The sequence below is a fragment of the Rhinolophus hipposideros genome (assembly GCF_964194185.1).
Source record: "Rhinolophus hipposideros genome assembly, chromosome: 4".
Lineage (NCBI taxonomy): Eukaryota > Metazoa > Chordata > Mammalia > Chiroptera > Rhinolophidae > Rhinolophus > Rhinolophus hipposideros.
Window position 1 is genome coordinate 4,679,015 of NC_138050.1, and position 65,100 is coordinate 4,744,114.

Here is a 65,100-nt window from a genome sequence, read left to right on the forward strand (position 1 = left end):
TACCACCGGATTGGTGCTAAGCAAAACAGGCCCAGTCATTGGTAATATTGGTTAGGATTTAAGTTCATCTGCATATAAGCAGAAAAAACAATGGTGGGCTGAACCCATAGAAGTTTATTTTTCTCTCATGTACAGGAATTCCAGTGGTAGGCAAACCAGGGCTGGTGTGGAAACTCCAAGGTCTTCAAGGACACAAATGCCTTCTCTTTTTCTGCTCTAGCATCATAATATGTGGCTTCCATCTCATTATCTCATGATTGTGCAAGGTGGCTTCTGGTGCTACTGCTATCTGTTCTTCATTTTAGCAAGTGAGAAGAGAAAAGAGGAATCGCCCTTCCAAAGAGCTTTCCTGGAATCCCTACGCTGCAATTTCAGTTTCTACCTCATTGGCCAGAATGCTGTCACGTGGCCATCCTCGCCTCAGAGGAGACTAGGAATGTGGTCATACAGCCAGGCACATTACTGCCCTGAGGGGGGTTAGGATGGATGGGAACTGAATACAAGGTAGGGAACTACTTTCCGTCTTTCTTAGAGGAACTGGGAAAATCTTCCCAGAGGAGGTGGCATCTAAGATGAGACCTAAAAAATGAGTGGAAATTAGCTTGGCAGGGAGACGAGGAAAGAGGAAATCACGTGTTCAAAGGTCCTGAGCAAGAGAAGGATCACAGTGTAGTTGAGGAACTAAAAATATTTTCACTAGATTGAAACTAGATTGAAGAGGTGGCATGGGAGGGGCCTGGGGGGCCATGTCACAAAGGGCCTTGCCAGTCCCACCAAGGAGTTTCGGAATGATCCTGGAGGCAAAGAGAAAACATTCAAGGATTTCAGAGGAGGCATCTGGCAATTGGATTTGCACTTGAGATGACCACTCTGGCTACAGCGTGGAGAACAAATTGGAGGGGCAACATAAAGACAGGGAGAGCAGTTGGGGATCTGTTCCAGGGGTCTATGGAGAAAAGATGGTAGATTAGGCTGGTGTGGTAGCAATGGCATTGGCCAAAAGTTGGTGGATTTGAGGGCTATTTATTAAATAGTCACTAAAAGGCCAAGTGCGGGATAGGGAATAAGGCAGAAGAATCAAGAATAATTCTCAGATTCCTGACAACATTTTGGATGAATATTGGTGTCGTTCCCTGAGAAATTCCGCTAAGACCATTTCACTATCATCATTGTCACAGTTCTTTGTCAGAGTCACTTGGGCACATAGCTGAAGTCCCCAGTGCTTGGCAGACTTTGGCTAGTCTTGAGTGAAAGTTTGATAAGCACCATCGCTCCCAAATAACCCTTTTGGCAGTGCGATTGAGATGTGGCAAAATTAGACTAGATGCAGAAACTTGTGTATTAAAATGAGTGCCCATCTCCTGTGGCCTCCTGATAGGAGGAGGGGAGGCACGTGTGCTCAGTTAGCAAGAGGAAGGTGAATGGAGTAGACAGACTCAGCAAGTGGAGAACTGAATTACAAGCTTCATTTCCTCCCAAATAAATGGCCACAGGGGTTCTCAGCTCTAGATTAGGGGTTCAGCATCCACACTGAATTACAACCCCTACAATCATAGAGCTTTTGAGCCCACAGAGAAGTGGGAGAGGAATTAGAGAGGCATGTGCACCCTGGAGGTGCCCTCAGGCTGCAGGGACCAGCAGGAGCTCAGAGAAAAGCTCCTTTGTTTGTTTTTCTGTCTTTCTTTATTGACAGAAATTACGCAACAAGCAAGCAAGTAGCGTACTCAGATTAAATGACTGGGGTTCAAAGATTCAATAGTTAAATGTCTTCCCCTGACAAAATTAGCCTGACCACATTTACAGAGTGTACATGGCATCAAAGTGTTTTTGTTCCTGTTTCCCTCTTGCATAAACTAGCTGAAAACACCATTGTTTGTGGAATTAAGTGGATTTCATAACTAATACAGGATGTGGCTAAATTCATATTACTGTGATAATCTTAATTGAATTTCCTGACTCCTACATGCTTAATTGTCAACTTTTAACATTGCATTAAACATAAGGTTCCAATGTCATCAATATGAAATGCTCACAATTCCCTTTGGACTGTGATTATATTTTGCTTCTCATTCCTGAATGTTGTATTATGTCTATTGAAGATCTGTCACAAGAGACCCTTGTGTTTACTGCATTAGAAGAAAAACAGATGATTTCATATATCCTGAGAGATACTTCAATTTACATGGTATCTGAAGGTTGTTGCAAACCACTTAGAGATCTGTAGTGCGTGATATTATAAAATTCAAGGGCCACTTCCTGAATATAAGTTTCCGAAAAGAAGCCCAGGAGCCCAAAGTGTTTGTTGGTGTATCACAGAAGGAATCTCAAGGGTTGCTTTCCAAGATGTCCCAGCCGCTGAACCCATCATCATGGATGAGCCCTTCTCGACTGGACGGTGGCTTCCACAGGGCTCCACGCAGGGCGGAGCCAGGAGGGGCCACCTGTCATCCCATAAGTGATGTCCCTGCCCCCATTCCACTCCAGCCAGGGAGGTTACTGCTGCTTGCCTCCCTGCATGGTGCTGCGGCAGCCAGGCTCAGGAGCAAGCAAGAATGGGTGTGGACATACTGTCTGCCCCAGTGCCTGAGAAGGCACTCATGACCTTTACTCTGGCCAGTGCAGTGTGGCACAACTTTACTCCTGGAGGCACGGAATGTTGGTTAGAAAACAGCTGACACTTGCCAAGTACGGTAAATGTTCCAGGCTCTACACCTCCTGCTTAGTATCCAATGTGTCATTTAACGCGGACAAAAACCTATTATTGCCCTTTGTAGAGATGAGAAGAGTGAAGCTCAGAGACCCCAGTGACCTACAGCGAGTTAAAACGTGGAACTCAAAGCCAGAGAGACCTAGTTGTTCTATGGAGGCCCAGGGGACTTAGGCAACCCGTCCAAGGCCAAAGGTGAACGTGGAGCAAGGTGGCAAACCCAAGGAAGAGGGGGGCCCTCCTACAGCTTGTGGTGCACCATAACCAATGGGGAGCCAACCTGACCACGCAGGTGCCCCTCGTTCCCCAGCCAAGCCGTAGTCCCCACAACCTGACACCAGCTCAAAAGGGGGCATACAGCGCAAAGTGTAGGAGGAACAAGATCCCTGCCTGTGATGGCATTGCTCCCGCAGTAACACGGACACGTTGACAAGCCCTGAGTTTCCTAACAGGAACCGGTGACTGTCAGCTGAGTGGAGACATCTGCCAAGTGCCCAGGGCCCAGTGGCAAGCAGTGTTTTCCGACGCCACCTAGAAACATTGTAGCACCACCCACCAATGGTTCCCAAGTCTGGGTGATCGCCTCTGGAGTGCCCGACAGAGCCTGTCACCAGGCTGCAACATTGCTGGGGCCCAGCAGGGCTCCCCTGGCTGGAGGGCATCTTCCAGCCAGGCCCTCTCTCTAGCAGGAACCACGGCAGGCAGGGAGAGCAGGAGCAAGAACAGACCACTCACCCTGAATGATGGCAAAGTCGCTCACCACACTGGTTCCCACGCATGTGGGTGACACCCCGTGCTTACTCAGCAAGTCACCCTCTCCCCGCCCCACCCCTTCAGCCTTGGACCTCGAAAAGCCTCTGTGTGAGGAGGGAATAGAGCCCTTCCCTGCCCAAGTCTCTTTCTCAGGACAGAATAGACCGGATGGCCTGGCTTCGCCTCCAAAGGGGCAGAGAGGTGTCCGAAGCTCTGGGGGTCTCTGAACACTCAGCTCAGCTCTGTTCTTTGAGGACGTCCGTCACTCACCCTAATGCTCATTCAGCATCCGTTTATAAAGAACCAGGGCTGGGAGTTACCTCCATGGGGCTGCTTTCAGGGAGAGCCCAGTTACTCACGGCAAGGCAGGTAAGAATCCCTTTGCTGTGTGCCAGGAGTGTGACCCATGGTCACATTTGCAGATCAAAACTTTACGAATAACTTGCTTCAGAAGTAGGTGGACTTGGAATTACGTCGCAGGACCACTGGGCTTCTAGCACCGCTTCTGGGAGCGTCGGCTCTTAAAGCCGCTGCGTCAGGCCCTGGGACCCAGGTAGGGAACATGCAGAAGGTGTCCCCAACGCACAGACACACTCACTTACTCGCACTCAGAGACAGCCGACGGCTTCTATGTTCCCCAAGTTTCCCCAAGGTGCCTAATTTCCCAAATTCAGAGGTATTCAGATTCTCCCGTGTGTGCCATGAGACCTGCAGCTAAATGCCACACTTTTGCTCCTGCTGACTTCCTAAATTGTACAGCGCTCTGGTTCACAGTGCAGGCAGGTCTACGGTTCTCACAGGATTGTCCAGACATGTGAGGAGCCCCCTTTCCCAGGGCTCTGGGGTGAAAGGGGAGAGGGAGGCAGAAGTGGGGGTGGGGAGTTGGTACCTCAAAGCTAACCCACAGCTGGAGCCAGTGTCCCTTCACCCCAGCTCTGCCAGAGTCGTGACACCTTCCCCTTCCCACGTGACAGGAAGTGACTTCTGAATGTTTTCTGGGTGCCTCTTGCCTCACCGGCCTCCCCCAGACCAGGAGCTGGTAGGTACCGCTTTCTTCCTGCGGGGCCAGGGGCAGTGCAGGGTGGGAGGGCCAGATTTGCAAGATTACCTCACTTACTCATTTCCTTGCACCAGTGGAACAGATTTACTAGCCCTGGTCTGCACATCTCTGGAAACAAATAACCCTCTCTGAGCCAGGAGAGTGGAAAGTGGCACGAGGGTACACAAATAGATCAATAGAAGAAAATAGAGAGCCCAGAAATACTCCGTGCAGACCACAAAATTAAAAACTGATCTACGGAACTTCATCAAACTTTAAAGTTTCTACTCATCAAAAGACATTAAGAAAATGAAAAGGCAAACCACAAACTGGGAGGAAATATTCACCGTACATTTATCTGACAAAGGGCTGTATCTACAATATATACACTACTACAAAAGAAAAGTAAGATAGAGACACAAAGGAAAAGATAACCCAATGTCTTTAAAGAACGAGCCAACGACTTTCAGGAACATGTCACAGGAAGCTATAGAAATGGCCCATAAGCACATGAAAAGATGTTCAACATCACTAGTCATCAGAGGAGTGTAAGCACAACCACAGTGAGATTTCACGTCCACTACAATGGCTCCAATGTTCAACACTGGCCACACCAAATGTCGGTGAGCCGCTGGAGCCACGGGAACTCGCGGACGCTGAACTTGGGGATGCAATCGACCTAGTGCAGCTTCTTGGGAAAGCTGGTGGGTGGTTTCTTAGAATGTTAATATGCATCTACTTATTACCCAGCAATTTTACTTACCCCCCCAAATGAGACCCTATAAATAAGAGACTTGTACAAGTATGCTTTTAACTGCTTTATTTGTAATGAGCAAAAATTGAAACTAGTTCAGTATTTATCAAGGGAGTAGATAAGTAAATTGTAGTATATGTATTCGATAGAATGGTACTCAGCCATGAAAAGGAAAAAAAAACTACTGATCCATTCAACAACACGGATGAATCCTATGGACATTATGTTGAACAAAAGAAGTCAGACACAGAAGATACATTCTTGTTATTCTATGTATATGAAGCTCTAGAAATGGCCAAACAAAGCTGTGGTGAGAGAAATCAGAACAATGGTTGCCTGGGGAAAGGGGTCAGAAGTGACAAGAAAAGGACATGAGGTCATTTTCTAGGGTGATAAAAATCTATTTTCTATTTCCAGGGGCTGGTTTTACATAGCTACATGACGTTTGTCAAAATTCACTGAACTGCACACGTACAATGTGTGGAATTTGCATCATGTAAACAGCACCACTAGAAGAAATTACCCTATGCGGTTATGCCCTTGCAGTCAAGTTTCTGCTAATGCAGCCAAATGCAATCCCTCACTGATTCAGGGAGGGGGAAAAACAAATAGGGTAAAAGATAGATAATAAAGGTGAAATGAAGCCGTGACAGAAGGCAGTGGCACAGAGTGTGACCTCCTTTGTAAGCCCTTCAATCTTCGGAAGTACAGTAAAATCAGTTGCTTTAATGGTGTTAATCACTTTGTTTGATTGGGTTTCTTGTGCAGGTGGGTGGAAAGACTACTGAAAAGGCTGAGCTTTGAGGGCAGGTCATGCTGGTGGGGACAGGATGCATGTGCTTATTCCTGAGAGGAGACTCAGGGCCCCAGGGCAGGTGAGCGAGTAGGCATTCTAGGCATCATGGGATGAGCTTCGAAAACTCGCTGCCAGTTGGTTGTGTGAACCAAATGTACCTAAATCTTTGAAGTTCCAAGAGGGCCAAACTAACACGAGGTAGACTTGCTGAGGGGAGAGCAGGGAAGTACACCTGGTGCTTGGAGTTGTCCTGAGGTCCTGTTGGTGTTTCTGTTCCCATCCTTGTCTCTAGTAGTCACCTACCGTGATTTGGTTTTAGCCCAGAGCAGTTTTGCTCGCAGCAGTATGGGACCTCTTCCCTTGCCCAACATATACAGTCTTGTCCTCTGGCTCCAGGGCGGATGTTCTCTCTAAATCCTCCTCTACACCCCGCCCAGCCCAACCGAATCTCCAGGAACAAAGTCCTGTAGTCATCCATCAGAACCACACCATGCAGGGTGGACGTATGTGGGGCCTTCACGTCCTTGGCACCAAGACCTGGGTTCTGATCTCAGAGGGCTCTCCAGCATACATATGGTTCCCATGGAAAAACACCGGATTCTACCAGGAACACCTCCTGCAGTCCCAGGCAGACACCAGCCAAATGCTTCTGATGCTGCTGCTGGTGACAGTGGTGATGTGATGGTCACGATGATGATATTCCCCAAAATAGCTGAGTTTTTTAAAATTCCTTTTTTGGTGCAATCACAGATCTCCTAGAAAAGCTTTAGTTTAGAAAGTAAAAGAAATCCTGCTCATCAGACTCCAGCTCAGTGGCAACAGCAACGGTGATATTTGGGGCGGGGGGAATTAATGGCTCTGATTGGGGGTAATTCTCCTCCTAGGCTCTCCAGGTTCCCTTCAGTGGGCAGGAGTTGAGGCGAGGGGGAGTTCCCTTCTGCCACAGAAATGTACCAGAGGAGACTTCCGCCTTCTTTTACTTGCTCCGTCCCACACTCTCCCTTTGGAAGAAGATTTGGCTGACTGACTGGACAGCTGGAAAAGACCTGGGCGCATGTGGCTCAGGGCCCATGGGACCTCTTCTTGGAGTGGCCTGTTCCCAGATGCACATCTCCCCTGCCTGTTCTGCCACGTGCTCAGCTACAGATTAAGGGCAACCCTTCAAAAACCCCCAATTCCGGGGAACCACACAAGTTCAGAATGACAGATGAAGTTGTTTTGCAGAACCCTGCTTCCCCTCAAGCCATGAAAGTGGCCCAGCCTGTGCCTGGTGGTTCTTTGTTAACGCAGGACTCTAAGATGTCACTTGGCCTTGACTTGACACAAATGCTTTGTTGTGTACTGAATCCATCCCTCGTCGTTTTCATTAGCCAGCAACCACTTTAAAAAATGCCATTTGGCATCTAAACGATTATAAACATTTGTGGATACGGGTCCTGAGGTGACAATAAGTCCTCACTTAACGTCACTGATAGGTTCTTCGACGTTAAGCAAAACGACATACAACAAAACTAATTTTACCACTGGCTAATAGATATAAGCAGGAGTACATTCCTCCAGCACTTCATCTGTGTTATAACGAAAGGACGTTATTCGAGGAGCTGCTGTGCTCCTATATGCGGGGGTCACGTGGACAGCACGGAATGTGCTTACCTCCCTCAGCCTGTTTAGATTATAAATATGAAAACACACAATTTTGAAATTCTTGCAGACAACTCTCATAGCTTTGGGACCACAGTCATGTGTCTTCCTCCTTTCCCCAGTCCTAGCTGGGGACTTCAGACCTCACTGGAAAAACTCTTCACCCTTTCTCAAGTTTCCCTCAGAGCTTGCTTGGCCCCCAATCAGACTCCATTTGGTGCAACACAGCATGTTATAAATCCCAAAGGGGTTTTGTTTGGGCCTGTTTTAGGACCTACAAAAGCAGGACTTAGGCCCTGGTGGTCTTCCTATCTTCAGGTTTGATGTAACTGTCATATGAGGCAATTACATGAGAAGCTTCCTTCCTCTTGGGACTTACAAACAGATTTTTTTTATCTTGCAACTTCTGATTTACATTGAGGTTGGTGACCTCAGCAACAAGGTAGAAGGGAGTGAGACGGAGGCTTTCTGTAAAACTTGGGGTCTGACTTCCTATCCCCCAACAGATTGGCACTGCAGCAGACTCTGGCTTGTAAAGCCCAACTGAAATTCCCACCTCCGTGGGTCACTGGCTGTCAGCTGGAGATCAAATTCCAGAAAAGGCTCAGAAAGGCTGTGTGCTAAAAATACTGATGGAGAGGCTGCTGTCATCAGGGAGCTCTTGGCTGTGAGGGAGACACGCTGTGAAGTGGAACAGTCCTGCCCTTCAGGGAAAGATTCTCAAGCAGCCCAGCCTGTGAATGAGCCTGGTGCCCAGCCCTCCACTGAGCTCTGAACACAGGGAATGCGCCTGTGTTTTGTGATGGTTCCCATTCATTCATTCATCATTCATTCATTCATTCATTCATTCATTCATTCATTCACTTACTCATCCATTCATATATTCAACAAACACTTGCTGAGCAAGTCACCGTGGGGCCACTGAGAGCCAAGAGAAACAATAGGAACGGGCATGTATGCAGTTGCCTAGGTGAGGAGTCTCAGCAGTATGCTTTCACTCGGGTGCTCGGACGTGGACCAGTCCTCCCCTCAGGCTGCCTGAGGGCTGTCCTCCCCTCTCTGGGCTGGGCATGGCCAGTTTGGAGACTACCAACATTCTCTAATGAAACCAGAACCTGCTGATCTTCTAAAAAGGGGAAAAATAAGAACATGCTCAGATATGAATTCTCAGGGAATCGGTACTTTTGTTACAGTCACATATTTTTGAAGCATGAACAATACCTGCACAGTCCGAGTGTTTGGCACATGGGTCCAATAGTGGGATAGAGTCTTTTACTTCATTGCTGTCCTGGAACCCTGGGACATGTGATTGCTAAAACAAACCTCATAAATGCTCATTTATTTTTAATGCATGTGTTTTAATGCATGCAAAGTATATCAGATACATAAAAAGGATTTATAAGACATATGCACAGTTTAAAGCTTAATAAAATGCACACCATGTACCCACCACCCCACTCAAGAAATTTATGTCAGTTTCTTACTAATAAGAAGAGTTCATCTTTTGTGGGCACTTACGATGTGCCAGGCACTGTTCGAAGCACTTTATATATATAATCTGATGGGCCTTCACAACAACCTAATGAGGACATCACTATCATTGTCTCGCCAACGGGATGAGAAGCCACAATGAGGGCACTGCCCCAGGACACACGGAGAGTAAGCTGGAAACGAAGACAATCTAACTCTAGAGCCCACACTTTTCATTGCTCCACTATACAGAGGGCCCTTCATTGTACAGAATATTGGGAAAAACTGGCTATAAAATGAAATTTTGCCTGTAATCCAAATTTCTCCACGGACTCCTACTTTTACATGGAGGCTGAGTTTGGGGCAGAACCATGAGAGAAGAGCTGGAGTCAGAGAGAGATAGGAGTCAGGAGGGGCAGGGGTGTGCAGAGAAAATGTGCACTGCAGTTCCTGCAGCCGGGGGATGACAGGGATTTGAAGAAGAGTGGACACGACGGCGACACACTCTTCCTTTTGCTCATGGTCACTCCATCAACACCCCAATGGTTCAGTGACTATGTCCTGCCTCCCATTAAAAAGATAAGATCAATGTTCACTAATTTGAAAAGCCTATAAAAATCACCCCAAGAGCTTTCTGAATACTTCACCCTTCTGTCTTCCCAAAGCTCCACAACCCGTCCTCTTGGCAAATAATGGAGCATCACACACACTTTCCTTTACCAAGACATGTGAACAAAAGGACGTCCGTAGTCCTGGGGTGAGAGCAAAGCTAGTATTTGGCAGTGTGACCTGCACAAGTCTGTATACTGGCTCACAGAATGCAGTCCACTGCCGTTCATAAATATTTATTTCAGGGAATTTGTGGGTGCCTCTCCTTGCAGAAATCACCTAAATGGAACAAGTCAAATCCTTCAATTCCTGGAATAGTCAACAGCATCCTGAGAATTACTGTCCAGGCTGCTCTCTAGTGTGGCAAATGGTTGTGAGAGCAAAGATTCTGAATTCGGGCCCCTTCCCCACCTGATGTCCCCTGAGAGGCCCAAGGCAGGGAATAAGGGAAAGGATGTGCCACTGAGCCCCCTAGATTACCTGACCCATCGGGTCTTCCTGACAGTGACTTGCAGGGAGAGCTGAAATGCCTTGATCACCTGGGGACTAGCAGGGACCTCTGCATTAGGAAGCAATGTCCTCGTTATAGCTGGAGGTAGGACCCACACCGGGTCTGTGGTGAGCTGCACTCACTCCTGGGGGACAAGGGGATCTCCAGACACGCAGAAACCACTGGCTGTCCACCGGGAGGAGGAGCCCAGCAGAAGAAGGAAGCTCTCATCTGAGTCACCGGCCAGGACAGGTGGGGGGCTGTGAGGTTCCTGCTAGCATCCAGGGTCACAGAGGACTGTGTGGGCCTGGCGGCTAGCCCCCCTGGGCCATCTTTAAGAGAAGACGCTGCATTAGCACCACAGCACACTTGATGTGGGGTTGGGGGCCTGGCGGAGTGTGGCCACATGGGTCCCCGAGAAGAGGCTGTGGACATTTTTCACTCTCAGTAAATTTCTTCAGGACACAGTTTGACAAATGAGGATGGGCAACTTTATAAAGTGTCAAAGAAAATGTTTATTCAGGCCTCTAGATGGAGTTCAAGCCAAGAGGAGAGGCAGTGGTGGCAGCTTATGCCACAGGCACCTCTGGCCCAGAAGTGACAGCAACATTTTCCCAGTGAGCCAGCCCAGGGCCCTGTCACAGAGCCAACAGCCAACTGAAGGCTCCTTCTTACCAAAACCCCTGCGACCTCGGCTGTGGTGGCCAAACACCAGCAAATCGAAAGGATGTAAATGAAGACACACAGGGCAGGGGCTATAAGGATGAAAATCTCATTGCCCACACGTACAGGCACATACGCATCATGGGTATTTTGTGTCCAATTATACACTTTATCCTGAAAGAGCCAAAAATGATGTTCAAGCCAGAACGACCATGGGAATTTCTTCTTTTGAAAAATAACTGTTAAGGAAAAAAAAATGGTTTCAATTTATATATTTATTTTCATGTTAGTAGGGTGGCATACAAGGAGCCATGACCTCTTTTTGCCAAATGTTCCAAATCAGAGTATTGGTAGATATAAAACAAAAGCACTTTTTCAATGGCCCAGGTTTAGAAAGATAGACAAGGACCAGAGAGGCATGAGGCTGAGGTTGAGCACAGCGGCAGGGGTGACAGGGTAGGGGGTGACAGGGCTGAGAGAGGTGAATGCGCCGGGGCTGTGCCTGCCAGGCTCCCCGTCCACTTCCCCTTTCCTGGTGTTCCCACTCTCACTCTCCACCCTTCTCTTCCGGCATCACTTCCTTTCCTCCCACTCACTCTCCTGCCATACCCGTATTCTTAGAATAACCTTCCATTTCCAGCACCCAAATCCCTCTACTTCCCACGCTTCAGAAACTCCTGTCGTGAACATGTACCATTCCTGCCCTGATCACTGGTTCCAAACTCCAAAGCATCGCACACATTCGTGGCCTGACGTAGGTGGGCGAGGTACGGGTATGAGCAAGGCTGGGCCCTCCTGGCCGCAGACAACTTCCACTTTAGAGGAGGAACTGATAGAGGTCCTGGAACTGAAACCCAGGCTGGGGGGCTACAGCCAACTCCAAAGCACAGAGTTAAAGATACGGTGAGCAGGCGTGGGAACCCGGCTGAACTCCACAGGTGAGAAGCGGGTCCTAGAGGACAGGGACACTGAGTCTCAGGGGAGAATGCTGAATACAGAGCTTGGGAAAGCAACCATGAGGCACTGGCCCCTGCACACAAGCCCACCACTGGCTCCCCACCAGCTACAAGGCCAGCTTCCCATTCTCCAGAATGTTTGCCTCGAGGTGCAGCAGACACCCCCGTAGCTCTGAGGGAGATTACCAGATGCAGAGGGGAGATCTGAAAGATTGTCCCTTCCCTGACCTGCAATCAAGAAGCAAACGCCCACCGTCCTGTATGCCTGCCCAGGCCCCTCTGAGTAGGGCTTCCGTCCGGCCTGTCCTCCAATACTGACTCATAACCAAGGGGGAGGTGAGGAACTAGAGAGAGAGAGAGAGAAAGCAGATGACTCAGAAGTTTGCCCTTGAGCAAACCACTTCCCCTCTCGGAGCCTCAGTTTCCTCATCCGTAAACTACAAACATTGGTCCTGGTCAGCTTGGCATGACATGCTCTTTTCTGTTTCCTTCCTGTTCTCTGTCAGTGTCTCTCTTCCAATAAGACAAGACAGTTTCCCCGCCTCCTGGGGCTCTTCCCTTTCTCTCCCCTCCCTCCACTTACCCACACCCTTTTCAGGCTCTTTTTCACTGTCCCCTTCCTTTACTCTTTCTTTCTCAAAACTTTGGCTTTTCTATCCCCCTGCCTGGGCTTCACCGACAGACAGGAGTATCCATGCCGCTGTCACTTTGGGGTTCCCCTCCTTCCTCTCAGAGGCTGTCAGTGGGCACTCACCACACGCAGATAGGAAGTGGGCCTCCCAGCTATCTGCGCAGCACTTGTGGCTGAGCCCTCAGATTTCTCAGCGCTTCAAGAAAGAGCCATTAACCCCAGCCTGACTTACAAAAGGAACGTAGAACATCTGAAAGGCTTGCAACCCAGAGGCAACGGCCTCTCCAGGCAGCATCTAGAGCAGGCCCTGACACTAGTTGGTAATATACTGTCAATAGTTGGTAAGTGAATGATTCTGCTGCAAAGGACACTCCCTCCTTCTAGAACCACCATCAGAGAAGTGGCCTTTTTAGGATACACTCCATATGGAAAGACGGTACAACAACGCTCTGCATGTGAAATACATTTCTCTTTGAACCTGCTTGCTGGAAGCTTCCTCCCTGCCTTCATCCTCCTGAAAAATCCCTGAGCAAACACAGCGGTTGGAATGGCTGGTAAAGGAGTGGAGGACGCTGAAAGGATGCAGGCTTGCATGGTGGGCCCAGCCCTCCTCCATTTTCTCCATTCTCCCCCACGGCTCCCCATCTCTACGACCTCACCTTCTCCAGCCTCCAGAACAAACCTGAGAAGCACCTGCCTATCAGAACTCACCTCCCCCCCCAAATGGCACATCCCACTATGCAAGATGAATTTCTAAATGCAGGTGATAGCCTTATATATTCTTATCACCTGTGTTAGTCTTGCTCTTTCCCAGCATGACACTCCCAGCACTTGTGCTCTGTGGAGCTCACCCAGCACTTAGTACTTCAATCCTTTTCATGGACACGCCCAATGTCTCCAACCAAACGCCAGCTGCTGGAAAACCTGGGCCATGTGTTATTTGCCTCTGTAACCCTGCTGCTGATTAACACGTCTAATTCAGTCAGTGGATTCTTTTTTTAATTTTTTTATTTTGGTTTATTACACAAATAAAGCATGCCCGTGGTAGGATTACATGTTTATTGGCAGAATAAATCACCACAGAAAAAAATGCACAGCCTCCAAAGCAATTAAAGAAATGCAAATTTTTAAAAAATGGAAGATATTCTTATACGTGTATTAAATTAAGACAAAGCAATAAAAATGACAAAATGCTATGCAGGAATGATTACAGGAAAAGTGTGCTTATACAGCATTGGAGGGCTGCTGTCATCTAGCTCAAGACTTTTGGAACCCCACCTGGCAACATGGAACGGGATGTGAATATGAAACCTGGTTCAGGCATCTTATGCTGTTCCTCCACTCTCCATTCTGGAGTCACTGCTGTTATTCCAGCCCTCACCCTAATAAGGCCTCCTCATTCCACACCTGGTTTGTTGAAACAGTCACCTGACTAGTCTTCCTACTCCCAGCTTCTCTCCCATCCCTCACACACCAGATTAACCTTCCCAAAACCTTGCTGTTAAGTCTCTTCTGTTCAAAATTTGCAGTGCCTCCTCACCACGCATTGTATAAATATACCACAGTAATTTACACATCATCCCTTTGATGAGCATGTAAGTTATTTAAAATCTGCTTCCACTACTATAAACAATACTGTTCGTGATGCAAATTTTCTAGCCTGGTATGTAAAGCCCTCCATACTCTGTCACCAGTGAGCTTTCTCTATGTCCCACCGCACTCTGTGTAAATCCTCTGCTTCCTCCGGCTGATCTGAAGTCCGTGCCTCTGTTCCTTCTCCTCGCCGCCAATTTCCTGCCAAGGAGCAGCCCAACACTTCCTGCAAGGCCTCGCCACTGACCCACTTCGTGACTGTGCCCACCTCAGGCTGCAGTCAGCACTGACTGCCTTGAAACTTTTTGTATATCGCCTGGTTCCTGCAGTAGATTAAAGTGATCTGTGGGCAGGAATGATGTGTCAGGGCCTTGGGGCAAAGGGGGATTCCTGAAGCACTAGCCCAGGTCCTCATGAGATTCAGGAAACATCTGCTCACTGTCACTTAGCCCAAAATGTAGTAAGTAATTCACAGGGTATTTTTAAATGTTTGAAACAACTTCAAACAGTTGCTTTCATTCAAATGGAAACAAGTCATTGTAAAAAAGAAAAAAATAGTGCAAAGAGGTATTTTAAAAACGTAAAAATGTAAGTCATCTAAAACTCTCAGGTTCTCCAGTTCTTTTTAAATGAAAGCATATTCATTACTGAAGAGTCACACATTTTAGTCACACACACACACACACACACACACACACACACACACACACACAGGAGTGGTTTACGTGTTCCTGAGACACCCATTTCTCAAAGTGGGTGACAGTTGGAGCAGAGGGAACATCCTGACAGTTGTAGTCGGCTTGGTGAAGACCCATGTATGCACACACTGGACTGACCCAGTTACCACCTCCCAGACTGGCACGCCTCTGCCCCAGGCAGAGAAGATCGGGACCAAGAATAGCCACCTACCACCCTCTATCTGTAATTTAGGGAAACTGCTGCTGCCGCCTTTCCTCACTGGCCCCTTAAAAGTGCTGCCTGCTGCAAATGCTTGAGAAAGTAGTGAAAAGGGGTACAGAAGAAACTAAAAACCACCATCCGGAGATAATCACTATAATGTTTTGGAGAATTCTCTGAATACTACACACATATGTATGCACACACACGCCCCACAATTTGGGCTCCTACCGGATATGCAATGTGAGAGGCCGCGTGGATCAAGGTTGCAGATGAGGCCACTGGAGCCTGACCCAGGTCTGAAACCTGGCCCTTCCACTCACCAGCTCTGTAACCTGAACAAAGTGCTCTCTATACACATTCCCTCACCTGCGAAGTTAGAATAATAGCATCACCTTATAGTGTTGCTGTGGGCTTAAATGAGGTGATATGTGTAAAGCGTTTCCAACAGCATGGGAACATATAGAAAGAACCATGCAACCAATAGGTATCATGATTACACAGTTCACCATCTCACCTTTTAACTTTTTACCATGACCGTGGTGTCAAATATTCTTTGAAAATATTTTTGATGTCTCTATAATTAATATTCTATTTTCTAAATATGCCACAGTTGGCCATTTTTCCTGTTGCTGGACATTTGGGTTGTTTCCCACTTATCACTATTATAAATACTTAAAACTTTGATCACATCCCTGGTTACTTCTTTAGGGTAGATTTCTAACATAGAATTTCTAAAACAGTAGGGTATAGACATCACTTACTATTCATATTATCAGACTATTATCCAGAAACAAATACAGTTTACTCTCACTAGTCCTGTGAGAGTGGTCTCTAGTCACGCCCTTTGCTAGCATTTTAGTATTATCTCTTTTCCTCCTTTGCTGTTTGGGGAAAGGAAAATTTCTATTTCATTTCATCTTGATTTTGATTACTAGTGAAGCTAAACTTTTGTGATTATATTGGTCACATGTACACATATTCCTACTCTTGGGAATATTCTGTTTGTGTCCCTAGTTTGTTTGTTTGCTTGATGTTCTTTTAGTCGAGGTGTAAAGAGGTTTTTTTCATATTAATTGATAAGTGCTTCATATGAATTAGGAATTTAATTTTTCTGTCACATTTTGTTTTTTCCAGTTTACTTCATGACTTACGGTTTTTGCTTACTCATTGATTCCACACGTAGTATTGAGCGGCTGCTGTGCCCCAGATGCCGTAGTTGGTGCTGGGGATTTGGCAGGGGGCAAAGCCACCTAAATTCTCAGTCCCTCGACACCTTACATTTGAGTGGGAGCTTCCAGTACACAGAGTAATTTCAATGGACAAAACCATCTAGTGCCCAGAATGCCTGTTTTATAGTTTGGTAACTATAACTACTGAAATATAATTGGCCTAATTATGCCATCTTCTTTTCAGAAAACCATTGTACCCACGTGAATATGGGAGAAGAGAGACCCCAGAAACTGATGATATTTCCAAACAAGAATGACTGAAAGGACGCCCTGAGACTTTCCAATGAGACTTGAGGCATCACAAGCATACTTAGTGGCTATTTCCTTTTCTTCTTTCCTCGCATGGCCTCTAACACATCACATCATGCGAAACTCCCACAGTCCGGGGCTGGAGAGATGGGAGTACAGGGCAGGTTTATAACAACAAAGAAATCTGGAGTCCTTGATTAGTCAGTTCAGGCTGCTATAACAAAGTACCATAGACTGTGTGGCTTATAAACAATAGAAATTTATTTCTCACCTCTCATCTTGGAGGATGGAAGGCTGGGATCTGGGCTGCAGACTGCTGACCTCTCATTGTATATTCACACGGTGTTACGAGATAGAACTAGCTCTTTGGCGTCCTCTTAAAAGGACACTAACACCATTCATGAGGGCTCCATCTGAATACCTCCCAACACCATCACACGGGAGATTAGAATTCAACATGTGGATTTGGGGGGGACACAAACATCAGTCCATAACAGGGGACTGTGCCAGGAATGACTGCAAAATGGCTGACGCAACAAAGCCAATTCCACAGAGAGTCCTTTCCCTCAGTGGGGGCACAGGAGAGCCATGTACCTGCAATATGGGAGCAAAACTGCCTCTTCACCAACCTGTGTGCATATGTGACTCAAGGATCAGGTGAGTGACCACCCTCCAAAGCCTCAGCACTTGGAAATAACTCCAGGAAATGGGACAGAGGGAATCCTGGATTGAGTGAGATTATCTTTTTGGCATGAGAAGAACAGGGGATCAAACCAGAAATTGAATGGAGTTATGGAAAAAGAAAGTTCTATCTCTTATATTATACATCTGAAAGATCTCATTGTGTTTTTAAGAGGAATCACACAGAAAAAAAGAGGTTATCGTTTAAACACTTAAATAAGAAATTCCCACAGTTCTTAAGAAGAAACTAAAAATGCAAATGGAAAATTTCATTAAAGTAGCATAATTTTAAGTTAACTTTTAAAAATGCAGTTTGGAAAATAGTATCCATTCCACTATTTCCAAGGTGAAGGTCATCAATTCCTTTTCCACACAGGGACCACTTGTGAGCACCATACACAAATATCCCTACAGATCCGGGATAAACATAACCAACTCCAAATATTCCGCAGCACAGACCAGCAAGTACCTCATGACAGCAGGATCCTTAGATGGCCCTCCTCAGAGGACTCATCCCCTTGCCGCGCACAGGCTCAACTCTGCAGGACCCCAATAGCCTTCACCCTCCATCAGAAGCTGGCTGGCACTCTCAGCGCTCTCCTCTCTGGAGGCTAGGAGGGAGCACGAAGAGGAAGGGCTGCAGAACCCAGAGACAAAGATGCTCCATGTCACTGATCATTAGGGAAATGCTTTTCAAGAGCACAAGGAGATAATACTTCACACTGATGAGAATGGCAGAGAAAAAGAGAGAGAAAGGGAAGAAGAAAGGAAATAACAAGTGTTGGCAAGGATGTGGAGAAATAGAAACCCTTGTGCACTGTTGGTGGGAATGTGAAACGGTGTAGCTGCTATGGAAAATGGTATGGTGGTTCCTCAAAAAATTAAAAGAATTACCATGTGTTTCGTCATTTGTGCTTCTGCCTCTGCACCCAAAAGAATAGAAAGGCCTTAAAGAGATATCTGAACCCCATGTTCACTGCAGCATTATTCACAACAACCAAAAAGGTGGACGCACTCCTCCCCCCCCCCCAGTGTCCATGGCAGCTGAATGGGTAAAGAAAGTGTGGTCTATACACAAAGTGGAGTATGATTCAGCCTTAAAAAGGAATGAAATTCTGACACAGGCTAACACATGGATGAACCGTGAAGACATCATGCTCGGGAGCAAGCGAGTCACAGGCCAAATACCGTGTGATTCTACTTACGTGAAGTACCTAGAGTGGTGCAATTCATGGAGACATGAAGCACATGGTGCAGGCTGGGGACAAGGGACATGGGGAGGTCGGTGTTGAATGGGGACAGAGTTTCAATTGGGGAAGGTGGCAAAGTTCTGGAGGTGGATGGTGGTGCAGGTTGCACGCAAGGTGAATGTCCTTAATGGCACTGAACTGTGGAGTTTAAAAGAATAACGGTGACAGTGAACGAGGAGGAGGGGGAGTGGAGAAGCTCTGCGCGGAGCGGGAGGAGCCCCCGGCGGGTCGCCCTGACTGCACGCGCGGCACCGCAGGGCCGTTCAGTGCGCGGAGTGCATTCCCGCCCCTGCAGGCCAGGACACGTGGGCTCCCCGCGAGCCGCGGTGACTGCCCCGGAAGCGGCTCCCCGCTCGGGCCCGGAGCGCTGCCGCCCCCAGCTGCTTGCACCCTGCGTGTGGGCGGGTCAGTCCCGAAGGCGGGGAAGAGGGCCTCCGGGGGACGTGTCCCGCGGAAAGGCCTACGTTAGACGGCCACTCCGTCCATTGCGCCCCTTCTGATGTCCCCTAAGCCGGCGTCCCGCACCGGCCACAGCCCCAGCGCCCCAAACGGGGACACGGGCTCTCTGGAGGGGAAAAGACCTTCGCGTTTTAGGCACCAGACACACACAGACAGACGGCAACCCACGGACACGCTCCGTCCGTGGTACGGAAGTGACGGGGCTGGTTAGGGACAAAAGTGTGTCGGGGAGGGACCCTCGCACAAGCACGCACCCACGCACACGCATGCACACTCACACACGTGCGCACACATGCCAGCGCGCGCGCACACGCGGGGAAGCCAGTCTGCAGTCTGGCGCGGCGGCCGTGGCTGCGGGCGTAGGGACGCCGCGCTCACGGTCCCCTCTCAGATGTGTCGCATTTGGTTTGGCGACTTGGCCTCCTCCCCCGGCCCTCCCCGGCCGACACCCGCGGGCGTGCGCCGTCCCCGCGCAGGGCAGCAGCGGCGCCGACCGGGCAGGGAACGGCGCCCCGCCCGCCGCCCCGCCCCGCCCGCCCCTCCGCGGGGCCAGCGCGCCGACGCCTCGGGCGGCCGGAGAGGCGTGGCCGCGAGCATCTGTACGTAGCACGGGGCGCCTTTGGTAGCTGAGTCTCTGTGGCGCAATCGGTTAGCGCGTTCGGCTGTTAACCGAAAGGTTGGTGGTTCGAGCCCACCCAGGGACGCGGCGCTTGTTTTCCCGAGACAAGCTGGGCGTGGCTCCATTTTAGTGCCACCACGGAGACATTTTTAATGGAATCCCAAGTACGGCGCTACGAGGTTCTAGGACCGAAGACACTGTGTGCGTGGTCTGAGAGCGGCACGGCCTCTGCCCTGGCGGCCGCGGTGTCTGAGTTCCGTTCCCCCCGCGCATCCCGGGGAACTTTGCACGCAGGCTGCGGGGGGCCTGCCCGGGGTTGTTCACCAGCAGCAGCGACCGTAATGGAAACTAAGTTTGCCCACGGACCGGTGAGTGAGTACACGCCCCCGCTTTCTCTCGGAACGTCCGACACCACCCAAGGCGAGCGCAGCGGCCGCCTAGAGCCTCGTGGCCTGCCGGGAGCACGTGGGGAGCCTGGCGGGGGCTGCGGAGAGCACGTGGCAGCACAGGCACCCCACCCAACACCGGCTCGGTGAGGCGCTGCGGCGGCTGCGGTGCGAGGCACTCCAACCCAGGCAAAGGGGCCAACGCCTTCTTCGGATTTCTGACAAAATTCTCCTTGACACTGACTCAGGCAGAAATTGTGTGGGTTCCTGTTAAAAGGTCTGCATGGCTTATGTTCAGCTCCGGTCTCAAAAGACATGGCTTTCAAGCAGATGATCCCATAAGACCCTTTGTAGAGTACCCAGGATATGAGAACGTGATGGTATAATTCATCCCTGCTGGGGCTGAGGTCACAGGGTAGGGCTGTGTGTCTGGAACACTCACCGGGGATAGGATTTGGAGAAGGAAGAGCTGTCTCACTAGGCTGTCTGTCAGGGAATGCCTGGCAAATGCTGGCTGATAGTTATTTATCAAGTAATTGTTGATAATAACATATCCAGTATTGTCTAGTTAGGAGCCCTGAAGGAGGAGGCACGATTGGTACTCACAGTGGGATTCCAGGCAGAGGACCAGCTGGCCCCTCCGCCTCCCCACGTATTCTCAGCTGGAGGTTTTTCTGATACTACTCAAAATTCCAAACTTTCCACTTACACTTAAGGACACAAACAAGATAAAATGGGGTGGGGGGACAGAGGGGTAATTAGGTCATAAGATCATTTATACACTGCTTAAATGGAGTCTAACATTTCAAGATGAAGAAGGCGTAATATTCACCATTACTGAAGCTAGGGGGACTGACTTACCATGTTTCCCTGAAAAGAAGACCTAACAGGAAAATAAGCCCTAGCATTATTTTTCAGGAGGACGCCCCTGAACATAAACCCTAATGCATCTTTTGGAGCAAAACTTAATATAAGATCAAGTCTTATTTTTGGGGAAACACGGTGGAAAGGATGTCCTTCCACTTTGAAACGGACATTCACATATTTAACTCCCTAAGCTCCTTGAGGGAAGAGACCATTTTCTATTATTAATGATCATTGTGGGTTCCAAAGGATTTCTTCAGGATACAGTTCAACTTCTTGCGTTTAGCACACAAAGTTTTTTCTGATGTTAAAGAGAACAGTTAAGAGGCAATTAATTACATAATTTATAGGAGCAATGAGGCTCCAGGGTAAGGTGGGTGTAGAAAAGAAGGCATGGGTGTAATTCAAGGGAAGACTGGACAAGAGCCCGGGTCTGAAACACGAAGATCATGTGAGGCTGATGCCTACATTTAGAGCCTTGGTGACCCAGGAATTAGTGTAGCTTCATATTGGGAAGTTGGAGGGGTCTTAAAGAAACCTTATTAGAAAAAGTATAAATTGTCCAGGCTCTTAGCTTATTTTACTGGTGGCTGATTCTATACCATTAAGTTCATCTAGAACCCAGTAGTGGAAACAATCTTCGTTTAAGTTTAGCTTCATTTTAATGTAAATTTCATTGATTTAAGATAAACTTCTCAAGAGACAGCTTAGGAGTCCTCGGAGCCCTATGAAACTCTGAATGGAAAGCTAAGGACCTCTTTCTCCAGAATGTACAAATTGACAGATAAGATTTTATTTACAATGTCCAGAGGAGTCACAGACCCTCGGGAGCTGAGTTCTTGGCTCCCAGACTTTGAAGGTCTGGCTTTGTATTTTATTTATTTGATTTGTATTCTAATTACTGATAAAGGTCACAAAGTGTGTCAAGTCCAGTGTTTAGATACGGAAAAGTTACTAATGATTTTAGGTAACACAAAGAACTAGAAATGTCTAATGCTATTGACAAGTCCCAAAGAGAAACCAATTTCTTTCTTTTCTGCTGAGCAATTAAGTAGATATATAAAATTAATAACAAAGAACTTGACACAAAAAGAAAAACTTCCTTAAGGTGTCAACACTCCACACCAAGTACTACATAGGTGAAAACCTGCAATGGATGATTCAGTAGAGAATGGAAGTTTGAAATATAGGATTTCTCCATGAATTACCAAGCATGCGGATTCCTTACAGTAACCGCAAGTCCCACAGCCCACGGGACATCAGTTTACAAGGCCAAACATATTGCCATCCTGCTGAATAGGCGTAGCCTCGGGGCTAGGGGACTATTGATTATCAGGTGAATTGTAGACCCTGGAACCTCCCAGCTCACTTAGGTAACCTCTGCCTCCAAGCCCAGCGGGAAGGTTATAACAAAGAGAAAGCTGGCAAGAGGGGTGCTTTACCAAGGTATTACGTAAGTGCCCGCAAACAAAACAGAAAATGCATTTTTATTGTGAGAGTTCCCTTTCTCCTGATGAGCTCTTGCTTCTGTGGTTATATTTAACCTCCTGATGATTTTAAACTTATCCAACACCAGAATTGTCACGTTAGCCCTTTTACTAATTTGCAGAATCTGTAAGTGCCTTTTCATGGATCTGCTTTACTTAGAAGCATCCATGGTGTGCCTTCCAGTTCCCTCTCCTCTTGTGAGGCTCCCAGAGGGAACCCCTGAGGGGGGTGGGGAGTCAGGGGGGACTCCTGGTGGTGAAAAGCAGAAAGGGCCAGAAAGACAACCACAGACAAGCTCACTGAGCAGCCTGTTTCAGAGCCAGCCAAAGGTGGGTGGCTTTTACCTGTGGCAGGGCTTCCACAGGAGCTGCCTCTGGAAACTGCTCAGAATGAAGACATTCATTTAATGTCACGTCTTTGGGATGCTTTCTCTAATCCACCAGTTTGAGCCCACCATTCCTCTTTCGGCCTCCAGACGAAGTTTGGAGAAGCCAGTCCATTTGGTGTTTGCATTTGTGGTAACTAGCAAAACTATTAAGTTAGGTAAACTTAATGCAGTAATCATTTCACAATATATGTAAGTGAAGCCATACACCTTAAACCTATACAGGATATTATATCAATTATGTCTCAATAAAACTGGAAGAAAGAAAAACAACTCTAATAAATTGTATCTTCCATTTTCAGTACTTTTTCTGACTTGTAGAATGCATGATTGTGATGTTAACTGGAAGAAAAATCAGCTAAATTTAATAGACTTTCCTTCTAGCTTTTTTTCTTTTGGGAAATTGGTATTTACATGAATTGGTATTTTGTAATTGGTCAGTAAAATTTTTTCCACATAACCTCAACCTACAACAGGAATTGAATGTTAATAAATTTAACATGAAAGATATGTGAATGGTGTATTCTGAATGGTTAAAGCACAGTGAGGTGATTCAGTAAGTGATATTCAAACCAATTTACTAATGGGGAAAAAAAGAAACGTCAGTGCAACACATCAAAATACATTCCAAAAAAAATGAAGATTCATTACACAAACACATAAAGAGAGAGAGAGAGAGAAAGAGAGAGAGAGAAAATAAACCTATTTTCATTTAGAAGATATACATAAATATTTATATATTTTGGGGGTAGACATGACCTTACTAAAACATAATACCAAAAGGGAAAGACTTATAATGGAAAACTTCTGTCAAACTACTAAGAAAGGTCAAGTGGAAACTAAAAATTGCCACATGACAAAGAAAAGTTTGCATTTAAAGAGCAGATCTGCATTTGTAAGACTCCAATTCAAGCAGAGCAGGCTGGAGGGGCCCACAGAGCTCCTCAGGCATCCCTCGTGGGGTGCTGTAATGAGAACTCATGAGCCCTCCAATCTCCTCTTCCAACCCCCCATCCTAACCTGCACTCGTTCATCTGTGGCCCTATGAACTCTAGTCCTCCCAGGACATTAAACTCCAGGTCTAATCTCCCCACTCCTACCCAACACCTTCACCCTCCACAGTGCCCTCTGGAATGAAAGACCTGTCATTGACGGGACCTCCCACATCCTCGACTTCTGTAAACAGTCTTCCCTGCCCTGGTACTAAGTGAAATCTCAATATCTCCTGAAGAATCAGCTTCCTACCCAGCCCTGTCAAGTGGTGCTGTTTAATCTGCCTGGTTCCCTGTGGCTATTTCAACCACTGTTACCCCATCTTCCTTACAACCCCCCAGGGACTCTGAAGCACAGACCGTTAGATGAACCACCTATACTGCTGCTTTTGAGACAGGTTAGTTAGCATGTCGTTAGGTAGACAGACAGGAAGGTCCCAGGTGGAATAAACAAAAAAGCAGCCATATCCTGAAACTCCAGGTCCTGGAATGTCTCCTTCACTTCAGGACAAGGACATGAGAATATGCCTTGAGGTTAATAGATAATCTCAAATCCCTTCTGGCCGGACAAAGGAGCAGATATAATAGAAGGAATGGATTGGTTCCTTAATCCCTTCAGGATGGGCAAACAGGACACACCTGGTAGATGAATTCCATTAGGAGGCTCCAGCCCCCTTCCCCAAGCTGGCAAGGGAAGGAATAGAAGTAAGAGCTTTTGCCCCCATTCAGGACCCCCTCCTGCTCAGGAGCTGCAACCTCTTCTCCTGCCTCTAATAAACTATCTTCCTTTACAACTTTTTGCCTCTCCCTGTTCCGTGTGTCCATTCTTTAGCTTCACGAGACACGCTCCCAGCCCACACCCAGAAACTGCCGGCAGATCCAACATCATTTACATCATTTGGGGACTCACAGAAAAATATTGCTACTTCACTTCTGCTGTCACCTGGCATTTTTATAACATTCTGCCTTTCTTTGAGGATTTTAGGTCCTGGCTTATTGTGTATTTCTTTCCACCGGGACCCCTTCTGTCATTTAGAATACTGCTTTCCACAAAAATTATCCATACACCATCCTGGCTTCCTGGTTCAAGTGTTACCATGTGAAAGATTCAGCTGCTCGCTGCACGAAAGCCAAAAACTTGAGAGGCAAGATTGGTGGAAAGAAAAGCAGGTTTATTCCAAAAAGCCAGCATTAAGGGACGACAGTGCACTCCCTGTCACAAAGACTGCCTTCCCACTCTTAATACCGCCAAAATGTTTTATAGGCAAGTAAGGAGAGGCAGAACAAAGGAATGGAGAAGTTGGTCAGGTAACTCCTGAAAAGAGGCACTTCACAGAGGCGAGTAGGCTGGTGAGGAGGCAGAACAAAGGAAAAGAGAAATTGGCCAGGCAACTCCAGGGGGACAAAAACAAAATGAAAAACCACTTTCCAGAGGCTGATTTGCGTCCAGGGCAGGAGTGGATACCATACAGACACAAAAACCTCTCCCAAGTCACCGGGCCAGGCGTGCACCTGGCCCTGCTTGACCCAAACAGACACATTGGAACTGGTGTACATACCTTATTTCCCTGAAAATAAGACCAGGTCTTATATTAATTTTTGCTCCAAAAGACGCATTAGGGCTTATTTTCTGGGGCTGTCTTATTGTTTTATGTACAACAATCTACATTGATTTATGTACAACAATCTACCTGTATTCATTTATTCACGTACAAAAATCTACATTTATCTAAATACAATCATGTCATCTTCTTCTGGAACATCGTCGTAACTCTCCAAACCCCAAATTCCGGCTTGAATTTCTTGTGACTCCATTTCCTGTAGAACCACTGGCCCCAGTCTCTCATGTCCAGCAATAGAGCTCTCCTTAAACGAGCACTCTTGTCCATGTCGCCTGCTCGTAGTGCGTTGGCAACACGGCTGTCAGTGATTTTATCCCAGGAATTCTTCACCCGAGTCACCACCTCTTGTAGGCCAGGATTCACAAAATTTCCACACTGATTTCTCTCCATTCTATTTTCAGTGTAGTCATTGATTTCCATGAGTGAATGGTCCTTGAATGGCTTATTTATTGCAATATCAAGAGTCTGGAGATAGGCAGTCATTCCTGCGGGAATCATTATTTGATCTATTCTCCTCTCTGCAAGGAAGTTCTTCATGTCTTTAGTGTGGTGAGTGCTGGCTGAATCCCAGACCAGCAGACCTCTGACCATCTCGCAAAACAAGTGGCAGCATTAAATCGACCCACTTCCTATAACTGCTTGTGTGCACCAGGCTTTATCGGTTTCAAGAACATAAATGCCGGAAACACATTCAACCTTATCTTTCTTGCCCTTAGTGATGATTAGAGGTGGGGCTTTCTTTCCATCCAGACGAATTGCCGAAATACAGGTAACATGTGCACTTTCGTAACCAGTGGAGGGAATGTAGATTGACGAGGCACCCCTCTGATCAATTGTCGTTTGAGATCGTTGGCCCATAAACACTGCAGTTTCATCCATAGCAATCATGTTGGAGAGTTGGTATTTAGGAAAGTCGGTGCCATCAACAAAGGACTTGAATGCAAGTGCACGTTTAATAACTTCAGTATCTTCCAGCTTGAACAGTGTTGTCGATCTTAGAGACAGTTCATATTGCTGAAGGAAACCATCCAGCCGGTGTTGTGATGCTTTGAATTCTTCTGGGGATATTTCTAACTGGGGTGCCGTTGCAAGGGCAAATGCTTGAATATCAGCCCTGTGCACAACCAAAGCCTTTGCTCTCCTGTCAGCAATCCATTCATAGATGATGTCTTCCGGCTCAGGAAATAATGGTTGCCGACCTGATCCACACTTGCACTTCTTAGCATTTCCCTCGTCCGCCTGTTGACTGAGGTTGTTGTACTCTGCTCGCCATTTTCAGACCATTTGGAGATCCAACTTCTTTGTGCAGAAAGCTGTAAGATTCTTGCCCTGGGAGTCCTCCACGATTCCTTTCTTGTGCTTGACGGAATAACTCTTTCTTTTTGCACTCATCTTGTCTGGGGGTCAATATATTATTCCCTTTAAATCTATCATTAAATCAAATGTTAACTGAAGACTTACGAGACAGGAATGGCAACAAAAATAATGACAGTTAAGAATGATGGTCCACACAAAAGAGATGAAAAATTGCAGCCACCAAAATTCAGAAAGCGTTTCTTTATTTCACATGAGTGCATTAAGTACGCATGTTACAACACACAACGTATCGAATTATGAAGATTCATATTAGACACAACCACGTCCGAGATCGTTATCAAGTGCACACGTTATTCGTGTGTTGTGTCTATACTCCAATTGGTCATTCGGCAATAAGTCTCGAGTTCATCTGTTTACATAGACATTTAGATCTCGTCCAAAGGCGCCCGCTTTGGTATTTACAATTCCTTAATTATAATTTATATTATCATTTATTTTAAGTATTAATGTCAATAATATTATTTATATTTAATTATATATTAATATTATTTTATAATTAAAAATGTCCATCGTGTGTTGTAATGGACATACTAAATGCATCCGTCTGGCTGATGATCTTAACTGGGGCTTATTTTTGGGGTAGGGGTTATATTACAAGCATCCTGAAAAATCATGCTAGGGCTTATTTTTCCAGTTAGGTCTTATTTTTGGGGAAATACAGTAGTAAATATACAGTAAACAGAATCATCAAGGTTTGAGGGAGGGGAGGGAAACACAGAAAGGAAAAAAAACTTTCAAAGTCACAAGCCAAACACTGTCAAATTGAATTACATCAGAGGTTTAAATCTCAAAATAGAAGATATAGGGTGTCATGCAGGGTCTCTGGTCCCACTCTCCACACAAGAACGCAGGACATGGTGAGGCCAAAAATGAACACCCACGGAGTTATGGACAGGGGAGTCATACCAGTATTTCTCGCTGGAAGGTGGGTTGGAGACACAGGAGGAAGGAGCTACACGATCGCAATCTGCCATCTGCACTTGCTAACCCCACTTGCTAGCTGCAATCCGCTGTCCGCTTCTCTGCCAACCAACCAACCAACCCCCCAACATAGCCACAACACTTATATCAGTGGCCAATGGCTAACCGGTAACAGCTGATGGTCAGCTAATAACCGAGCCAGCATCTTTCCATGTGAGGTCAAGAGCCTGGAAACTCTGGGACTCTGTCCCCACATAGGGTCACCATTACACATGGACTTGTCCCCCAACCGTGGCCATGCACTTTCCTTGTCATACTTCATACCTTGTCATCACCAATAACTGCGCTGTCTCCAAATGCCCAATTTCAAGCACACCCCTTTCTAACCAATTTTCTTCATCCACTAGTCCCACTACCACGGGCAGTCTGTGAACCCACCTCCAATCCACTGAGATCTGCCACTTTTTAAATGACAGTCACCTCCCCCATGTCCCTACTTTCCTCCTTATTATCATTTTCCTTGCATAAAACCTGAATTCCTTTTCTCTTTCTGTCCCATTGTAAAGGTGAAATTCGGTAAATAAATAATGTAATTAGACATAGCTCCTTTGTAGTTTGACTCACCACATACCGGTAGCTTGCCATCTAGCCACTTGTCAGTTTGATCCACCCTGATATTCAGCTATTTTCTCCTTGTTTCTCCCCTCACTGATTAAGAACTCTGTTCCCTTTCTGCAGGCTACACATAACTTGTTAGTCCATTTAATTAATAGAATCCTAACCCGAAAAGATCAATTTCTTAATCCTCAGGCGCCTGGACACCAGAATCCGATTTGCAACTCACTTGTAGTTTTTACTGGTGACACATAAAGCCCCAAGCCAAGGTGGCCAGTCCAGATCAGAGACCAGAGATAATATTATCTTAAGGCAGACCAGACCCCAGCAAGCGATGTCAGCCCTTGGACCTGCCTGACCGACTCCCCCTTTTCTTTCTTCTTCTTATGTACCTATTAAAACCTTCTGCCTGTTGTAGGATTGGAGAGATGGCCTTTGGCAGAAGTCGCCACCCTCCCTGAATGCTGGCCTTGTGAATAAACCTGCTTTTCTTTCCATCAACCATGTCTTTTGAGTTTTAACTTTTACAAGCAGCCGCAGCCGTATCAGCATGGTTATCACGGTTAGTCTGACAATACCTCTAACTGGTTGAATCCAATTTCCCACCTACTCTGTCCTGCACCTGAGCAGCAAACGTGTCGATGAAAAAACATCCAGCCTAAGGGAAAACTCATAAGAGTTTATTTGAGCCAAACACAATTGCCAGGAAGCAAAACCTCAATGGATTGAGAAAATGCTCCGCAAAATGGCGGGTTGCAGTTTATTTTATACGTAGAATCAGAGAAAGGTTACATGTAATCCACTGGTGGTAGATTAAGGGGGTGGGAGAAAGCAAAGCGGGGAAATCTCTGGGATTGGATAAAAGTAAACTGGAGAGACAGATACTTCTTTTACATATGTGGGTACAGGATAGGTAATGGTTAGCATTTTATAGCACATAGAGATGGTAATCGGGGACAAGCATAATAATGAGGGGTTCTGTAGTTCTGCTCTGATGATGGGGGTAAGGGGTTACTCTGACATTTCAAGGGCATGCTATCTTTGATGCAAAGAAGACCACAAGCTCACATAAGGTAAAGATTGACCTTATGAAGGGCGGTACAGGCTAAAGATGTGACTTCCTGCCACCCTAGTTAGGAATTTTTATGTTCACATCATCTTATGGAGTTATTTTCAGTCTCCTGAGCTTGTCAGGTTTAACATGTGGCCCCTTTTCCATCCACACAATGGGAGAAAAATAAAATACCATCTTAGCAGGTCTGTTAAACTTATGACCACAAACCTGTGGGGCACAGTGCTGCCCAGCGAGCCTACGGCAGGACCCCAATCAGGTAGCTCTCTAAACAAGTCAAACCTCTTCCTCAATCTCCAACTTCTCCTCCCCTCACACCCGCAGCTGGTAATTTCACCATATCCCTGAGAAAATAATCACAAGACCTTTCTCATTCTCTAATCATCAACTCTCCTAACATCTGTACCCATATACTTGGTCTTTCTTACCATTCAAATGGGTCAACTCATTTACCTCTTAAGGTCACACCCTCTTCCTTTTATATACCAATCCATCCCCTGGAGAATTTTGCTCCTGTGACTTTCCTTTCTCTCTTCAACATCCACTCGTCTCTCTCCTCGGAACATTCAGGTTCACGCGTAAACATATTACTGTTACAGGAGTCTCAGTTCTTCTTGCAGAAGCAGTGAAGAACCAAAGGTCAGCAAGCCGATTAGTATGCAAGCAGAGGGAAGAGAAGGAGCCTGGCTAAAGTGGGGGTGAGGGGGTGAGAGAAGGCGGGGGAGGGGGAGGGGAGGGAGAAAGAGAGAGCGAGCCCTTGTCCCGAGGACTTAGGGTTTGCTGGGTGGGGAGAGTTACACATTGATCTGGTGGAAAAGTGGTGCGTGCTCTTCCACAGGAGCGCGTGACCTCCTAGGATAGGTGGAGGTCTGTTGACTCATATCCTCATCTTGCTCCAGACCACCTCTCATTATCTGTTGTTGTAAAAACAGATACAAGGCTGGATGCAGTTAATCACAGCTATTTATGAGTTTTTTCTGTAGGCCCCATGGACCCCCTCCCACCTTTCCTCCTTCTTTTACATGTTCTAACTTCTACCTAACATTACATCTCCCATCTTAAAAACATTAACAAAAACCTTGACCTCACAATCCCTCACCAGGTACCAGATAAATGTTTCAAAAGAATGAGTCTCTACCTGCACTTGTCACCATCCCTTCCTTCTCTGAACCCCTCATTTTCACAGCTCCCCTGGACTGTCGCTTCTAAGTCACTGAGGACTTCCCTTATTCTCAGTCCTCCTATTATTGTCAGCAGCTTCCGACAGATCAGTGTCAGATCTGACACGGCAGTATTAGTCTCGCCTTCTTAAAACACAGAACTTTCTTCCCTTGATTGCAGGACCCCCACTCATCTGGTTTTCCTTCTACTGCCCCTTTTGTTCCTCAGAGCTCTTTTAACTCCTTAGATGACCCCATCCTGTATCAGGGCGTTAAATATGATCCATGCATTCATAATTCCTAAATGAGTCTCTCTCTTGGGCTCAGGTTGGAGACCCATTTTCCTATTACATTATCTCCACTTGGACGTCTAACAGGAATCTGACACGTAAACATATCCAAATCGGAATAAATTCTTTCCTTTCCATTTCTGTCTTCCCAAGTCTGTCCCATCTCAGTAAATCGCACAACCCATGTGATCAGGTAACAAAACCCAAGATTCATCTTTGACTCCTCTTTCCACCCCAACAACACATCCTGTTGGCTCTACCTTCAAAATGTAACAGTAATCCAGCTACTTTTTCACACCTCCACAGCTATCACCCTAACTTCTAGAGACTGCAATACACCAGGACTTCTATTCTGAACTGTATTCACCCTCCACACTTCAGCGATCCTTTTACAACTCAGACTAGATCACGTTACTCCCTGGCCTAAAACCTTCCAGTGGCTTCCCATCACTCCTAAGCGTAGACAGGTCCTCACATGGCCCACACCACCACCCAAGACCTGGCTTTTGCTCACCTCTTTAATCTCACGTTCTGACTTTCCTTCCTTTGCGAACTACGCTGGCCCATTTTTAGTTAATAATGGCACCAAAGCACAGTAGTGATACTGGCAATTTGGATATGCCACAGAGAAGGCGTAAACTCTTATTACAGGCGAGTATGTACAGGAATAAAAAGTGTACACAGGATTCGGTACTATCTGCCAGAGCTTCGGGCAGCCACTGGGGGTCCTGGAATAGATGTCCTGCAGAAAAGGAGGGATTACTGTATTATGTGTCTTTAAACAGAAACACATAAATAACAAGGATTTCTTTTTTTTTTTTAAAGATTTTATTGGGGAAGGGGAACAGGGCTTTTATTGGGGAACAGTGTGTATGAACTTCTGGGACTTTTTCCAAGTCAAGTTGTTGTCCTTTCAGTCTTAGTTGTGGAGGGCGCAGCTCAGCTCCAGGTCCAGTTGCTGTTGTTAGTTGCAGGCGGTGCAGCCCACCACCCCCTGCGGGAGTAGAACCCACAACCTTGTAGTTGAGAGCCCGAGCTCCAAAGAACTGAGCCATTTGGCCCCCCGGGAGATGAGCGATAGCTCATTGACTTCATTCTAGTTGCAGAGGGCACTGCTCTCTGGCCCAAGTGGGAATCAAACCCGCAGCCCCGTTGCCCAGAGCTTGTGCTCTAACTGAGCCACCCTTCCGCCCCACAAGGTTATTTCTTGATCAGCTGACAAAAATGTGGCACAAGAGGCTCAGAGGAACCTAACACTTCCTCTCGGAGCAATGGTTCAGGATTTGCTAATTTGGCGTTCATGGCGACTTTACAGAACTACCACAGATAACAAGAACCAAGTATGTATCTGTCTCCTATTACCATGTTATAAAAGTATCTCCTGGTTCAGAACGCAAACTCAAGGGCAAAACAATTTTTTTTTTTAAACTGCATTATCTCTGAGGTTTACAACAATGCACTGGCTCTTAGCAGAAACCTAGAGATACTTGAATGAGTAAGTAACAAAGGATGGATAAGCAATTCCTCAGAGAAGCTCCCCTGGCCAATAAAGTTATAGAAAATACTCAACCTCACTAGTAACCATGATAATGTAAGCACAGCAGCCAAGGGTTCTCCCAGTCAAGGATACTACCTACTGTTGGTGAGGGTTCGTGAACATCTGTTCTTGACAAAGCCAGTGTATAAACACTACTTAAAAACAGCACATTTTCCCAAGACAATAATACATAGTAAACTTTTAAAAAGAGTTAACAAGCATTCAACAACCCTCAGGCAGACCCAAAGGTAAAACCTTCGGCAGCATAAGTTTTTTTTAAGTTTTAGATAAAGCCAAGCATGCAATCAGTAAGAGACTTTTTAAAAGCGTATATCCTTTGACCCTCCAATTCCACTCCCAGATAATAAGACCTGGATCAGTGCAAAAATTTATCACAATGATAATCGCTGCTGTGCAATTAACAAACCGTTACAAATCACCTCCTCATCTAAAAAGATTGGTGAGACAATGGTAATCCATACAATGTGGTATTATGTGGCCACCAAAAAGTTGTCTAAAACTGTAAGATGGGAAAACGCTTAGTAAACATTAAAAACATCATACAAATAAGTATAACAAACCCATTTTTATTTCTTATAGTCCATGTGCATAAAAATATGAAAATGTTTGCAGTATTACCACTTAGTGTGAAGATGGAGGATCCAAAGTCTTCTTGGTGTTTTCTCTATTTTTCCAGTTTTTTCCTTACAATAAACATGCATTACCTTTGTAATTAGAAAAGAAGGGATGGTTGGGAGTGAATTGCACAAGTATTATAAAGTGCTGCGTACCTGACAAAGTATTCTACCCCGAGACTGCCACCCTCAAAAGGCAGTTAACTACTGCTACTATTCATCACAGCAGGAGGGGTGCTGTTCGGGCACCCCAACTTTAAATGAAGCCTGCAAGGTGGAACACACATTGCCAAGTTCAGCCCTTTTAACTGCTGTAGGAACCATGCCCCTCATCCCAGCTCTACAACTTACTAGCCCTGTGCTGTTTCTTCATCCGTTAAATGTGGTAAAAGTATTTTGCTTACAGGAATGTTGGTTTAAATGAATTAATGTTTCATATATAACAGAACCCAGTACACAGCAAGCCTTATAAACATTGGTTGTTATTTTCTCCCAAAACAAAACTGCTGGATGGTGCCCCACTTTGGACATAGAAATAAATGTCTTGGGCAGAAAGATATTTATGATAACATCAAGTCTTTGCAAGTCAACACAAAAATAGATTAATTTTTCCCTTTACAGATAATTTATTGATCACAAACCCTTACTTAAAGTTCTCGTAACAAGGTTTCCTGCCATCCTTGTAAGGAGAGAAAAAGTGTGGGGGAAGTGTACATTCCAGAGCACTCTACAGTGTAAGAAACAGGCTGAGGCTCTTCAACAAACCACAAAACCTTAGTGAAAGTCACATTCATACATCATGAGTTTGTATAAACTCGTGTTTTTCCTGAACCAACATTTAAAACATAGAAATTTAATGAACCCAAACTGTACAAACTGCCAGAAACTAGACACTACTTTTCCTTTTTAATGTTCCGAAATCCTTATTGTAGTTGTTTAAACAAGTACAAAATGAAGTCAACAAGGAGAACAGATTGCTGATCATTTTAATTTATAAAACAGACTGCATGCTGTATGGGCAGAACCAAAGGTAAAAAATCTTCACTAGCTTACATTTTGTTCATGACATGGCCAGTGTATAAACACTACCTAAAAACATAGTACGTTTTTCCAAGACAGTAATAAATATGAAACGAAAGAGTAATAAGAATTCAACAATTCTCAAATAGATACTCATCAAAATAAGGTAAGTCTAATGTGTCATTTGCTAAAGAATTTAATGCTGAAGTGGAAAAAAAGTCATCAAAAATATCAGTCTTCATGGAACTTTCCAAGTTCAATGTTCTAACGCAGGCATTATGAGTTAGTGGGTCTGGCTGCACTTCGCCCTGAGTTTTCTTGGTGGGGCTGCAATAATTATGTTCCTGTCTCAGGTGTGTGTTCTGGGGAAGACCATTTAATTCATCAGGTACTGGTGCTGGGGTATGGTTGTCTCCCACCTCCAAATACCTAAGGTCAGCCCCCCCGTTCTCTGAGAGCTCTGTCGCAACAACAGTGGTAGGAGACAATAATTCCGCTAAAATTTCTTCGTGAGTCTGACCACCGTATGGGGAAACACTAGGAATAGTGGTTCCTCTTGCTTTATTATCAGCGATATCAATTTGATATTGTAGTTCTTTTAACAAATCTTCTATTGATTCACCATCGTTTGGAGACCCGCAATGGGACACGTGTTCTAAATTTTCACTTGGAAGTTTTCCATTTGGGGGGGAAGACATAAGAGCAGCTAATTTCTTCTTTTTTGCCTTAAGTTTTTTCAGAAGTTTTAGGCGAAGTTTATGAATCGGACCGTCAACGGAGTCTCCATGGTTTGCTGAAGAAACACCACCTCCATTTCCATGAGAACTGTGGTTGAGGTGAGCTCCGTAAGTGGCTTCTTCACACTCTCTCAAACCGTGCAGGTCAGCAGGAACATCGGCGTGTACAGAAGCCGCGCTCCCTGATGGCGGCTGACTTGCTAATGGGGCACTGGCTGCTGGGGGCTGACTCGCACACCGCCGAGCTTTCCTGGATGCCCGGTTAGTCTTCTGGTGTTTACCTTTGGTTTTAAAGCCACCAAAATTACTTGCCCCCTTAACTGAGGGCTGCAAATCAGTGACAGCGTTTCTATTATGAGCTGAAACACACGGTGGCATAAAGGAAGCACCCTTGCTCAGTAAGCCTTTAACCCAGCTTCCCACAAATGGCTTCTTCTGATTTTCTTTCAGCGATGGATTCTGTAAGGACTTAGCTGTTACGGTCTGAGAAAATGCTGCAGTTTCTCTTTTCTTCAAATGAGACACCTGAGGTGTGACATGTTGGTCTGGTTTTAATTTCTCAGTTTTTGGTGACAGGAATTGTTTTAAGGGAGCGTCCTTCTCTAAGGCACCTGTGCCCTCAGTTTCTAGCGACTTTACTCCCGGAAGAAGCCCCGCAGCCTGAGCCTCAGACACAGGTTTAGTGAGTACAGTGCTTTCTGTATGTGGCTGTACTGACTGCATGTTGGTCGCTGCAATCGGAGACGGAAAGCGTAAATCTATAGACTGGTCATGGGTGAGCTTCTCCTTACATGGAGCTGACGCTGAAGAAGCCATTAGCGACTCTTGTGATTGCAAAGTGTTTGTTCTGCTGACAACTCCAGTTTTTGCCACAGGTGTATTTCCTAATGGGAAACCTTCAGAGCTAACCTGTCTTGCGTCAAGTGTCAAAGGTAAAATATTACTGCCAACCAAACCTTTCGGACCTGAAAGGAAACAGTGTCCACGAGCTGCAGCTTCATCCCGGGAAAGAGTATTAGGAGCAAGTGCCACATTTGTGGGGTGACTTCCTGAGGGCGTGTCAGCGGAGGCAGCCTCACCCGCGGAACATAACGCTGGAGGTACCGGTTCCACGTCCCCGAAAGCATGCTGATCATTAGTCTTTTGAAGTGGCAGACAGGCAGATGCCTTCCCTGTCACTTGGGATACTTTTCTTTCCCAGATAACAACATGTATCTCTGCGGCAGGGACTTCGAAGTTCTCACGCCTTTCGGAACATGGGCCCTTCAGGTCGTCACACTCCAGCCAACTTCCTGGGGGGGGGGGGAGGAAAGCGGAAGAAGCGGGACATTCAAAACCACCACCCTAGGTTAACCTTCTGCTGGCCATCTCAACCATCATCATCGAACAGCCACGAAAGGAGAACACTTGAAACATGACCCTATCCGTGTGTCACCACTTTTCTCTGCCAAGTGTGTAAGTCCTAATTTGGATAATAAAGTTATGGATTAACAGCCAGAAAAGCGAAAAACTGAGCTAGTTTCTACCCTTTCCTAAAATATCCACAAAAATCATGACAGAAGTATATTTAACTTCTGGGACTAACAATACAGTACCACGGAATTTATCCAGCAACATCAGAAAAGAGATTTCTTTCCATGTATATGACTTCTCAAGATGAATGAAACTGTTATCTCAAGTACCAACATTTGTTTCAATTCTTCTTTTCGGTTAAAAAAGAAAGCTTAGGTAATTAGGTATCTTGCTTTTTTTCCCCCTGAGCCTGTTTTCTCATTTGTCAAGTGAAAATGAGAAAATGGATGATAAGGGAGAAGGTTAATCCCCCTGCACACATACAAAAACTCAAGTAAAACCACTCAAGTAAAACCTGCTTAAGTTTATGCAGACGTGCCTTACAAACCACCTGAACCACTGCCTCTTATTCTACACCCATCAGAACTTTGAGACTGTTGCTTGCCTTTGTCAGTGGTTCTCTACTACATGTGCGTATTAGAATCACCTGATTAATAGTTGGATCCAATCCTCAGACATAGACCATTGGTCTAGAGGAGAACCAGGACATCTTTAAAATAAGCTAACTGTGATTTTTATATGCTGCAGGGTTGGAAACCATCTAACCTCTTCTAACTGAAGAGGATTTTTCATTCCCTAGAATGCAGTCAAAAGTTAAAATAAGTTGGCTTTTCAGTTTCTGTTGAAGTTGAGAACCACTTCCTCCCAAATTCTGAAGTAGGGTTAAAACTTTGTATTAAGTTTCAGTTTACTAAGTGATTTTATAACACACTGTGTCATCAATCCCAGGAGGAAAGTATCATATATGAGAAGTGTACAAACAAGATAAAATAGAAAAATAAAAAGATATCAAAGTAGCCTGATATAATACTTTAAGGGGACTGGGTTATCTCGGCAAAGTGAACATTGTAAGGAAAACAATTCAATAGTGAACCTCATTAGACAAGTGGACATTAGCAAAATCCATGAGCTGTACTTTCACTGAAAAGTTTAATTATTTAAATAAAGGCTTTAGCTTGACTGTAGCTATTAGCAAACTACCATGTTTCCCTGAAAATAAGACCTAGCCGGACCATCAGCTCTAATGCGTCTTTCGGAGCAAAAATTAATGTAAGACCAGGTCTTATTTTACTGTCTTATTGTACTTATTTTACTGTAATATAAGACCGGGTCTTATATTAATTGTTGCTCCGAAAGACGCATTAGAACTGATCGTCCGGCTAGGTCTTCTTTTCAGGGAAACATGGTATGGATTTCAGATATTCCATGTCACACTGAGAGAAGGCTACATAGTCTGTAATGTCTAATCGTCTCAGAAACAGATATTTACTTTATATTACCAACAATTGCAACTAAGCAAAACTTGTTTTATTTGGATTTTTTTCTCAATTAAAAACCTTCAGTACCATGTACTTTCTTTTTAAGAGAAGTACAAGGTTATATACATAGAAAAATCAAAACTGCCACCATTCATTTTTCTATACTGAACACGTATTACTCATGCAATAAAGACAAAAATTAAAAGCAAATATATTAAGTGGAAAAAAGCAAACTGTAAAGCAAACTTTAACATGACTTCATCGCCTGTCTAAAAAAGAAACATGCATATGCATATGGATACCCATAAATATGCTGATAGAAGCAAAGTGAAAAGTTAGGAGTGGCTCTAAACCATAGCGACAATGTAAAGGACAGGGCAAAAGAATTAAAGGCAAAGGTAAGATAAACAGAGAAAAAAAGAGTCAAGGCAAAGTTTGTCTAAAAAAAATACCAAGTTTAGTCTCTATGTCTATTATCATAAAAGAGAAATGTTTAAACACTTACCATCAGCACCTAAAATCCATGTTATAAAATGATTATTTGCGTGGTACTGAATTACAGAAGTTATTTGATAAAGACAGCCTTCAAAAGGAAATGAGTAGGGCTGCAAGTCATTCCGCGGCAAGCCCTCTACAAAATGCAACATGAATACGGGAGATACTCTGTGGAGAGAAAGGAAGAGAAGACAAATTTAATGCCATGTGCCTGGTTATACGAAAGATGGTCTGGAATGAGTCATGCAGCTTTCAAGGCTAACTGCACTCATTTTTCTTGAGCACCTCCAGATGTATGCCTTAATTAGAAATAGAGCACTTATTCTGAGACGTATGTAATGTTAAACCTTCCTCAGAACAGGATCACTCACAGTTGGAAGCCATCATGCAAAAAGGCTCTAACACAGACTATTAAAAATTGCTCTGTAAGCTGCAGAGATGCGTCGGCTTAAAGACGTCTCAGTAACTACTCTGTAGAATCAAAGGAAAAAGCCAGACCTGTTAGAATTTTCTTTGGTATCAAGTGCCCAAATGAACTGCGTTTGTTAGGGGGGGACAGGTAATATGTGAAACAAAGTCACAAGCCTAAGATGTGAAATAAGCATTTAAAAAACTCCAACATGTTAATAATTTAGTCTATTTCTTCCCGTTATCTCAGGAAGTAGAGAGATTCATCAAATTAAAATTTCCATGTAGGAAGTTTAATTTGTAACTAAGTAGGGAATAATATACAACATACTAGTTGATTTACTATAAACTTTAACAAGACATCATAATGTCAAAAATACGTCATTACAATAACATTCCAAACTAGAAAACAGAACCCAAAGATGAGCCTCAAGGAACTAAACAAACCACTCAGGATTTAAAAAAAATGTTGAATATCTCTCTTCCCAATATTTAAACAGCTGTCAAAACTTACTAAGTTTATCAAAACGTATTCACCTGAAAATGAACTTGAATCAATGTCCAAAATGCAGATTACTCAGACTGACAAGGATAATATGTAAATTAGCTGATGTCGATCATTCTGTTAGAGAATAATCGTCTTCAAAATGAAAGTACCTACACACAGAAAGTCCTGAAAACTGTCTGTAACGCTCAACTCCCCTTCGTTTTGATCTTGCCTATTTCGTCCATGTAACATGCCACTGACTGTAAAATGCACCACTGTGAAAGAACACCGCCAATTACACGACCATGCCATCCATGTTTAGATGTATTCCCATTTCAAATGTTACAATGAGAACAGTGCACTTTGCATCAGTGATCCACAGAACTAGACATATATTCTCACAGCTGGAAGTGCAGGCACTTGCCTCACTCTTTAAGTACTAATATTCAGTTCTCTTGGTGTCCTGGGACCTCTTTTCAAGACAGCTCCTGAGACTGGTTACTACACAACATCCTCTTGTTGATCCCAGGAGTTTCCTACCTTCTTTGTGTGAGTTTGCACATGGGAATGTTAAATAGGCAGGTTTTCTTTTCTTTCTTTTTAATTGGGGAATATTGGGGAACAGTGTGTTTCTCTAGGGCCCATCAGCTCTGGGTCGTTGTCCCTCAATTAAATTTGAGGGTGCAGCTCAGCTCCAAGTCCAGTTGCCATTTTCAATCTTTAGCTGCAGGAGGCTCAGCCCACCATCCCATGCGGGAATTGAACCGGCAACCTTGTTGTTCAGAGCTCGCGCTCTAACCGACTGAGCCATCCAGCCGCCCAATAGGCAGGCTTTCTTAATGGCACATTTAAGAACTGGTACAACTTATAAATGATGGCATCTTGGAGTTGAGAAAATAAAGCATGTGCCTCCTCTTCCTCTTCTAGTTTATTTTCCTCCTGAGTCCCCAAGACTCTCGTGTCCTCTAAAAGTGACAGCATCTCCTACCCATAACTTTAGCTTATCTCATTTCCAGTGTCTCGGGTGAGGGTAGCAATTCACCCCTAGCCTGACTTTGTCCCCAGGTTTCTTCCTACCCACAGTGCCTGGAGTACCATGGCCCACGCTCAGAGCTGAGGACAGCAAGTCAGGTTCTGACTCACCCGCAGGAAAACTGGGTGGGGTGGGTTAAAGGGACCTGGCCCAGCAAATTTCAAGCTGAGATCCAATTGCAGTCATCTCCCCGGTCAGGAGGTTCCACCCCTTCTATTATAAGGATCTACCCTCAGCAAAGGTGAGAAAATAGCAGAGAGAGGAAGCCAGCAGGAAGGGAGCTATGCGCAGGAACCCAGAGTCTCCAACCCGCAAACAGCTGCTGTAATGGCTTGAGTACAAGGTTTTGACTTTCATCCCAACTAATATAATAGAATAATTCCTATTTTTTATTTTAGAAAATGCAAATTTAACAATGTGAATGTATTACTTCTGAATTGTAATAATGTAGGCTTTAGGCAGAAAAAAGTCTGCAAATGTAATTTTTAAACCTTATTACATGTTAGTCCTATTACATCATTGTTTGAACTATTTCAGACTCCGACAAAAAAATAAAAAGTATGAGTAAAATCAGGTGTAATTCAAATAATTAGAATTGGTTCATGTTAACTGTAAACTAGAAAATACATCTTTAGAAAAAGTCAACGGTTCAACAAAGGTTTACAAACGTGTTCTTTGGAGGTAGTTCAAAGATCTCATATATAATAATGCACTTTCTGCCAAACAATGAATTTAAATTCGGAAACATAATTTTAAATATTTTATATATCCGTATTCCATCTGAAATTTTGTAAGTGAAAGCAGTTTATCTGCTTTTGAAAAGTCTCAAAATCATTGTATTAAGACACTTTAATAAGCTCTGTAAGCACAGAACAGAAATGTCTTATTTCTTTCTACCACTCCCCTATCCTTTACAAATTGTTGTTGTTGTTTTTTAAGATCACTGTTAGAACTGAAGTTCAAATAAATAAGCTTTCAAATGACAATCAAGGATCGTGTATGACCAGATTCCTAAAGGAGATTGTGGTGGTAATGAGAATGAAACAGTCTACTTCAAGAGTTTGTGAAATATAATTAAATCAGTTCTATATCAGCTGCTTCATATCGCCATGCTCTGAACATAATCCCTAAACACACTACTTAAAGAAAAGTAGCAGATTTGGACCCGCTAATTATCATTCATCTGATTTACCAATGGACTCTTTGTAATGAGAACATATTACAGACATAGATTATCTGAGACAAGGTGTTCAGAGAACTTATAACACTGTCAGTTTTTAGAATGCTGTAAGACTGAATTATGCATGATATCATGACGGGCATAATTACTTTTAAGTTATCCCTACAAACTATATTAAATTTGTTTCTAAATTCCATTAAACACCAACAAATCAAATTATACAAATTTCAAAGTAAAAATCTACAAAGGACTTTATAAAGACACTTTCATTTAAATTTTCAGTGAAACTTTACATGCTAGTTCAATTTACTTCTGAATACAATAATGTCCAAATTATAAATTCTGCTTATAAATTGACCCACAGGAACTCTACACACATTTTCCGCTGAAACACTGATACCTAACAGATACATTTCCAGATCAGAGCGTAAATCTTTAATGTAAGTAAAGCAACATATTTGTATAAATACAAATTTTATGTTGCAACAAAATAGTAGTGTGAGTTTCTCTTCAACGCTGAGTATAAATACTTAGATTAAATGATATACACCAAGAAGCCTCAAGTGGTGCAGAGGTGCAGGTGGCACAAGCCACACCTGCTGCCCTTTGACCTCCTCATCAAGGAGAGGCTCCCTCAACACTTAGATCTCAACGAGGGAACTCAGGCAGCCGACACAGACTGTGGACTTCCGGCTAAAGAGATCTTTCTTACTCTGCCCTCCCCCTCAAATGCTATCAGATAGTGAAGGACTAAAACTGGGAATAAACCAAGAAGACAAAGAAAAGCAAAGGAGATGTGAGCAAACAAGACAAGACGACGATAAATATTCAGGAGAAAAAAGCAAACAGGAAAGTGGTCAATCAGATGGCAGAATGGATGAAGTGATGATGGAATGCTACCGAGTGGGCGTACTGCTGAGAAGAGAACCCCTAAGAGACTCCATATCGATAGGCAACAGTTGCAGAATGGGTGGTTAGGCCCTGGGCTAAAAACTGGGCTAGTGAACGTGTGTACAACGTGTGTACAGAGTACTCCCAGCACCAGGCCCAGACTGAAACCCTGGAGCAAAAAGGCGAAAGGCAGCAGAAACAAGGTTCCCAGGGAAAAAAGGGAAGGAAGACTCAAAAATTGTGTAGCATCTGAGTGTTCAGAAAATTACTGAGTGTTTGAAGAATTTGTAAAAAAATCAATGTGTATATAAACAAAGCAAATGAAACAAAAGGCGATGAATAATTCCAAGAAAAACAGTTACGAAAGAAATGAAACATAAGCATGTATACTGCTGGCTAGACAGGGGATATGTGCATGTTCATAACAAACAACGTGTGATTTAACCAAAAGGTAATCACACTGGAAGGACAGGAGGTTCAGGAGAGATGGGCCCCAGACCCTGGCTGAGAGCCCTACCACTCAACTGCTATCAAAGGAGAAGGCTGGACAGAGGTGGGACTCATGCTTTTGAAGAGTCAAAGTAAATACCAGCTGAAAGGTTTAAAGCTGCCTGGAGCTGGGGTATGAGGGGCACTGTCTTTTCTTCCTTTTTAAGTCTTGGCACTATGAGGTTGATAATTGACTACTTGGATGAAAGCAAACCTTTAGGAAAGATTCTGCGGGGTTTCTTGGCACATCCAAGGGCATCAGAAAAGGTAAGATATGACTATCACTGGTTCTTTATTACATCAAATTATACCTCAAAACATTTCCTTATGTAGAGTTCAAGACAACAGAAAATGAAGGTTAAAGAGGACATACACGTGTGTGAGTGCATGAGCAAGGGAGACAAACTGCCTAAAGTGGGAATGACCTGGGAGTTTAGACGTGGGGCTTCTGAGAATGCTAGAAAAGGTAATTCTGGCCATGGCTCCCACTGAGCTCAAGCAGAAAGGCTGGCAAAACATAAGGAAACCACATCTGCTCAAGGGCAGCAGAAAGCTTACAGGAGGATGAAGAACTAGCAGGCTGAAGTCTGGGAGGAGATGGAAATTCAGAGAGATGAGCCTGTGTGGCTCATTTTTCAATCACCGTAGTTCTTAAATTAGATTAAGGAAATCCCAGAATTCTAGCGACTCCAGTCACTTGGTGGAGGAGAGAAAAATTGAAGTTTAATATCCTTAAAGGGAGAAAAAAGGCAGATGAATGAAAGGCACTTGTAGGAGCGGAGGGTGAGCTCTTCAGTGGCGTTAGCATTTTGGTGATCCACAAATACGTGTTAACTCAAACTTCTGCACAATACGTTATAGTCATCACTTTCAATTCTACACATTAAAAAATATGTAAATCCACTTTCACGTTGTTTTAAACTCCATAAGGCGATTTGAACTCACTTTTCCAATACCATTTTTCTTATCTGTGACTTATTGTTGCAACTGTTGCATGGACCAAAATGGGCAGCATTAAGTGGGTGCCACTCAGGAATGACATTTGTAAAGGTGACCAGATTCTTCATACACCTATAAAAACAGAAGACAACTTAAATTCATTTAAATCTAATTCATTCGTGTTAATTTAAATCAATGTCTAAAAGAAAAGGCACTCTCCTTCATTTGTTTATTCATCCTTAACCAACCGTACAACAAATGAATAGGCGTAACCCTAGGAAAGCTCTCTGTGAAGACTCTCCACGTTTATTCCACAGAGTTTTTCCACTATGAGATGAAGAACCTGTTAAAGGCAGGGTTTCTCAAGAGTGGAACCACCGACAAGAGCAGCACCATGAAATTCGCACTGGGTAAGTCTTTGTTGTGGGGACTGTCCTGTGCACTGTAGGATGTTTAGCACCACACCTGACCTCCACACTCTGGGTGGCAGTAACAGCCCCACTTACAGCAAACAGTATCTCCAGACATTGCCAAACGTCCCATGGGCCGCACACTGTCCCAGGTTGAGAACCACTGTTCTGAGGTTTTCAAATTTGTTAAGAGCTCACCCCTTAATAAATTCACAACCTGTCTATCCATTATTTACAAATCAAAACGAAAGGGGCATTTCTAAATACAGAATCAGGAATATATACAACTTAATTTCCTTGATCCTTAAAAAATTAGAACATCAGTTGTGAAAGAATTTTGTTTTTACAGGTTACACACAAGTTCTAAACTTGCACTTTGGCGTGAATACTTGACAACAATAAGCATCTAAAAAGATGATCATTAAAAAAATGTACACTGCACCTCAACGGGATTCACTTCAATGAAATCATCTTTAAAAGAACTATTATTTATTACCTAAGAGATACGTGCTTCTTTTCTAAATAACAGCAAATATTGATAAATGATAAGTGCGATAAGCACAGGCTGTGAAAAGGAGATCCATTCTCAGGGAAGCTAACATTTTAAAAGCAAAGAAGCACAAAGTAATCAACAAATGCATCTAACAGAGGAGTATACAAAACACAGTTTCCAGGAGTTCTGAGAGGTGTTCTTACTTGGCAGGGGTTCTAGGGGGAGTGGAAAGGAACGGGCTACACTCCCTATGTCCTGCTTCCCACTGAAGAATTCCTAAGAAAACCCGCACTAGGAATCTAGCAAACCATGAGTTTTCCCCTCTTCAGGTTTAAAGAAGCAAGCATTCTTTTGTTTCTGGGGCTCAAATTTTTCCTTTTAACCTCCACCTAAATGGTGGAGTGACTTCAAGATAAGGTGGGAAATGTTACCAAGGGTAGAAAGAACCCGGGAGAGAGCAGTGCTACTAATGGAAGCAAATTTTATTACTCAGAATCATTTTCAATTGAATCAATGCGTTTTAAAAAATAGAAAAACTGACCTGTTTTGATACTTGTACCCACATTGTGAACATTCAAAGTTCCAAGAAAAAGAGTATGTGAAGAGCTTTTCAATGCAGGGCTCCATTTTTAAGAGCAGGGGAAATGCAAACACAGGGCTTTCCATATCACCTTCAAAAGGAAAGGAAGAATTATAACTCATAATGAACAGAAAAAGGTAAACCCAAATTATGAACTGTTGTCTTTTCTCACTATACTCACAGTATTAATACAGGTGAACACGTACATGTAACAAAGTAAGTTATTAACTTTAGCAAGGGGAAGTTTTCAAAGCATTTTTCTAAAAAGGTCCATAATAAAGAATTATCACTTCATTCTCTATTTTTCTTCATTCTCTATCTTTCTAGACACTTACGAAAACTTCGTAAGACAAAAACATACCAGACACACATGATCTTCTCAATCTTTTTAGCTTTTCTCAGGAACAAAAATCCTCACAACTATAATAACCCTAGAGTATTACAAAAACAAAATAAAAATGTATAAATGTTTTGCTACAGATACTAAAAATAATGTAACTGGTGAAACACGGTAGAGTAATCTCAGAGTTAGAGAAAACCATTAAAAAGCTATTTCCATCCCGATTCTTGGTTGTTCTACCTGTGGAGAGCACAACACACAAGGGTTCCAGAACCAGCCTCAGATCTCCTGACTCCTCACCAGAACCCTCACCGACCACTCTTCTTCATCTTTTTATCCCTTTTTTTAAAACATTTTTATTGGGGAATATTGGGGAACGGTGTGTTTTTCCAGGACCCATCAGCTCCAAGTCAAGTCATTGCTTTCAATCTAGTTGTGGAGGGCGCAGCTCATTGGCCCATGTAAGAATCAAACCGGCGACCTTGGTGTCATGAGCACAGCCCTCCAACCAACTGAGCCAACCGGCAGCCCCTCTTCTTAACCTTTTAATAATTAAACTCCAGTAACTTTAAGATTAGAAATCTGAATTTTGTTGTCATTAAAACAAACACTGAACCATGAGTACTGTCTTCCAGTGTGGAGATGGGCAAGGAAGTCACGTGGGATTTTACATTCTCCTTTTACATTCCTTCTCTAACTGGTTTCTCTTTCCTGTCCTCTGGGGAGCTTAGATGCCTTACCAACCTGGTCTTAGAAAACAGCAGTCCTTCTATCCCCTCCCTCCCTTGGCACAGTGTCACTTCCACGGTCCAGTTCTCCCCCAGCCTGGAATTACAGTTGCCAAGACCCAGCCTGCAGGAGTCCCCTTGGCAGGACCAGAGGCAGAGCGGCAGGTGTTATCACCTAAGCGTCCTCTATAAACATCAGTAGTTACAAAGGCTCTTTGAATAGTCACTTTGTGATACAGTCCCACTGCCATTTTTGTCCAAAAACATAAAAACAAAACATAAAAACAAAACATTTTTTATAAACAGCAATACAAATCAATCTCCTAAAAATGAACATATGCAACACCATATGCGTAAACAGTGTGTAGTATAGCATGAGTTCATCATTAGTTCTCAGCCTTTAAATGCTTACTCTATTGTAACTAAACGTTAGTTGAAAAAGTAAATAATTTACTTCATAATGACAACAGAATCTTCAGGTCTAAAAATACATAAAGTTCCCAACGAATCAAAATATCATGAAGGAGCTCAAAACACAGTTAAATAAACTATTACAGATCATTTTAGGTAATTCATATAGCTCCTAAATTGATCTTAAGTATTTTTCCTTTGATTATTAAGTTTACGGGTATTTATCATAAAGCATACTAGAGAACAAAGAGCACCAGTGCTTAATTCCAATTTTTACAATCTCCTGCCTACGTTAGTGGAGCGGTTTCTTCGCCTTTAGTAACTCAGCCCCTTCGCCTTTAGTAACTCAGCCCGCACACCCCTCAGGGACCCTTTGCTGCCCCTTTGCTGCATAGCTGGTCAGGTTTTCTGTTAATAGCTCATTAATGTCTTCTGGCCATGTTGCTATGAGGTTGTCTGTCTTTTTTTAACTGATGTTCTTTGAAAGATATACTGGATATCATTCTTTCTTTGTTCTATTTTTGCCCGGAGGTTTTAAATTTCAATGTAATCATATCTACCAATCTTTTATGTATCTTATATGAGAAATTCCTCCCCACTGAGTGATAAAGTATTTACCTACATTTTCTTCCAAAGTTTTACAACTCTGCTTTTCATAATTAGGTCTTTATTATGGAGTTCCTTTCTGACTATGGTGTGAAGTAGGGATCCAATTTTTCCCCTGAATTAGGAACCAACTGTCCTGGCATCATTTACAGGCTGCCTTTTCTCTCCCCTTGTATCTGCATCACCGCCTGTCACAAGAAGACGTAACCAAAAGGGGAGGGCTCTTTCTGGACTATTCCGTCCTGCGGGCCTGCCTGTCTTCACACTGGTACACAACACTCACACTAAATTACTCTTCCGACTTATACAAAGAAGTAGAAACCATAACAATACAAAACCATAACAATAGCTTTTTCCTGTTTTAAAAAAGGAATACAGGGGCCAGTCACTGGTTAGAGCGCAGTGCTATTAATAACAAGGTTGCCAGTTCAATCCCTGCCTGGGCCACTGTGAGCTGCGCCCTCCACAACTAGCTTGAAACAACTACTTGACTTGGAGGGGATGGGTCCTGGAAAAACACACAATAAATAAAAGTTAAAAAAAGAAAAAAAAGGACTATAGACATTAAAGGAAAAGAAAATACCAAATTGAAGGCAGCAGTTACCTTTGTGGGGAGATAAGGAAGAATTGGGGAAGCATACAAGGGACCTCAGCTGTATTTGTAATGCTACGTTTCTTAAACTGTGGGGAGGGAGAGCAGAGAGGACAGTTTACAATGTGTTTTTTAAAAACAATAAACAAAATGATAACGTGGTTGATCTTAAAAGTTTAATCAACATTCCGGATCAATACAGAGTCTACTTCTCTTTCTTTAGTAGTACTTTAAAATCTTTAAAATACATGTTGCTATTCAGAACGAGAACACATACATGGTAAGATTTTACCGCGCTCTCTGAAGCAAAGATTAGATTTCATTAGTAACATCGTAAGCCCTGAAGTAGCACCTACCACTGTGGAATGACTAGTAGGAAGGATTCTATTAAATTAGAAGAGCTCGATGCTTGCCCAATTGCTGTGATTGCACAAATAATTAAAAAATCCCATCTCTGTTACAAAGAAAACCAGGCCCAAGGCAGCGGTGGAGCAAGAGGCAACTTTGTTCTAAAGGTAATAATCAGGGGTAAGAAGGATGGTGATTCAGACCTGGGAGAATCCACTATTTAGTTCAACGGATCTGGAGCCTGGACCCTGAATAAAACACCAGTTCACGCTAGGAGAGAAATGATACCTGGCAAGTGCAGCCCCTTGGGTCTGTACTCTGCTGATCTTCTGGAAAAGACTCCTTTGAAATGAGTGTCCACCCAACAGATCAGGTGTTAGGGTAAGGAAGGGGACTGACTACTAAAGAGCCCGGGGAAAGTTTTTAGGGTGATACCAGAATGTCCTACATCTCAGTTGTGGTAATGGTTACACAACTACATACATTTAAAAGGGTTTTATTATATGTTAATTATGCTTTGATAAAAAGGAAAAAAAAGAATATCTATTCCATCTGAGTTTCCACCTGATGATAAATTAGATAGGTCCTCTAGACCTAGAGGAGGCAATGCCAAAGATTTGGCAGATGGAAAATCTGTTTACTATTATAACCGTAAACTTGCATCTGTAGGAGTTAATAAAAAAACAAGATAATAAAATTAGGGGACAAATGTGGGACAAAAAAGTAAGAGATACTACCATGCAAAAAAGACACTGCTTCCAGACACGATTATCGGGATCTGATGAAATAATGCCACTCCTTGAGAGAAAAACTTGTTGAAGGCACTGATATTCTACGCGATTTAATATGGGTAACATATTAATAGAGGTACTACATATTCTGCTACTACGATATTAATAAGAGAGTTAATACAAGGACAAAGAGAAGTAAAACAAAAAGACATTCCCCAGCAACAAACACACCAACAAACCACTACAGCTCCTTTGTGCTACACTAAAAACATTTAGAAAGATCCAAAGATCCTCGCCCTTGCTCCACTAGGCTCCCAGAGGCCAAACGCCAATTCAAAGGACGAAGCAGGTGCCTCTTTTTAAAGATTACGAAAACTTTCCCAAAAGGTATCAGTATTATCTCTCCTTGTATTCTACTGGCAAAAAGTGTACCACATGTCCATTCCTAAACCAATCACCGCAGAGGAGCAGAATTACCCTGGGGTGTAGACCAGAGATTCTCAACCCGGTGCACCAGTAAGAATCACGTGGGAGCTTCTAAAGGTTCCATACCCGAGCTCCATCCTCGAGAGCCTTTTAATGGGCCCCTAGCACTAGCATTTACTTTTGAATTCCCTAGGTGTGTGCTAATGCACAGTCCAGGCCAAAAATGCTGGACTAATCTACTGGGGGAAAGCACTGAAAAAACAACCAGAGGTGTACCCCGAGGCTTCCCCTACAGGTTCTGGGGCTGCAGCCACTCAAGGGGTAGGACCCAGCCTGCATATTTACATGGAACAGCTCTGCCCACCAACGATTTAACCAGTAGTCAATTCCTAACCAACTACCCCGGCTCTCTCCCAAGAATCTGATCATCTAAAGTAACAAAACAATATTATCTTTCCTTATCATGTATTTCTTTACGGTCGACGAATAATACAGTTAAATTACATAGATTACTTACCTAACGTGCATCTAAGCTGAGGCTGAAGTCTAATAAAAATTGCATCTCTGACTTCATTCAGACAGGTCTCTATCTTTGCAAATATTTCTGAAGAACTTTTTTTACAATCTCCACCTAAAAATAAAATACAGAACATTATCAATTCCTCATCAGTCTATACCTTTTCAAAGAAAATGAATACATTACCAAGAATGAAAGTTTATCAGTCAATACGTGTTGAAAGCCAGAATTCCACCATTCTTCCTCCTCTCTGTGGGATCTACCACATATCCCCTCAATATCTCAGTGTCCCCTCAACAGCACAGCGTCACTGATACTGACTGCCGGGCACAACCTCAGGGAAGGTCTTCCTCATCCGGCAGGCCTAGCAGGAGCTGAGCTTTCAGATACTCTGCCCGTCTCGGACACGGCCGAGGCTCTCTCTCTTTACATGTGATTATTCCTCGTGCTACAGACAACGTCTGTTTGGTCCCCTTTGATTGAACTTAGCTGGATCATAGGAGCAGAAAAAGCTATAAGGAGTCTTAATGAATTATGATTAATTCCCAAACTAACATTTGGCATAAATGCCTCCTTTTATATCTTTTTTAGGGGTGGGGGTGGGATGGGAAGGGTCTTCAATGACATCATAGCATTTTTATAATTCCATATCCTGCATTTTTCACTCAAATGTGCTTCATTAAAAACTCTGCAGGCTAGTTATTGCACTCCGACTAAACGTTTTTATTAACCATCCCCCTATCTCTGTACACTGGCTTCGTTTTCCACTGTTATAAATACTACGATGACAAACATCTTTGGGCACATACCTGTCCACGTTTCTGATAATTTCTTTAGGATAAAAGTCCTCAAAATGGAATTACTGTGACAGAAACTATCTAAGATTAATAAGAAAATTATTTTGAATAAAAGCCTTCATATGCATGATTCTAGTTACTCTTAAACAACAAACAGGTCTTTTCACTCAAATCTCTTCCAAATAAATAATCCATACGTCCTGATTACAAGCATCAACCACAATCTTTATTTGACCATGCCAAAGAGAGAACACTTATGAGTCAAAGTAATGCAGCTCAAACAAACGTAATTAAAACCATGTAAATACTACTTTGCTGTAAAAAATTAATATAAGATTAAGATATAAATTCAAAATTACATTCAAGTCAAAATTTGAATGAGGTATCCTTTTCTGCAGCAGTAACTGAATAATTGTCACCCACCCAGTATTGGGGTTCCTGTAAGTATAGAAAACAGGAATAGAGAGAAGATAAAAGCAAAAATGCTGTGAAAAATTGAGTTTTAAAAATTGCTAAGAAATTCAATTTCAAAGAAAGTCAAATTGAAACGAAATATTTATCTAACAAAACGACAATTTTGTAAATGTTTATACCCAAAGGTGCTGCGAGTGTTCTGAAATGTTACCTTCTACATATGAAAATGTAATTATATGCTAGTATAAGCCTTCTGGAAAGCCACTCAGAAAGAGTCTTTATATTCATATTGTAATATTCCTTCTAGGATATAATCAGCAATGGATTCAAAGAATAGATGGATAACTGTCATGATGTTTTTTCATAACAGCAAAAAATGGCAAGCAGCTTGAATGGCCATCAAGGGGAAACCATGTATAAGATTTACATAAAAGATTTCATGACCAAAGTCAAGTTGAATACAGGTGAAGATTCTTTTACTAGCAGATAGCAAGAACTAAAAAGCCCTAATAATTAAAATAGTGTGGTATTAGTTCAGGGACAGATATATAGTGACCAAGAGAATAAGAGGTAAGAAACAGCTGTATACACATACAGAATGTTATACGACAAAATTGGTATGGCAGATTAACTAACACGAAAAGTAGAGCTAGAAAAACTGGCTATGCAATGGGGAAAAAATGGGACCTTATCACACACCATACACAAATAGTTAACTCCAGCAGAATTAAATGTGAAAAGCAAATCTTGATGAGTTTTCAGTGAAAATATAGGAGAATGACCTGATTTGGGGGAAAGATTTCTTTCAAACGCCACATTACTAGCTGCAAAAGGAAAGATTAACAATTTCTGCGTATCAAAGGTATCTTTAACTCTTTTGCTGCATTAATTTGTTTTTTTTTCAAAATGTGTCAGAAATCCACAAAAAACAAAAAGTTGATATTTTGACTATTTTATGCATTTAATAAGAATAATTTGAGCTGCTTTGTATGTAAATGATATTATTTTTATGTATAAGCATTTCGGATGAATTCATTCGGATATATCTGACCATTGCAGCAAAAGGTTTAAAAAAATAAAAACACAAATTATGGAAGAAAATCAATAAAATGCACCGCAGCCATCAAATAAAAGGTAAAGACACAAGACACAAATTGGGAGATTTAGCGACACTTACCGTGTTTCCCTGAAAATAAGACATAGCTGGACCATCAGCTCTAATGTGTCTTTTGGAGCAAAAATTAATATAAGACCGGGTCTTATTTTAATATAACATAAGACCTGGTATAACACATAACATAACACCGAGTCTTATATAAGACCCGGTAATATAATACTGGATCTTATATTAATCTTTGCTCCAAAAGATGCATTAGAGCTGATGGTCCAGCTAGGTCTTATTTTTTGGGAAACACAGTATCAGACACACACAGAGCAACAAGGACATATAAAACTCATATGCACCACTAAGGACATGGCAATGGAACAAAACAGGGTCATACACAGCAAGCATTTCACACAAGAGGGAGGAGCTACACAGGAATCGCTGTTTAACCTGAGATCTGGGAAAGGCAAACCATTGTGCATAGTTCAAATAGCAAAAATCTCCAAGTGTGAGAATAACCACAGGAGACTATGGATCAGGAAGAACTCTTATACATTGCTAGGGGAAATACTGATTAGCACAGCCACTTTGGAAAACAATTGGCTATATACTGTAAACTCAGAGCCTCTGATCTGGCAATTCCGCGGATATCCAACGGAAACGCTACGGTATCCCAAGAGCCCTGCCTGAGAATAGTCACATCAGCAGTGTTTCTAATGGCAAGAAACAACCTAATGGCAGGTGAATTGATAAATGCATCGAGATATTTATAAAATGGAAATATTCTACAGCGATGCAAATCAACCAACCACAAAAGCAAGCAGCATGATGGATAAATCTTTATAGAAAGAAAAAAGGCCCCAGAAGACATAGTGTATAATATCCTTTCTTATAAAATTGAAAACAAATTAGACAATATATTGTTTAATGTATTGTTTAGACATATATATGCAGGACAAACTATTAAGAAGTACACATTTCAGGGTGCTGATACCTTTGGAGGGAGATGGAGAATGGCGTGGGAGGAACACACAGGTAGATGTACGTTACTGGGAATATTTTAATTCTTCTTGGGTTGGGGATGGGTTCATGCGTATCATATTTTATAGAAAATGAAATAAAAATATATCCTTGTGAAGAGACTTTGGGGGAGTTGTGGAATTGTGGATGATTTGTATTCAGCCGTCAATTCTGCTTTACAGCAATGTGAAACTTTAAATTTTACTTTGCTGGGCTGTGTGATGACGATCATTATTACCCCGCCAGCTAAAGACACACCAGAGCTTTTCATCTTTACTCCGATGTTTGAAAAGACTGCCTCTTGGGGGGCAGTCATGACACTGTAACTGGTGTTATCGCAAGCCTCATGACACTCTCCCTGGCTCCTTGCTCCCAGATCTCCACATAAAACAGACGCTGCTGAGGGCATCTTTCCGACGTGCTGTGAGACAACACTCACCATTAGCCCCTTGACAAATGAAAGGGAGATAAAATATTAGTACCGACCTTGAACTGCGTCCCACTGACTGGTGTGCAGCACACTGGCTTGACTGTACTTCGTAAAAAGCTGCCAGAACACAGATGCCTCCTTGGAGCACAGGTCCGTCAGCACGGCCTGTTTGACCACTTCCAGGTGCACCAGCGCCAATAAGATACAGTCTAACCAACAGAGCGCGGAAGTGTTTTTCCATTGAACACATGAAATCTGGCTGGACGGTGTGCATGTGCTCTCCAATGGCACACCCACTTCAGACGTGCCTCCTTCATTTTGAGGGGCAGGCTCCCCAGTTCCAGGAACGTCAACGGTAGTAGCATCTTCTTCAGCAGCCATGTCAACGCCGGCAGCTTCCAAAATCTCATCCTGCCCCCAGGACTCGCCGGTCTTAACCAGATTCTGGGGCCCACTGGGCAGTGAGGCAGGCCAGACTGCTGGGGCTTCATCGTGTGTTTCTCTATTATGTTTGCTGTTCGAAACTCGTTCACCACCGAGAACACTATGATCTTTAATCTTTTTGGAATCTGCTAAAGCAGGTGAATCTTTACAGTCTGTTTTCAAGAGCTTTCGTTTTTGAGGCCTACTTGGGGTGTGACGATCTTCCCAATCAGGAGAAATTAAGTTACTAAGTGATCTAGAGCCCAAAGGATAAATGCACTAGAAAGAAAAATAAAATGATAAAAACCACAAAAATTCAAATAATCTCGTTTTACTTTACTGTTTCCAAGTCATGAAAAATATGTGTGAAATTTTAGCATTAATTTGACATGAGGGTATAATATCATCAATCTAAATTTTAAGAAACTAGGGATAAAGGTGAAGCAACCCCAATGTCCATGGACAAATGGACAAAAAAAATGTGGTCTATGCACAGAATGGAATATTACTCAGCCTTTAAAAAGGAAGCAAATTCTGTCACCTGCTACAATACGGATAAACCTTGCGGACATTGTGCTAAGTGAAATAAGCCAGTCACCAAAGGATAAATGCTGTATGATTCCACTTACATGAGGTACCTAGAATAGTCAAATTCACAGCGACAGACAGTAGAATGGCCATTGCTGGGGGCGGGGGGTGGGGGGAGTGGGAAAGGTGACCTGCTGTTTAATGGATTCAGAATCTCAGTTGTGTAAGACGAAAAAGTTCTGGAGGTCTGTTGCACACCAAAGTGAATAAAACTAACACTCCTGAACTGTACACTGGTTAAGATGGTAAATTTTATGTTGTGTTTTCTTACAATTAAAAATTTCAAAAGTTGTTTTTAAAGAGGTAAAAAATTAAAAAGCAAAAAATCTTTACCAATCTCAAGCAGAGTCAGCATCCCTGCTTAATTAAAAAGAACACGACACCAGGGCCCTTTATGATTTATTGTTCTTTTCATCCATACTCCTAGGTAAGTATATTCACCAAGTCTCCTGGTCAGTTGCTTACGTGTTGATCTCACTCTCTACCTTGTACATAGGACCCAACTGTTCATCCCACAAACCCACAGATACTAGTCAGATGTCTCAAGTCTGACTGGTCCTCACCGCCTGATCTTCCCCGCCCAGTCTTCCTTTTCTCATCTCAGTGACTGGCAATTTCATCCTTCCAATCGTTCAAGCCAAACATCTGGGGCTCATCCTTGAGTTTTCCCTCTCCTACCACAGACCCCAATCTTTCAGCAAATCCTTTTGGCTCCACTTTCAAAACACGTAATAGAAAAAGCCACGCCTCATCACCTTGGTCACCACCTGCCCCCCAAGAATACTGCCACTGTCTACTAACCGGCCCATGACATATATTTTCAACCCAGCAGCCACAGCGAACCTTTTAACAGGTAAGTCACACCATGTCACTTTTCTACCAACATCCCTATGAGGGTTCTACTTTTCAGCCAGAGTGAAAACCAGAGACATTAAAATGGCTGAGAAGACCCTACTTGGTCCAGCCCCCTCCCCACTACTTTTCTGGCCCATCTTCTCTGACTCCACTTCATTTGCTGAGACCTGCTCTGCTGATCTCCTTGCTCAGCACAGACGTGGACAGGCAGCCTCCACCCTCAGGGCCTCGGACCTGCCACTCTGCCAGGGGACCGCTGCTGTCCATCTCCTTCAGGTCTCTGCTCAAAGGTCACTTTCTCAATGAAGCGCGCCCTTCACCACTCTACTTAACATCGCAGACTCCCCGTCCCCTGACAGTCCCCGTGGCTTTTTCTCCACAGCACTTCCATGGCCTCACACACAAAAATAGACAAGACTTTACTTGTCTATTTTCTTTCTCACTCTAGAATGTAACCTTGAGAGCAAGACATTTTTTACTGCTCATATCCTAGCATCTGAAACAGTGCCAACTCAAAAAAATATTTACTGAATCAATGCAAAAGACACTGATTTCTACTTGTAAGAATGCCGGGAGTTTTCTTTGAGTTGTTCCTAGCAAAGTATTTATAATCAACAGTGTGATTTAGTTGAGTTTTTTCCAAACTTGGCTCATCATCAGACTGGTCCTCAAAAGTTACAAAACTGCAGAAATCTGGGTCAACAGTACTGAATCAGCACCTGTGAGTGAGACCAGGAGCTTTTAAAAGCAGTCCAGGTGCCTCTGATGAACTGCCAGTTTACCTGGAATAAAAGTATCTGAAATTAGACTGCAGTCCAATCCCAGCACTGCTGCATTATGAAGATCCTGAGTTCTGAATGAACACTCTGCATCTGTTTTCTTGTTCACAAAATAGGAACACCTACCTTGCAAAATTTTGAGACTTAAATGTGTGTCTATAGTTTGTCAAGTATAATAAAATGTAGAATATTAAGGAATTTAATGAGCTCCTACATAAAAATTGTACCACTGGGTACAAATTACTATAATTAAACCTAATAGATATTTAGAGCCTTAAGTACATAACATGTACAGATTAATAACTTCTCCAAAACGTCCCAAAGTTAAACCAAAGTGATGGGAGAGTAACTACTATACAGCAACAGCTAACAAGCTCCCCAAAACAAGTTAAAAAAAAAAAAAAATCAATCTTGAAATGTATCTTCTCTTCTCACAAATTTAAACACAATAAAAACATACATCTTCTTGCAATAGCATACCAGACAGATCTAGAAACTGATTATCTATGTATTAAAAATGTACAGTCAAAACACTACAAAATGAGTACAAATTTAAACACTGAAGAAAAAAGCAAAAGGCTAAAAACCATGATGCTGTCTAAGATTAATACTTTACCTGCAGATCCTCACACAAACAGATAGATTCTTGAAAACTAATTCGGTAAGTCTTTAAGGCTTTTAACTTTCCCTTCTCTCTACAAGCAGGGCAATACCCATCTGACGGGATGTTAGCAGAATCGTAATTCTAAAAGAAAAATAAAGTAAATTAAGATATAGATATTTCTAGATCGTATCAAAATTACAAAACATTAAATGGAAAAGTAACCAGAAAAAAATTACAACTTTCACCTACAGGTGTCCTGGCAAGATTATTTTCAACATGGCCAATAAAACAAAAAAATGCACATAGGCTTTAAATACAGCTAATATTCTAAAAAGAATATACTGTAGTTTTCAATATTAAATTTCAAGTGTTAAAAATAGCATCAGTTTTATCTGCAGGAAAAAAAGTAATATCAATTGCCAGGGAAAATGCATGCTCCATATTTTCAAAGAATAGTGAACCATAAGGTCTATGCTTTATTTCTACTTTCACATATTAATAAAACACAGAGAGGTAAACACAGTCAAACAATCTTTCGCCATTGCTGTAAGATTTCCGTGGAAGACATGACTTTTTAGAAGTTAGTTGGTAAAATTAAAACCAAATTAAAGTCTCAAAAATAGGAGGAAAATACCCCAACTTTGCACTGAGGCAAAAAATAAGTTCACTAACTTTTCCCAAATACCCCACCATGTGGAGTGATGATACCCCTATATCAGTCCCTGGTCCAATCACTGGCAAACCATTTCCAGTCTTCGGGGAATCCATCATTCCGAGTCATTGGCTAATTTATGTCACTTGAAACATGTCAATATCACTAAGGATTTTTCAATGAACCCTGGAAAAAAAAAGTCAATAGACAATTAAATAAAAATCCTATTTACTTTGAAAAAGAGCTATGCTATTTTACAAGATGTATATACGTTAAGTATCACATATTGTGAGAACTAATATATGCCCTATGGTAAACATGTTCTGAAATTGTAATCTTGAAAACAAAATACCTACATTTATTTATAAATCTAGTAAATTTGTTGGAGGAGGGCAGAGACTGCCAATAGGACTGGTTTCCACAATAGACTCATTTAGAAGCAAATTTATAAAAACTTGTAATAAAGGTAAGTATTATTTAAAGCCAACTTATATTAGCCAGAGTTTGAAAGCCTAAGTTTTTACAGTCTACGCACAATTTGAAATAAGTATGTCAGCATTATACTAAGTACTTTTAAAAACTCAGATTCATTGTGCCATTACTTGACAGGGACAAAAGAACCCCTACTGCCTTTAACCAAGAATATGTCACCAACTGAGAACAATGCTACTTTTTAAAAGCTGCCAACAAATACTATTTCATATTAAAGTAAATGATCTGTACCAGAACAAAAATATAAACATCGTTACAGTACAAATTACACACATAACACGCTTGTTTTGAGTGTAGTCTTATGGCAGAACCACATTCAATGAAGTCAAAATTATGAGACTGGAGGTCAGTGGTAAGAAAAGTGATGCTTAAAAGTCGTTAGGTATGGACTTAAAATACAGGGAAACCAGATGCAGGAGACCTATCAGCAGAGTGAATCCCCACTAAGCAGGGATGCTGCAAAATAATTGCAAGCCAAAGTCTTTCCCAAATCTAGGAATCCGTAATTCTATGACAACTATCTCCTGGGAAACCACAGCTCCCAGGTTCACTTTAAAAACTATTATGCTTTTTGGTTCCAGCTATATACAGTTCAAACACCTTTCAAACCAAGGAATAATTTAAATAATAAAAATGTTCAGAAAGTCAGTATCAATGAGTCCCAGTTTTCAATTCTTAAAGAAATACCCCAAGGCAGAGCTTCTTAACCACAGCACTACTGACATTTTGGACCGTTTCATTCTTATTGTGAGGGCTCTCCTGTGCCTGGAATGACGTTTAGCAGCGCCGTCGACCTCTACCTCCTAGATGCCAACTGCACTCACCCCTCAGCTGTAACAACCGAAAATGTCTCCAGACATTGCTAAATGTCCTCAGGGAGCCAAAAAAAAAAAAAGGCCCCACTGAGAACCACTGCCACATGGATTAAAACAGTGTGGTGCTAAACTTTTTCTTTTTAAGCTCCTCAAAGACAACACCAGTTTATTCTCTTTGGCTGGTTCTATTTAGAATCTGCGTAGAAAAGGGAACTCTATAGGAAAGAGTCAAACTTCCATGGTTCCCGAGTGGCTAAAGGCATGGACTTTGCACTTGCAGAACTGAGTTCAGCGATTTATTTGTAAAATTGGTTGTTCTAAGAATCAAATGCAAGAATAGATGTAAACTGCTTAGCACCTGACACATAAAATTTTTACTATTTATTTGGTGTTAATTTTATATGTCACTGTAGAAAATAAAACACCTTTTATGATTCTGCAGTGTTCTCAAAAGAAAAATTGGTAATCTTTGTATCTTGAAAAAATTGTTTTTAATAAAAATTTCCATCTGCTTGAAGGAATCTAGAAAACTTTTTCACCTGGTTCTTGCTGTCTCTCAATTATAAAAGTAAAACACAAAGAGCCTTCAAATCTGCTCCACTGATCCCATCACCAACATTTCAATAGGAAAGGCAGGTACCGTGTTTCCCCGAAAATAAGACCTACTTGGAAAATAAGCCCCAGTTAACAGTGTCAGATAGACGGACACATTTAGTACGTTATGAGGATGTTCCAGAAGATGACATGACTGTATTTGAATAAATGTGGATTGTTGTCCGTGAAAAAACAAGACATCCCCTGAAAATACGCCCTAATGCGTCTTTTGGAGCAAAAATTAATGTAAGAGCCGGTCTTATTTTCGGGGGAGCACAGTAGGTTGGTGGTTGAAACCCTAAATATGAAGAACACCTGAAAACAAAGTTATGTTAAAAATACCAGAGGAGGGCTATTCAGGTCTTGCAAATACAGTTTCCTTTGTTCTAGATACAAAACCCTGGGGTGAGTCTTACAACTTAATTTGTTCCTAAATGACTGCCTTCATTGCCTTCCCTTATAACGTAGCAGGCTCCACTTCCTTGCATTTCTGCCTTATATTTTGGTATCACCATCATTCCAAACACATGCACCAGAAGCTGTGAACGGACAGTTCCTTGGAAGCGTCCCTCGTCTTCACGCAGCGAGTCACCAAGTTCTGTGGACAGCTCTTTGGACGCGCCCGAACCCCCACCTCTCCTTCCATCCCACCCACGCTCCACATCACTGCCCCAGTGCGGCTTCCATAAAACAAGTCTGCGCCTGGGTCCCCGCCCAGCTTGAAACCATCTGTGCGCACCAGCTCGCCTGCAGCAAAGCCCAAGCGGCGCAGGCTGACCCAGAGGTTGGCGCTATTCCCCAGAACAAAGCTCGCTGCGCGGGGAGCTCCAACGGGCCGTCCAGTCTGGCCCCCTCCGTTCCACTTCACCCCAGTATCTTTCACCTGACGCCCGCTTTTTCATGACTTCTTTGAGCCACGGATACTCCCCACGCCCGAGTGTGAATTCCCAGCCCCGTAAGGACCCAGTCACAGCGCAAAGAATGTGTGAAGCTGGCCCTGGGGGCAGCGAAAAGCACAGCGAGGCTCCCTTCGCAGTCCGCGTGCACAGGGAGAACCCAGACGGGCGGGTGGCGGAGCGGCGGCTCGCAGCCGTGTGAGCTTGCCCTCCGAGACCCGGCGGGCTCGGCACGGGACGGGCCCGAGGCCAGGTCACAAAGACGCGCAGCCCCGGCTTCCGGCGCCCCGCGGGGCGGGCTCAAAGCGCACCTCGGGGCCCGAGGAGACGCGAGCGCCGGGGACTCTCCCCATCGCCACGCTCCCCGGGACAGAGCAAAACAACTCTGGTTTCTCTTCAGCATTTACCTCTCCGAGCCCAAACACTTCATCTCCACGCCGTAACCCCCAGCCCCTCCCCCCGAACCCGGTCCCAGCCCCGTCCTCTCCCAGCCTAGGCCACCCTTTCAGAGCGCACACCACCTCCCAGCTCAACCCCGTTCTGTCCCCGCTCCCTACTTCGGACCTGAAAGACACTACTCCCCCTCCCTTACCTGCGGCGGGGACTCTTCTCCGCACAGGCTCGACCCGATCGCCTATTTCGGCTGGAGCTCCACACCGCGCAACGCAACGTTCCCCTCACGTTCTCCCGCTGCCTGCTCCTCCCCCTCCGGCCTCTCCGCTAGGAAAGCAGCTTCCGGTTGGAGTCCGCGGCAAAAGAGTTCCCCTTCCTGTTCCGCGCGGGGCCCAAAAGGATTACGTCCGTCAGCGTGGCGGAAGGCGAGGACGGGAGCACTTCCGGCCAGCCTCCGCAGAGGCGTGGCCGTCTGCCCGGCTGCCGCCGCGCGGTGTTAGCTGCGGCGGCGACTGGGGGCGGGGCCGGTGGCCACAGAGCCTGCCATCTGTGAGTGGGGGGTTGGGGGAGGCGACGTTTCTGGAAGCTGCTGGAAAGCGCTCGAGTGGCGTAGGTGACGCCAGCGGCCAGGGGTGGGGCGTGATTAAAACTAGTGCGCGGCCGGGAGCGGAGGGATTCTGTTGAGGAAAGAGATGGCGTGTGCGTCTGCGGCCTGGCCCGCGCGGGCCGGAGTCGGAAGCCGGCGCGCCCTTGAGTGACCTGGTGGGCGGGCGAGGGACGGGCCCCCGCGACGGCGCAGGGCGCCCTGGAGGCTCTGGGCGCCGCCGTCTCGGCGACCGTGCGCCGCGCGAGGCTCCTCGAAAAGCCTCGGAGAGAGCCGCGCGGCCCCGTGCGTGTTCACAAAGGGTCGCCACACACGGAGCTGCCCTCCCCGCTCCCTGAACCCCGTCTTGGCGGCCAGGGGCCCTTCTGCCCGCGTTCGGGGGTCGTCCTCCTGGCCTCGCCCGGCTCTCCTGGCGCTGGGGGCGTAGCCGGGCCCGGACGCCCGTCCACGGCCCGTGCTCACTGGGCGTCGGCCGCCCGGCCCCCCGCGCCGACCCGTGGCCCTGCCCTGTCTTCGCTTAAGACAAAGGGGGGTCCTCGTTTAAGTTAGGAGTTTCAGTGGGGAGGGCGTTGGTGTAAGCGGCGGCGTGGCCCGAGGCTGTTCCGGTCTGCATCGGGAAGCCCGCGCGGCCGGCCCCAGGGGTCCCGCCGGCCCGTGGGTCTGTCCCGGGAGCACGCGTTTCCCGCCCGCTCTGTACCGAGGAGCCAGTGGTGCTCTCAGTGAATTACTGTGTTGTGGAGTATGCTCATCATTTTGGTAGGGTTAGGGTTAGGGAGGAAACAAGTCCCGTGGACCGAGACGTGCTTCAGTACAAAGGATGTTAGTTTTTGGTACTTCTGGGTGAATGCAAAAGGTCAAGAAATCCAGTTTGTTGTTCTGTTTTTCTCCAGACTGAAAAATGGCCTGGTTAGTTTTTGTGTACCTTTTTTTGTTGTACTAAATTATTAATGTGCTGGTATATTTGTTATAAGATGTAGCTGGCAAGGTGGTTTTCCTTTTTTATAATGAATTATGAAAATAGGAGAATGTAGTTTTTCCTCCTGAAATAGTAGCTGAAATCAGGGTTTTTCTTGCTATTTTAATTTTTGGAATGGAATATACTTTTTGTAATAAACATTTGCTGACTATTAACATGAAGTAAACAAAATAATTGATTCAGTTAGTAGCTGAAATTTTAACATTGAAAAGTCAACATCACCAAACTGAATTATATCAAACATTGTTTTCTGCAGCTGATTTATAGTCTTTTAGTGCAGATTTGACTTTTTGCCAGGAAAAAATATGTAATAGTAACAAACAGAATGGAGGTGGAGCTTGGGTTGTGGAAAGAAAATAAAGGATTTTAGTATATACTTGTGATTGAATCTAGAGCTTTTCGCCTTGTAAAGAGTAGGGAGAAAAAAATCATAAAAGAATGTTAGATAAAAGGAAGGATACTAATGTAGAGTCCATCAGGAGTGGCTAACTGGAAAACTCACCATTTGTTTATATTAGAGGAATGGTACCAAGTTGAAAAAAATGGTGTACATTTCTGCTTACTCCTTACCAGTATATTTGGAATGCCTCTTTCTATGAACTACACTGAACCCCAAAAGAGCGCAGTTACCTTCCAGTAGGAGTAAAGCTCATTTCCTCAATCCCCTTGTGAGCGATGTGGGGCTGTTTAATTTACCTATTTCCCTTTAAAAACTAACGTGATCTCAGCAAAGGGAGCTTTTATTAGTAACTAATGAGCAGCACAATAGGAATACAGTATTGTACAATTAGGATTTCCTTTTTTCATTTTTCTCTTCTCATAATGTTAACTTTTGCCCCCTCTGCTAGGTTGGATTCCTTAATCACAAAACAAGTCTTTGGCCCAAACCTGGCATGTAAAAGCTGCATGCTTCTTCTGGTCTCATCAAAAAGATGAGAGTTGAAGTGACTAACCATGTTTTCTAGCAGCATTTTTGTGAGTACAGTCTATAATTTCTTACCTAATTCCAGTATTCAGAAGACTTTGAAAACCAAACACTTTTTAAGCTTGGAGACAAAATTCATTTGGTAGCAAAATATGACCTGAACTAATGAGAAGTTACATGCAGTCTTTATATACCATGTTTTGTTGAAGAAATATTAATACATTTGGTTATGGGGTGCTGCCCTTGGCCACTGGTATGTGAGGTTTTATATAATGGTTTGTGTACCTTATAACATTTTTAAAGTTCCAAGAAATTCTCATTTCTAAAACACATCTAGTCCCTGCGTTTTGGTTAAGGAATGCAAACCTTTATTAATATTTTTGGCAGTACAATTGTGCTAGTCATTTGTATACTTTAAAAACTAAAACAAGAAATTTTAGTTCTTTTCCTCAGTGAATTCGGTTGAGTTAGAAGGATCGTACTGCAATATGTACAGCGATAGACATATGCACAGCCTATTAGCCATGGAGAGACCACACAAGAAATTAGTAGTCCGAGGGTTTGAGGTTATTTTGACTTCAGACTCTAAAATTTAGATAGAACGTGACAACCCATTATGTATCCTAAAGGTAATGTGGCTCTGTTTTGCCCACACAAAATGAGAAGACAATATAAGAGTCCTAGGTAGATATTGGAGTATCTGAACTCTAATCCTAGCTCTTGCTATGTGACCTTAACACAGTCACTTAATTTTCAGGGCCTTGGTTTTGAGATCTATAAAGTGAAAAGTTGGAATACATGGATCTCTTAAGGAAGGTCCCTTGTAGTCTCAACAATCTACCTGCTGGTATTTACCCTTCGACTATACTTACTTTTTATAAATGTTTTCCATTAAGAATGTGATCCTATTTCATCTCAAACTACTTTCTTGCTGATCTAAATTTTGTGTTTCCTTTTGGATTAGATAATACAGTCACATGGTTCAAAATTAAAAAAAGATAATGCAGGTAAAAGTCTTCCTTCCACACTTGTCCCTCAGCTACCCAGTTGCCTGCCAAGGAAGCAACCAATGCTAACAGTTTGTTCTATATTTTTCCAAAAAAAATTTGTGCATACACAAGCAAATAAGTACTATATTTTAATTTTCTTCCCTGTTTTACGTAAATGGTACATTCTGTGTATAGTTTATGTACTTTATTTTTTCACTGATCTTAGAACTTGTTCTGTATCATTATGTAAGGTGTTCCTTCATTCGTTTTTATGGCTGCATAATATTCCATTGTATGATGTATCATTTCATCAGTCCTCTCCTTTTGGACATCGAGGTTTTTTCCTGATCCTTATTAAAAGCATTGTGCAACAAATAACTGTACATTTCATCATTTTATGCATTGTGAATATCTCTGTGCCCTAGATAGTGGCATACCTCTGTTGGGATAGTGACGTGGTTGATAAAGTACGTTATTTAATAGCAAATAACATTTTTTAAAAATTGGTAAATCAAGGTCTCAACAATGCATTTCTAGGATTCCATCAATTTTGACTTACATGTTCCTTATGCCATTGGAATACTGGAGTCAGCACCCCACTTGACTAAAGAAAATGTGAGAAAATCACATCACCTGAATGGCTGTTTCTTCATTTGAGTCCTAGATAAAGCAGGTGGATTATGTGATCTTTTCCTAAACAAATAAATATATAAATCATTTTTTTTGAATTAAACTTTATTGGGGTGACAATTGTTAGTAAAAATATGTAAATCTTTAAAGACTCAAATCATACAACAGAGCAAGACTGAATGAGAGGCATCTAAGAAATTAGGCCGACTGATGGAGCAGCAGATTTGTCCTTTCCAGTTCATGCCCACTCCAGGGCATATGCTCAATGAGTGCTATTTAAATTGATATTTTTCTTTTAGATTTTTTGCCAAGCACATATACCTATAGTTGAATTTGGGCAAGTGCAACTTTTGTATATTCCCTTTACCAGTAAGAAAACTAAGCCTAAAGGAAGTAAACAGTGTACCGAAATTTGCATGACAAAATGGCAAACATGGGATTGAAATCTACATCCTGTAATTTCTAATCTAGAGTTTTCCCCAGTATATCACAGTCTCATAATTTAACTTGTAGCTCCAGCAGCAGATCTGAGAATGCCCAGTGGTTAAGTACTGCTTTAGGTCCCTTTACTCTGCCTGGGCTCTAGGGCAACCT

General features: G+C 43.5%; 1 protein-coding gene across 4 annotated transcripts; it reads right to left on the reverse strand.

Moving 5' to 3' along the window:
• Positions 1-32,769: 32,769 nt before the first annotated feature.
• On the reverse strand, positions 32,770-60,715 carry USPL1 (ubiquitin specific peptidase like 1). Of its 4 annotated transcripts, none has more exons than XM_081046879.1 (9): positions 60,582-60,715; positions 57,249-57,378; positions 56,553-56,681; positions 53,348-53,993; positions 49,526-49,639; positions 44,788-44,917; positions 43,350-43,475; positions 37,927-38,084; positions 32,770-35,882 (listed from the first exon to the last, which is right to left on the reverse strand). In XM_081046879.1, exons 2-9 carry the CDS (start codon positions 57,309-57,311, stop codon positions 33,985-33,987), a joined length of 3,264 nt encoding a protein of 1,087 aa, XP_080903005.1. In that variant the 5' UTR covers positions 57,312-57,378; positions 60,582-60,715; the 3' UTR covers positions 32,770-33,984. The 4 variants fall into 4 exon arrangements, with proteins under 4 accessions (XP_080903005.1, XP_080903004.1, XP_080903006.1 ...); XM_081046878.1 differs by having other exon boundaries at positions 57,213-57,378; positions 60,582-60,705; XM_081046880.1 differs by lacking the exon at positions 57,249-57,378 and having other exon boundaries at positions 60,582-60,705.
• Positions 60,716-65,100: the final 4,385 nt, after the last annotated feature.

What these genes read in the sequence shown, in the direction of transcription:
- USPL1 (XM_081046878.1), bottom strand. Translation starts at nt 57,311, where the DNA reads ATGATGGATTCCCCGAAGACTGGAAATGGTTTGCCAGTGATTGGACCA. An exon ending in TCAGTGGGACGCAGTTCAAG is followed by an intron (nt 49,640 to 53,347) that starts GTCGGTACTAAT and finishes TTTTATTTTTAG; the next exon opens with GTGGAGATTGTAAAAAAAGT. An exon ending in GGGTACAAGTATCAAAACAG is followed by an intron (nt 43,476 to 44,787) that starts GTCAGTTTTTCT and finishes CTGTTTTTATAG; the next exon opens with GTGTATGAAGAATCTGGTCA.